The sequence below is a fragment of the Dasypus novemcinctus genome, chromosome 5 (assembly GCF_030445035.2).
Source record: "Dasypus novemcinctus isolate mDasNov1 chromosome 5, mDasNov1.1.hap2, whole genome shotgun sequence".
Taxonomy (NCBI): Eukaryota; Metazoa; Chordata; class Mammalia; order Cingulata; family Dasypodidae; genus Dasypus; species Dasypus novemcinctus.
The window spans coordinates 55503149-55575237 of NC_080677.1; the positions used below are offsets into that span (position 1 = coordinate 55503149).

Below are 72089 nucleotides of genomic sequence, written 5' to 3' on the forward strand. Positions count from 1 at the left end.
TTCTGGTTCCCCCAAGTGTGAGGTTAGGTCTCTGATTTGAGATCTTTCTTCCTTTTTAATGCCAGCATTTGGAGCTATACATTTCCCTCTCAGCACTGTCTTTTCTGCATGCTGTAATTTTAGTAAGTTGTGTTTTTGTTTTCATTTTCCTCAAGATATTTCCTAAATTCCTTGTGATTTCTTCTTTGATCTATTGGTTATTTAAGAGTAGTGTTATTTAATTTCCACATATTTGTGAATTTTCCAGTTCTCCCTTTGTTATTGTTTCTAGTTTTCTTCCATTGTGGTTAGGGAAGATATATTGTATAATTTCAGTATTTTTAAACATATGGTTTAACGTGGAGAATGACCTATGTGCACCAGATCATAGGTGTTGTTGGGTGACGTGTACTATACATGTTTATTAAGTCTAGTTGGTGTATAGTATTGTTCAGGTCTTTTATTTCCTTATTTTCTTCTTGTAGATGATCTATCCATCACTGAAAGTGGTGTACTAAAGTCTCCTATTATTAATGTAGAACCATCTATTTCTCCCTTCAAATCTGGCAATATTTGCTTCACATAATTTGGGGCTCTGCCATTAGGTAAATATACATTTATAATTGTTATATCTTCTTGTTGAATTGACCTCTTTATCATTATGTAGTGCCTTACTTTGTCCCTTGTAAGAGTTTTTGACTTAAAGTCTTTGTTATCTGATGTTAATACAGCTACCCTAGCTCTGTTTTGCTTACTATTTGCATGGAATTTTTTTTTTTCCATTCTTTCACTTTCAACTTACTATGTCTTTGAATTTAAGAGGAGACTCATGTAAACAGCATATAGTCAGGTCATATTTTTTAAGCCCATTATGCTAGTCTCTGCTTTTTAAAAATTCATTTTCATTTAAAGTAACTACTGATAATGCAGGCACTTCTTCTGCCATTTTGCTATTTGATTTTTGTAATTCTTCTACCTTTTGGGTCCCTCAAATCTACTATTATTATGCCTACTTTTGTATTTATTTGATTTTTGCTAGTGTACCATTTTGAATCCCTTTTCTTTTTCCTCCATATATTTTATAGATACTTTCTTTGTGGTTACCATTGAGCTTAAACTTAACATCCTAAATCTGAAACTATCACATTTGATTTGATAACAACTTAACTTCAATAGCATAAACAAATACTATTCAAATATCCCTCCATCCCCCCACTTTTTTATACTTGTTACAAATTATATATTTATACATTGTATCCTATAAACCATAGATTTATTGTTACTTTTTATGCACTTGCATTTTTAGAATCCCTAAGAAGTAAAAAGTGGAGTTATACAATAAAATTCTACTGGCATTTGTAATTACCATTATGGTTACCTTTACCAGGGATATTTATTTCTTTAAACTGTTTCATTCCACTCTCTAGTATCCTTTCTTTTCAGCACTGAATGTAGGGCAGTTGATCATAGTGATGAACTCCCTTATCTTTTGATTATCTGGGAATGTCTTAATCTCTCCCTCATTTTTAAAAGAACATCTCATTGGATATAAAATACTTGGTTGGAAATTATTTTCTTTAAGCAATTTAAATATTTTATCCCACTTCCTTCTTGCCCTCATTGGTTGGAATGAGAAACCAGTACACAATCTTATTGGAGCTCCGTTGTGTGTCACTTGTTGCTTTTCTCTTACAGATTTCAGCATGCTCTCTTTGGTCTTGGAATTCCACAGTTTGAGTAAATGTGTGTGGGCATGTTTTTCTTGAGATCTATTCTGTTTGAAATTCACTGGGCTTTTTGAAGATGCATTTTCATGTCTTTTGCTAAATCTGGGGAGTTTGGGACCATTATTTCTTTAAATATTCTTTTTACCCCTTTCTCTCTTTCTTTTCCTTTTTTGACTTCCATAATGCATATATTGGTATGCCTGATAATGTCCCACAGACTCTTAGGCTCTGTTCACATTTATTCATTCTTTTTTCTTTCTGTTTCTCTGCCTGAAACATTTTAATTGTCTTAATTTCAAGTTCACTGGTTTCTTTCCTATGCCAGCTGTTGAAACGCTCCAGGGAATTTTTTGTTTCAGTTATTGTGATCTTAAACCCCAGTATTTTTGTTGGGTTCTTTTTAAAAATGTCTATCTCTTTATTAAGATTCTCATATTGTTCATTCATCTTTTTCCTGATATTCTTTAGTTCTTTCTCCGTGTTTTCATTTAGCTCTTTGAGCATATTGAAGATCCTTTTTTAAAAGTCTTTGCCCTGGATATCCAAAGTCTGATTTTCTTCATCAACGGGCACCGTGAACTTCTATAATTTTTAATTTGCATTTTCTTGATTCAGCACTTGTCCTGTTACTGCAACCCTTTAACAGTTTTCCAGAGTTCTTAGGAAGATGGTTCTGTCAATTTTTGCTAGTTGTTTGAAGATTCTTTGGGTAACACACCCTGGAACATGTTATACCGCCATCGACCAGAAGTCCTCCTTTAATCTTAGGGGACATAGATTGAATATGATAGATATTCTGAAATGTGTCCTTCAGAAAACATGCACAAGGCTAACTTTTACCAAACTATTTTAGGAGGTTTCCATGGATACCCTAAAGCTCATTCATGGACATTTCAAAAATATTCCTGGTTTGTTGTACCAACAACTTCCAGATCTCTTTCTGTATCCCTCTTCCTTGATCAATAACCATATATCAAACTGCCTACTTGATATCTCTAATTGGCTATTCAACAAGCATTGCATACTCAACAGGTCTAAAGCCTATCACGTTTTTCACACCCTAAGCCAGACCTCCTACAGATTTTATATCATGACTCTCAATTAGATTTTATGTTTTTCTTTATTAGGTCTTGAACAATTGTTATGTTTATTATCAAGTTGTTTGTTTGCTTTTTTGGAATGAAATATCTTTCCCATTTTCTTTTCTAGATGCTTACTGCTAGCATTAAAAAGGCTATTTTTGTTTATATATCTTATATTCAGGCACCTAATTAAATTTTACTAGACTTTTTTACTATAGTCTCTTGGGTTTCCTAAACATAAATTCACAGAATTGGCAAAAAGCTCGTTTGTTTTCCTTTTCTAATGTTTATGCTAGTTATTTAATATTCCTGTTTTATTGTATTTGTTATTCTTGGTACTGAATGTGTGGAATCAATAGCATTGACATTTTCTAGGAGTTTATTAAATATGCAGACTTTTCAGGCCCCAACCCCAAATCTATTGAATAAGAATCTTTATCTGTATTTATAAAGAACCCCAGGTAACTCATATGTACAGTGAAGTTTAAGCAATGCTACTATAGAATATTTAAGTCTTTGTTGAATAATAATAGTGTTAGTAGACAACATTAGCCAATTTCTTATTTAATTGAAATGGAATCTGTGTTTTGCCATTTAAGTGATTTTGGTAATTACTTTTTATAACACAAAAATAATTTCCTCCTATTGCTACATTAGCGTTTTTTTTAAAATTAAGAATGACTTCTTGGTGTGATCAAAGTTCTTTTTATAGATAGTCTTTCTACTTTTATATACATTTTTTTTTTCATTTTTTATTTTATTCTTTTTTAAGGAGGTACTAGGGATTGAACCTGGGAACTCATACATAGGAGGCAGGTGCTCAACCATTGAACTACATCTACTCCACAAGGATTATGTTTGTTGTTGTTGTTGTTGTTTTAGGAGGACCAGGATTGAACCTAGGACCTTTTACATGGGAAGCAGGTGCTCAAATCACTGAGCTACACCTGCTCCCATCTACTTTAATTTGATGACATACTAATTAATTAATTACAGCAACAAATAATTTAATTTCTTACACCAAAAAAGTTAAAATGCATCTTTGGATGCATTACTGGATCATATTTCCCAATATTTCACTTGAGTTTTTGCTTCTCTATCCATAAACAATTAGTCTCTAGTTTTCCTTATTGGTTTGGGGTATTAAATTCTAGCTCATTCAATAAAATGATGTGGGAAGCTCTTTATCTTTGTCAGTAGGCTAGAACAGTGGTTGTCAAACCTAGTTTGCACATTAGAATCACCAGGGAGCTTTTGGAAAATATTAATGCTTGGACCCCACTCCTAGAGATTCTGATTTAATTGGTCAGGGGCTTACCAGAAAACTTTATTTTTATATAATTAAGTTAAATTTTAAATAAATTTCTATAGGTGATTCAATTAAGTTTCTAGGATGAGAAACACTGGTTTAGAATTACTTAAATAACATTAAAAGATTAAGTACGATTTACCTTTTATTGTCACTGGATACTATTTAGTCACCTTCCCAATTTCTTCTTTGGTAAAAATTCCTGTTTTTTCCTTGCATTATTTTTAATGAACTTATATCTTGCTATTAATGACTTTTCAGAGTTTCAGGTAATTGCTTTAGTGGCTTTTTGTGGTCTTTTCAGATTTTTTGTTGTAATCATTGGAAGAGATAGACTGTGGCAGGCTTATTCCATTTTGCCTGACACTGAAAGTCTATCACCTTTTGTTTCTTGTAGACAGTACATCCAAACTATTAGTTTGTCTTTAAACTGGAGAATTCAGTTAATAAACATAAAGTTCTTATGTAAATAAGAGAGTTCAGTTTATTTACATAAAGAATTCTGTTTACATAAAATTCATGATTTTATTTGTTCCATCTTATATATATCTTTAATTGTACTTTGTTGGTCTTTGATTTATTTTTGCTAGTTAATTTTTCCCTTCCACCTTGTTATTTAGGCATTCTATCACACTTTTCTAATTCATAAATATTCACTTTTCCTTCCTGGGGATCATAAGCAAGCATCTTTTATTCTGTTATGTGAAAAGCAGATATCAATTGTTTTCCCTCCACCAAGACATTAGCCTTTCATTTCTTCACCATCTTTTCAAAACTAAGAGCTTTTTGCAACATGTTTTGGTTTCTACTTTCTTTCTCCCACCACAAATGGGACTATTGTCATTTATTTATTCCCTCCCTTTCCTCCTGTTACACTCCTAGGTTTTACAAAAATTTAGACTTTGTTTAGTTTCAGATTTGTATTAAAATTTTACACTACATGTCCTCTATTCCAGAATCATTCTTAACATTTAGAATCCCTCAGATTATGATTATGCATTTAAGTAAGTAGATGTGTAGATAATATTGCGTACTCTTTGGCTCCCATCTATTTTCTTTTCCTGTATCTTTCCTTGTCTTGTGTTCCTGTTTTGATTAATTTGATATTGATTAAGGTCCCTTCTTAAGTATTTTCTATCAAGAATTTGATAGAAAGCTAATATCTTCAGTAATTCTGTGTATATCTGCAAACAACTTTTGGATGAATCTCCAATAGATGAATCTCAGAAACCTATTGTCAAAAGAAGCCAGGCAAAATAAGTACATACTGGATGATTCCATCAGTTAAAGTTCAAGAACAAACAAAATATATTTGTGATAGAGGTTAGAACAGTGGTTACTGCTGGGAGAGGAATGAGGGAGCCTAGTGGGGTACTGGAAATATCTTTTTCTTTTCCTATACAGTAGTGAAATGTGTGTATACATACGTAAAAATCATCAAAGTGTATGCTTAAGATTTTTGTACTTTATTGTATGCAAAGGATACCTCAAAATAAAAAGAAAATATCAAAAAGGGATGAATACATTAATAAATTAATAACCTTGATTGTGGAAGAAAATTTAAAAGGGATACCAATACATCCCTTTCCCATAAGAAGCATCAGACTAAAAACTGTTAAAGGCAAGTTCTAGTGAAACTCTCAGGAACAAATATATTTAATGCTATTTGAAATACTCTTGATTTTAAAATATAGAGAAATGGAAAGATTTCCAAATCATTCTATAATATGAAAAGATGGCCTCATATTTTTGCCCTAAAATTGGCAACTAGAATAAAGGAGCATCAAGTACCCATCCTCTAAATAAAGCTTCAAAGAGTTAGAGACCAAACTCATCTGCCTGGGTCTGTCAGGAGGGACTGACCTAGAACTCCTAAACCAATCCTTCCTCCTCATACTTTGGGGTGTTACAACAGGGGAAGGACTGGAAAATCAACTAACCTCCACACCTGCCTTGTAGAGCCCTTCAGCCATAGGTTAAGCTTGATCTGGGGGGAAGAAAACATTCAAAAATTTAAAATATACATGATTGACACCTATCCTGTGAGCTTAAGTCATGAGGATCTGTAATACCAAATTATAATTTCCACTAAAGGGTACAAATAAATCAGGCAAATAAATCAAGAATCCATGAAAAGCCTTTTAATTAAAATCTATTCAACAGCTAGAAATCAATTGGAAAGCATGACAACCAATTACATGCTGCTGTCTTGCATGCTATAAATATGAGTTTGAAGAAAAAACTAGGGAGGGTAATATTGGTTTATGTCAGACCAGGTTCCTTATAGAAAAAGTGTAGCATCTGCTCTAAGACACTTACATGTCTTCATTAAGGACCCACTTTCATACTTTCAAATGAAATTTGTGAAGCAGTCTTTGCATCTGCTGGAGCTGAGGGTCTGTTTGATTTCCATTCATCTTCTCATTTCTGAGGTCCTGCATTCAGGCACATAGAGAGAAAAGGCTAATAGAGCAGCAGGCCTTGATCTGAAATCAACACTTAGAATATCAGCCCATGTAGAAGCAGATCTTCTTGTCAGGTTGAATGGGGCTGATAAAATAATAGATTGTCCTGCTGTGTGGAAGCTATGGAATGCAGCTAATGGGACTCACACGGATCCCAGGGACCTACCCAGCAGTTACAGCAAGAATCTTAGGACAAACAAGACCTACATAAGGAGCTATAGGTATATTAACCCAATATGTGAATGCATGTGTATCTGGTCTCTGTTGGGAGGCAAAATTAACCTTAATACATGCACTACTTTGGTATATCAAATGTCTGTTGCAAGTTCTACCATTAAAAGTCCTTTTGGAAATATGCCACATGTTTCAACCACACACCTGGTGAGAGAACAGGCTCCCATGGACCAGGGGTGTGTATATCATACAATTACGTTGTTAAGTTATACAAATATTTGCATGCAATTACAAACAGAAATATAATGTTCTGAGCAATATCACACAAATAAAATATATCTTGAAACCCACTGCACAAGTCAAAATATTCATTTGGAATCCCCAATCCTAAGTATTTTAGTAGCCTCATGCATTTCTTAGGAGTAAAGCGGGCATCACTGCCGCTAGAGCATACCAGAGCAACTTCAGCCCTTCTCTCTGCATGAAGACCATCCTGCACCTTTTGGCTTTGTCCCTCCTGTTCCTGACAGACAGGAAGAATGCCAACAGGACATCTCATTTGGATTCAGAAGATGAAGATGGTGATAGGAAGAACTGGTAACCGTGCTTGGAAAAACCCATCAGCCAAAATTCAAAGTGTTTGTGTACTTGTGTGTCTGTTTGTGAGAGACTAACAGAGAAAGACACCAGTTCTAAGAGGAAAGTATAAGTAATTCTTGCTAAGGTATAAATGACATAGATATGGTCTGACAGTAAATCAAGTCTACACGTTTTGTTTTGTTTTTTGTAAGATTTGTGACTGCCTCCTAAAGTTTCTTTACTTTTACCAAGAATGAAGTCTTAAGTTAAATAGCAAAAGCTGTAATGCTGAAATGTGGACTCTTTTGGGCTTACTGAGTTGATAAAGGAGATTGTCATCTGGGGAGGCTGGGAGGATTATCCAACATGACTCCATATACCTCTGAAAAGGCCTCATTTCAAAGTTTTCCCAGGGTAGAGGGCTACATGTGCTTCTTCGGTACCTATACAAAGAATTAGAATATTAGTAAGCAATTCAGTTCCCCAGAGCATCCACTTTAGGTCCTGAAAGGGTCACTGTTGTGTTCTTAGAGCTGCTTGCCTGGTTGAACATTGGGGTAGGTGAGGTAAATAGGGACAATCTAGCCACCCCCTGGGATGCTCATGTCATAGTCAGCCCACAAGCCAAGTGAGCATGAGTGTGAATAGAGCTGAGGACAACAGGGCAGTCTGGGCAGGGTCAGCCCTACAAAGTCTGTGTGTCACACTCAACATTACCTTCCTCCTGGGGGACATGGAAGACACTTGGAGGCATTCTAGACACTTGCAGTTTGTCCCATCTCCCACTTGCATCTCTCACCTGGTTACATCAAAAATGGAGGGTTGAGGAAGGACTTCAATATTAGAAGGTACACTTTCCAGGTATAAACAAAGGAACAGAGCTCAAGATCCATGTATCTGTACACTCTATCCATTTGAGCTTGCTCTTTGAGGTATATCTATGTCATCGCCAATCCATTAGAACCAAACTCAAATTCTGCCATGGATGGATTTGAGGTATATTTATTGCATTACTTCTTAGGCTGAGCATTTCGTACTGCATATGGTAGATATGCAATAAATGTACTGACTAGTAATATTCCACCTTATGTTATTTTTTTTTGACTATTAGATAACTTTATTATTTTTTAAAAAAAAGATATTTAGATTATGTAAATGCTACATAAAAAATACAGGGATTCCCATATGACCTCCTCCCCAGACCACCCACATTTGCCCCCATTAACAACATCCTTCATTAGTGTGGTACATTCATTGCAATTGAATGCACCCTTTGGAGCATTGGCACTAAGCATGGATTATAGTTTACGTTGTAGTTTACAATGTCTCCCACACAACTCTGTAGACTATGGCAAGATATATAATGGCCTGTATCTGTCATCACTATATTACTCAGGACAATTCCCAAGTCCTGAAAATGCCCCTGTATTACACCTTTTTCCCTCTCCCTGACGTCAGAACCTCCAATGGCCATTGCCTCCACATCAATGATATAAATTCTTCCATTGCTAGAATCACAATCAGTCTATACCAGTAAGTCCACTCTAGTCCATAGTTCATTCCCCAATCCTGAGGATTCTGGGATGGTAATGCCCACTCCACCTCTAATTTATGTTATTTCTTATCTCTTCTATGTGGCTAGATCTATATCCCCATGAAGATTGCAAACAGGGGCAAGATAGTATACTTTCTCTCTCGTACAGTTTCTCCTAGAGTGCCATACAGAGTCCCCTGTACTGACTTACTGAATTCTTTCTGATCGCCTATGCTCTCAAATAGCCATTTTCTATTTGTCTATTTTTTCATTTGCATTATTTAGTATGGTATAGCCATTTTTTTAAAGATTTATTTATTATTTATTTATTTCTCTCCCCTTCCCCCACCCCAGCTGTCTGGGCGTTCTTCCCTGTCCGCTTCTGTTGTCAGCGGCATGAGAATCTGTGTTTCTTTTTGTTGCGTCATCCTGACGTGTCAGCTCTCCATATGTGTGGTGCCACTCCTGGGCAGGCTGCACTTTCTTTCATGCTGGGCGGCTCTCCCTACGGGACGCACTTCCTGCGTGTGGGGCTCCCCCACACAGGCACACCCCCGCGTGGCAGGGCACCCCCTGCATGCATTAGCACTGTGTGTGGGCCAGCTGCACACGGGTCAAGGAGGCCCGGGGTTTGAACCACGGACCTCCCATGTGGTAGATGGACGCCCTAACCACTGGGCCAAGTCTGCCTCCTGGTATGGCCTTTTAAACGTTCACCTGCAAATGTGACTGCTAGTATATCACGTGAACCCCTAAGTAGAATTAGTCTTCCTTTATCCTGATGGAGAGCTCCAAAAGACAGACTATATGATCAATCTTATATGATATTTTGATAATTCTATCCTGTTACTGAAAGTCACAACCTAAAAAAAATTACCAGAAACATTGTCCAGTAGATAAATATAAATTTTCCCTCATTCCTTAAATTTATCCATTTTCAGGAGCACTTTCCTTTTATTTCGTTCCCTTTCCCAAAGTGTTTCAGAGGAAAAATAAGATATAGTTCCCTAATAATTATTCAAAGCCTGACACAGCAATGTGTGGTCTTCCATAGGTAATATGCCTATGCTCTACTTTAAGGAAACACAATATAAAAAGATAAAGCAGTTAGCAGGTAATTACATGCATTAAAGAAAGATTTTTCACTTTGCATGGGAGAATTACTACAAGCTCCCACATTGCATTTAATATGAATATCAACTTCTAAAAATATTTGATTTGCATAGAACTTTCTGTAAGAGAGGTACACCTATACAAGAATTTCTCCTGCATCAGGTTTTAGAGTTGGCCTACACTGAGTCCTTCACTGGCAGCAGATTTGTACTTCAAGGCCTTTTCGAAAATGTCACCCTACACTGAAAAACTTGTATGAAGAGCAATTAGAAAACCAAACCTACAGATAAACATCACCTGCTAACTATAATGACAAGGCACTGGAGGGAGAATCTTCCACCCCAGACCATTAATTCATAGTGGGATGGCATCTGCATTTGAATGGGTAATGCCTTTGAGAGCTGGGGTTCCCACCGCTCCCACAGACCTTTCTACAGCTCTGATCCATCAGGGTCATTGGCCAATCAAAGGCTCAGTGAGCAGCTGGAGCTGGTCATTTGTTCTCCCAGCTCTTCGGCCTGACTCTTTTTCCCCATTCTACTCTCCTTTCTCACTTTCAGTCTTAATTTCTCTCTATTCACAAATACCCCGAATTGACAAGAGTTTAAAGTTCTCCTAATCCACTGATTTTCATATAACTGTTGTGTTAGGTCATTTCTTAGCAGTGTGATGATTTCTCAGCAAACAGTGTAATACTGTGGTATCAGCAAGGTATTTGGAGGCACTTTTTAAAAATTATGGACTCCTTTCCTTAAATTAAGTCTCACCCAGAAACCCAAGATGTAAAACAGAGCTAACTGGACATGTTCTGTGGCGGAGTAGGGGGAGGCCCACAGCCCACCTGCTGTCCTGACTTGATCTCGCAGTAAGTACTTCAAAATAAGAAGTCTGTTCCCTCCATGTACCGGTGAAGGAACTGAAGGTGGGGCTCAGTGTTTCTCAATGGGGGCAAAGAGCCATTTGTGGGCAGACATCTTTATTGGGTAGGACTCCTCTATGCTTCATTGTCATTTCTCAGCCCTCACCCACGACTAAGTCCTTGTTGTGCTTTCCCATTGTTGTATTTATGAAAATCAGCTGCTATGGAAGAGCGGGTCCTGTCCCTCCGGTGAGAATCCCATGGCCTTGGAATGATTTGCTCAGGGTTAGTCAGAGCACGGAAGCCAGGATGAACCCGGGTTTTCTGCTTCACAGCCAGTTGCTCTTTCCTCTAACCAGAACAGGGTTTCTCTTGCCGGCTATAGTTTTTTCCTTCCCTTGCCCTTTTTGAGCTTTGCCTAATGGTCAGGGCTTTGGCTGTTCAATTTAGCTTCTTCTACTCAGCAAGGGTCCCTTAATTTTCAGCTTCCGTTGCTGCTGCTACTGTAGAGTCATGCTGGTGCTTCCATATGAGCATAGAAATGAGTTTTAAAAATTAAGAACTTTATTCACAAGAATAAAAGGCAGTTCAGCAAGTTATGGAAGCCACTCCCATAACATTCTTTTTCAGGCACATGTATTTAGGCAAACAAAAGATATCCTCAGGATTTTCTCAGTTTATAGAGAGCACAAATTTAAAACTCCTGGCCCCATGACCAATGCACCTTCTCAGTGAGATGTGATTTTCAATTCACCAGCCAAACTGACTTATTTTCTTTGTTCTCTCCAAATTATGTTATTTGATTCTGGACCATCTATGTGCTATATAACCTTGATGCCATATAGCTATCATATAACTGTTGTGTTAGGTCATTTCTTAGCAGTGTGATGATTTCTCAGCAAACAGTGTAATACTGTGGTATCAGCAAGGTATTTGGAGTCAGTCAGATCTGGGTTTGAGTCCTGCCTCCTGTAGCTTTCTAAAGGACACTTGGTTCTTCTGAGCCTCCGTTTCCTCATGTATGGTCTGAGGGGAAAAGAAAATCTCCTTTGCAGGATCCTTGTATGGATTAAATGCAGTATTCAGTATAACAGCTGTTTAATAACTCGTTTGGAAGAGGCTGAAGGATTTCCCTCTGCCTCCTGTGCTAAGGCCATTGGACATCCCTCTTGTTGACTGAGAGATCTTATTTCCCACTGACAGAGGGGTCAGCAAATATCCAGACCTTCTAAAATAGGTTTCCACTAACAATCTATCAAGTCTCCAGAGGGAACTATCATGTCTGAAAAAGCCGAGATCCTTTTTTACTGACAGTTTGAGCTGTGTGGTTGAAATCATTTTTGACAAGAAAAAAACAGGCTCAAGCACAACGAAATCACAGACGGTCCACGGTGACCAATTTTCAAACTTCAAAATCCATACCAGTGCTTAATTATGACACACACAAAAAAGAATTTCTGTGGAAGTTTGATGTAAATTTTTGTCTTTTGCACTCAGTACTCAAAAACCAGTCAAACAATTTTAAAAATCACAGCTATTAAGTCAAACGAAACCAAACACATTGTTCTGAGATATTTGCCAAAAGTTGTTTCAGAATACAATCTGCTTTGCTGAATCAATTAGTTTTGCAAAGGTATATTTGTATAAAACGTTTGTTAAATGCCTGTTCAAAACCTATCCAATGGTTGGCATTTTAAATGATATATACAGATGTTAAGTGCATGTATGGAAAAGTACACTTTATTGAAAATAGTTAAGACCCAATAAATCATCACAAATTCAATATTAAACTCCATTTTGGGATTCTTTGGATAGATGGGATGCAGCAGCTCTTCCTAAGAGAAAGCTTTCATGTGTTTCTGAGAAAATTTTGCCGAAGAAAAGACTGACACAGATTCCCCAGCTCCATTTCCTTGCTCTTTTTATTCTCAGTGAAACAATAATTACTCAGTTAATCTGGTCAACAATTGGAGGCTGGTTTCATTTCAGTTGTTTACTAATTATTATTGGATAGCTCTTTAGATCCTTGAAAATGTTGTCCAATTGCAACAAACTACTAATGAAGTAAGGCTTGGTTAATTAGGGAATAAGAGCAATTAGCTTGTCAGCAGGTCATTTCTACAGTCCCTAGAGAATTGCTACATTTAGGGATTCGTATCACAGGAGCTATTGACCTCTAAACCTTCCTCCTTTTCTGTCACTGCTGTTTAATGGAAAGTCACTTATTTTGTCAGGCTAATCATGGTGGTAATGAAGTAGAATATAGGCTTCGGCTTGCTGCTCTGTTTTTCTATTACTAATTTTAGAAAGTTTAAAAATAGATGAATGGATCTATTTTGGATATCATTACAAGAGGAAATCCAAGGTGGACTTCACAGAATCCAGTGAGTGCCTGCTGACCACCCCCAAAGCTATCTGGAGCTCATTAGTCTTCTGAGTATTTTCTGCCAAGGAAAAGTTGGTTGTGAATTTCTTAACTTACAAGGTTTTTTTTTAATGAGCCAAGTCAGTTTTGTTTGAGACTGATTTAACGGGATGAGGGAAAATGATTCTGAAATATGTTTTCTGTGTCCATCTTTACTGACCAGAAATGGTCTTTAGAAGCAATGGAATTAGATAATCCATTTGTAGACTTTTGGGGAAAAAAATGAGTCTGGGGTGGGTGTTACTTCACATAAAAGATCTTAGAGAAAGCTTAGCACACCTTGACAAACTTATCTTTGCCAAAGAGTAATAATTTAAGCCAGAATAATGGTTCATCTGAAATCTGAAATTTGAATGTTCGAATCCCATCTCACAATGGAGTTCTGCTGAGGTTGATCCCAATATCAGTGGTAACAGTATTGACCTTGTTGGAATTTAAGGAGCCCAATAAATAGCATCTCCGTTCTTCCCTCCTGAGTTTTGAACCAAATGAGAAATAAGACAAAAGGGTAAGACCTATCACCTTTATTTTAAATCCATAGAATCTGGTTTAGATTGTACTCAACTCTCAAGAGAAATGAGCTCAATACCTTTAAAGAAATCAACAAAATGCAACACCACATTAAACATCATATTAGAGAATGGGCTTGATATTGGAGAATTTGGCTTCTAACACAGACAAGTGGACTTCCTAAAAGGTAGACCCCAGAATTAGAAAGGCTTGCCCACCCAGTACCTGGCCCATCAGACTTCCTCCCTTGGGACTTCTCTCCATGGGAACCATGCAGCCCTTCAAGGAGCTGAGCAGATGTGCTCCTGCTGGTGGATGTACAGTGAAGAGGAGAGCTGACTTTGCATGGCCAATTTCTCCTTCCAATCTCAGTAATCAGATCAAGTCATTCTTTCTTCAAGAGAGTAGAAAGGATGTGGCAAGAATCTAGGTGAGTTCCCAAAGTAGAATACCCTCCACATGGAGTGGGAAAGAAATATTCCTTCCAATAGGTGTTACAGACCTAGGTTTTCCATATGGCTACATTTTGGTGATTCAATCAAAAATTGGGAGTACAGTAAAATCTGAACTACAGCACATCAGTTTAAAATTAAGGTGATTGAAAACTTTTGCATGTCAATAAACAAAGAATCTATAAAGCAAATTAATACTGTCTACAGAATTTCTGAGGGACTATTTTGATTCATTTAGAGAATCCACTAATTTAAGCCATTTCAAAATACCTACTCAAAACAACTTGTGTGCTAATTGTTAAGACATTTTTGCCTGTTGAAGTTAGAATTCCTAAAGACAATATCAAACAACATTTTGGTAGTTCAATTTAACTTCCTTCAGGTGTGGGCAATCTGTTAGCCAGGTGATCCTGCCAGGTGGAGCAGGTCATTCTGCATGATGGTCTCTCATAGAATGAGATAGAGGCAGGGCCAACCACTTAATTTGTGGAATCCAGTGCAAAATGAAAATGTGGGATGACTTGTTCAAACAGCAGGAAATAAGTGCCCTTAAAAGTACTCATACAGAGGAGTAGACTTGGCCCAGTGGTTAGGGCATCCGTCTACCACATGGGAGGTCCGTGGTTCAAACCCCAGGTCAACTTGACCCGTGTGGAGCTGGCCCATGCGCAGTGCTGATGTGCACAAGGAGTGCGCTGCCACACAGGGGTGTCCCCCGCATAGGGGAGCCCCACGTGCAAGGAGTGCGCCCCCTAAGGAGAGCTGCCCAGCGCGAAAGAAAGTGCAGCCTCCCCAGGAATGGTGTCGCACACGTGGAGAACTGATGCAGCAAGATGACGCAACAAAAAGAGACCAGATTCCCATGCCGCTGACAATAACAGAAGCAGACAGAAAGGCACACACAGCAAATGGACACAGAGAACAGTCAACTGGGAGGGGAAGGGGAGAGAAATAAATAAAATAAATCTTAAAAAAAAGTACTCATATCTAATAAGTAAAATTTTTTCCTTCAAGGTCTCTCTTTCAGATTGTCATGGTTGTTCCAAGTGAAGAAAAATAAAAACTTTATATTATTAATTTTACCATTCACTTTGTATTATGCAGGACCAGTTTAAATGCAATGTAAGAGCATTTAACTTGTATGAGGATTCATCAACATTGCATGATACGTATTTTGTAGCTCGTACATGGATATATATCTCATTCTTACTAGAACAGTGGAAACACTGCACAAAATTAATTCAACTTTTTAATCTTACTTCTTGATCGATGCATATTCTACCAATACTCTGTATCTTCACCTTACTAATGAGTAAGGAAAAACTGAAAGGAAAAACACAATTGCCTTCTTTCTGTGTGTGAAGCTGTTCTGGTTCAAAGGAAAAGCATGGCCCCTTGCAGTAGTCAGCACAATCCCCCCACCCCCACCCCCACCTCTGCTCAGTAGTAACACAACACACTTACCTTGTACTCACTTTGAGTTTTACTGAACTCTCATGCATTATGGGTTCACCAGAATCCTGTGTTCCTGGGTCATTATGAACGCTCTCTGAAATAGGGCAGCAAGAAACAGTGGAGGCACTACACCGCCCGTACTTCCGTTACTCACATGCATGTTTTCGTGCCCCATCAGACTTCACTTATGAAACACAAGTTCAAAGATAAAATTATCGATCATTTCACAATGGAGGCAGCACAGCAATAAACCAAATGCAGGACCCTTCTGAGTACAGGGCCCTCTGTGACTTCAGAGGTCAAAAGTCCATAAAACCAGCTCTGGATGTAGGATGTATCTGAGGAGTACAGCCATGGATTAGCAGCAGGGAAGGCTGGATCCTACATCGTGGATTGAAAAGGTAGGAGCAGGGGGTGGGACCACTCCTTATTCTTGTTATAAGTAATTGCTGTCACTTTTGCCAGAAGGTGAGAGTACCAGCAACAAATGACCCTTGTACCACCAGTGGGACGCCAGGCTGTATGTTGTTGGCAGCAAGGGTATTAGGGGTTATATATTCCTCAATTAATATGAAGAAATTCTTCTTAAATTGTTATTCAGCATTTTATGGACCCAATTTAGCCTCTTGTAGTCTTTACACTGACTGCAGAAGTATGTGAGTTTTTGCTACATTTTTGTGGTTATCTGGCAACAAAAGATATGGTTGTGTAGAAGTTTATTATAAATTTATAACTGATTTAGTAAAATTGCTATAAATATGTAGGTTTAGTGAATGTTTTCAAAGTCCCTTAAGCCCCATTATGTTTGTGACCTATTGTAGAGTTTACAAGAGTGCTTTCACCTACAGAGTCCCATTTAACCCTGTAATGGCCCTGTGAGACAGGACTGCCACACTTATTCCTATGTGTGGGTGTGTTTACCAGGATTGCTCTCCCAAGGCTCTGGATTGGATTTTCATGAACCTACATCCCCATAGGCCAGAGCTGATTAGAAAGGGGGAAGCAATTAATGAAGGGGAACTCAATCCCCAAGCTGGACAGTGACCTGGAGTGACAAACTCTAAAACACGAACTAGGCCAATTGGCTGTATCTCTCAGCAGAGGGAGCATAATGTGTCCAAAACCTACCCGTTCATAAAGCTTGTACAGAGTCCTAATATTTTAAAAATAGTTCTACTGAGACATTTTCCTAAGCTGTTCTTTGCTCAGTCATTATAATTGTAGTAAAAAGTCCCTCCAATTGATCACTTATTTGCTGATGCCAAAACCCAAGGAGTCATCCTTGTGTCTTCCTTTTCCTTCCCTCTGCTCTATTATCAGGATCTGCCAGTTTTATTTACAGCTCTATTCTAATTGCTTCTTTCCTACACCACTGCCCATCCCCTGATCCAAACTACAAACATCTCTTGACTAACTTTGCATAGCCTCAAGGCTGTTTTTTTCTGCTCCATAATCATCCATTTTCCATACAATAGCCATTGCGAGTTTTATAAAATGTAAATCAAGCCATGCCACTTACAGGCTTGGCATTTCTCAGAGGCTCTTCATAGTTCAAGAACACCTTGCCCTGAGCTAGAAGACTTCATGATCTGGAACCTGCAACTCTCTCCAACCTGATCTCATACCAATCCCTTCAGCAACACAGGCCTTCTGTTAGGTACCCAAACCCATTGCGTTCTCTCTACCTCAGGGTCTTTGTACCTGATAGCTCCTCTGCCTGGAATGTACTTCCTCCAACACTTTGCAATGCTTAATTTGAAATAATGCTTATATGTTGCCTCCTTAGGGATGCTTTCACTGATCAACCCCTTTAAAATAATTCTCCTCCCCCGGTTACTCTCTTATCTATCCCCCATTTTTCCCATCATAAAATGTATCATAATCTCTCTTATTATTTGTATGTTTACTTGTTCACTGACCATTTCCCCTATCAAAATATAATTTTCAAGAGAGAAGGGCCCTTGTCTAAATTGTTTCTCACTGTATCCCTAGCACATAGAATAGTACCTGACACAGTGCACGATAATTTATTTAAATGAAGAGCAAGGAGGAAGTCAAATGGATATATTAAAGGAGGAGATTGGAGCAGGTTGAGTCCATGTTCAAGCTGAGGAAATAAAAACAATGCATTTCCTGCCCTTAATTGGGAACAATGTCCAAGTTCTAAACCCAGGATAGGTATGTCCTGATAATAAACTTTTTGCTGGGTACCAACCTGTTGGAGAAAAATGACATTCACTGGGACATGGAGACCGATATGACTACAGGCAGAGAATGTATTGAGAAGCTTTCCCAATGGACGGGGTCTAAAGAATAGACTTCAGCCCACCCACCAGCATGGTGGGGGTCTAAAGAATAGACTTCAGCCTGCCCACCAGCATGGTGGGGGTCTGAAGAGAGACCTCAGCCCCCTCCTGGAAGGTGGGGATTTGAATTTATACAGAACTTTCCTAGGCAGGGAAATGATAGTTGGTGGGAGGGGGTTGAGGATCCGAATGAGGGTCAGGGGCCAATAGGAAGCCCTAGAGATGAAAACTTTCCCTGATATGGCTAGAGGATAGTGGGTTAAGGAGTTATGGTTTCTTGGAATGCTGCGGAGCAGATGTTTCTTTGATCTGTAGGGATTAAAAGGTATCTTTATCTCCCTCGGATATGCTGGTAGGGAAGGTCTCCATTTCCCTTTACTCCCATCTCTACATGGTTTCTTTGTTTAACCTGTGGGGAAGTGCCATGCCCTTAGACATGTAGGCTTATGGGGGATGGAGTTAGCCTTTTCCCAATGCATATCAGGGGAAACTGATATGCATTGTTAATTGTTATTAATTAATTAATTATTAAATAATTATTAACAATAAACAATGCATATTAATTGTTAATTACAACCTGTTAATTATTACAAGTCCCTAACACAACCCAAATCCTCAGTTTTCTTATAAGAAAAATGAAAGTTATTCTTCAGCCTCATCTTTACCACTATGATTTTCATCAAGGTTTTTTTCATCTGCAAATAATGGGTAAATACTTCAAACTAGTTTGAAGGAAAAAAGGGGGCTTTTATTGACTCATAAAACTGGGAAGTCTAGGGGCATGGCTGATTTGGACGCAGGGGCTCAAAGATGTCATCTGCTATCTCCCTATTGGCCTTTCTCTCTTCATTTCTTTTTTTTTAAATAATAAACCCTATTTTAGAGCAGTTTTAGGTTTACAGAAAAATTACACATAAAGTACAGAGTTTCCATATATTGTCCCAGCCCCTGGACCCCAAATTTCTTTATTAACATCTTGCATTAGTATGGTACATTTGTTAAAGTTGGTGAACAAATTTGATACATTTTTAGAAACTAAAGTCCATTGTTTACATTAAGGTTTACTCTTTACGTATACAGTTCAATGGGTTTGACAAATTTGTGTGTCTACTGTTACATAGAGAACAGTTTCAAAGTCCTAAAAATGCCCTGTATTCCAGCTATTCATCCTCCCACTGTTGCAGCATCAAGGAGGATTCCATGATCGTGGTATTGAAAGTGAGGACTTGAGACCTTCCTGGGAAGGAAGTTTATTATAGCCAGCTGGGCCCTGCAGACTTGAGTCCAAAAACTGAGCACTGAGCCAGTCTTTTAGGTTGCTTTTATACAGAGAGTATGGGAGGGGTTGGGTTAAGAAGCATTTGGCATGAAAGGCTTAATTTTTGGTTTCTCAGAGCTTGGGGGCTTTCTAGAAACTAGGTAAGCTTGAATACACATACAGCCCATCTCATTCCCCCCTGTGATGCCTGCTTGAATTCGTTAAGCTTTGGCATCACTATTGTTGGAGTTTTCCTGGACTGGTAGGTATATATACAGGGCTATGAGGCGGGTGGCTGTTTGTGTTTTTACCATACTGTTTATTAGGGTGTGTACCCTGTTTATTTATTTTTCTAAAGGTTTATTTTTATTTATTTCTCTTCCCTTTCCCCTCTCCCCTGCATTGTCTACTCTCTGTATCCATTTGCTGTGTGTTCTGTGTCTGCTTGTATTCTTGTCAAGTGGCATGAGGAATCTGCATCTCTTTTTGTTGTGTCATCTTGCTGAATCAGCTCTCCGTGTGTGCAATGCCACTCCTGGGCAAGCTGTGCTTTTTTTTGCATGGAGTGGCTCTCCTTGTGGGGTGCACTCCTTGTGTGTGGTGCACCCCTACACAGGGGACACCCGTGTGTGGCAAGGCACTCCTTGTGCATGGCAGCTCTGTGCATGGGGCAGCTCTGTGCATGGGCCAGCTCACCACATGGGCCAGGAGGCCCTGAGTACCGAACCCTGGACCCTCCATATGGTAGGCAGATGCTCTATCAGATGAGCCACATCCACTTCCCCATACCCTGTTTATGATGAGGGGGAGGAGACAAAGGAGTATGGTGCATCTCCTACGAGGAAGGCAACTATCCCCACTAGAAGTTTGAAGTTTTCTGCTACTGACTGCCACCCCCCAAAGATATTACCGGGATTCCAACCATTCCAAGTTAGCACCAGAACATAGGCAACCTTTACCATTTTGTTTGTAATCTCTTCAATAACTTTTCCAGTGCTGTCTAACCCCAGGTAGCAATTAGAGAGACTGAACTTTCTGCACACTCCTCCCTCTGTTGCAAAGAGATAGTCTAGGGTGAGGCAGTTTTGGTAGATAGCATTTTTGAACTTTGTTGCTGGATGAGGAGAGTTAAAGTGTGGGCAGTTTCATTAGTTATTATTTTTACTACCACTTGTAGGTGGGTGATACAGTTTAACATGTAAATGGGGGTACAATAGCCCCACATGCCATCTTCTGCCCATGTGGCCGGCCCATAAATATTGGATTATACATTTAGGAGGCTGTTCATTATCTGCCCAGGTAGTGAGAGCTTTCTTTTCCCTCATTGTGTTTTGGTATACTGGTTGACTCAGTTTCTCCCCTTCTGCTAGGGGAATGAGGAAGAAGGAGGGTTTTATTGTTTTGAGCATTTTTGGGGAAGTTCTTGGAATGCAACTTTCCCACGAATCCAGTACAGACCATTTGGGATGGTAAAGGGACCTCTTGCAGTGGAGATCCATACTGCAATTAATTTGGGGAAAGTAAAGTTTATGAGAATGAGGTCAGATTCATTTCACTTCCTCCAGGGTCCCATTCTATTGATGGTGTGATCTTGAAACCTTCCTCCTGTACATGTTAGGTTTCCAACAGATATAGAGGAATTTAGGCATGCCCTTGAAGCACAATATCTTCCTATGACAGACATTTGCAAGGGCCACACACCATCTCGGGGACTGCTGGGAGGCCAGGTTTGTTATATGGTTGGCTGTAGTTGTATTCTCTAGTCTCCCAGGGCCAGTGGTTTTGCATGTTACTACCCCCCCACACTTAGCATGAGGAGACATTTAGGGCTGCTCCTATAGTTTGGCTAAGCTTATGAAGAGGTTCTTTGCCACCTGCGGAATGGCAAAGGGCCTTTCTATCTCTGCATAGGAGTGGAACACAGAGTGGGGTTTACTTATGAGGGAGTATTCCTGGTACCCAACCCAGATGTAGACTCCTGGGTCTGTTCCTTTACCATAAATGAGAAGCCCTATTTGGGTCTGCCAGGATTCAGGGTCTAGATGGTGAGGTTTAAGGGGTTACATTGACTGAGTGGACAATTGGTTGGGGCCATTCCTTTGGTGAGGACAGCTGTCTTTCCAGGTTTGATTATATCCCAGGTGGCCCAGGTGACACAGGTCTAGTAGGAGCAATAGTAGCAACCCAAGTGCTGGCAGTCCCTGCACAGGTGGTGAGCAACACTGCTCAGATGACACAAATACTTATCGTTATAAGTATATTCCCACTCCCAGTTGAGCCCTCCACAAGAGCTCCATCTGCCGGAGATTATGACCTGACAGGCATCAAACTGAAGGGACACTCATTGATTCTGGCTAGTGACTAGGGTGGAGTTAAGTAGCTTCCTGTTTTGATTAGACACTCTTATTTCTCACTGATGGGAGACTGCTGGGGGTTTGGGGTCAAAGGATGTTATTTGGCCAGATATGTTACAGACACTATAGGAGACTTCCTGAAACTAGCAAGTGGTTGTATGGCCCTCACAGGTGTAATGGCTATGATATATTAAAATATTATTGGCATGGGCCCCTATTTGCATCTGTTGGATACATGGCTCACAATCTGTGGTGTCAACCCAGGACCAAGGGAGGGTCAGGGCTAGAATCTGGGGAAGTAGGTGATGGGACACTTTTAACCAAAGTTGGACTGGACTCCTGCTTTTGAGCTGTGCATAAACCAATCAACTTCTGGGGTGTGACTGGAGCAGAGCTCAGCTTTTTGTCCTTCTGTAGGATGAGTTTGATTGAGTTGTGGGTATTCAGAATATAGGTCCAAGACTCTGGGTCAGCTCATTTGATCCAGCTATAGTGTATCCATGAGGTGATCTCTGCCCACCTTAACTGCAGTAGGGGTCCTCACCTTCGAGGGGTTAGCAGGGCGGCTTCCCAGTTTTGACCCAGACTGCATCTCCTGGTTGGTACAGGTGTTGGAAGCTGCTTAGGCTAATGGGGACCCTTTCTTGGACCCAGTGATGTAAGTTTTGTAGGGTTTTTCCTAAGTTGATCATTTGCTGTTAATAAGTTCGCTCATTCTCTGAGGTCCCCTTCTATATTTTGGATTGGGCGGAGGGCTTCCCAAAGAGGATTTCATAAGGGGTTAGGCCTAGCTTTCAGCTCAGGCTGGCTCAAACTTGGAGGAGGACACTTAGGAGCACATACACCCATGTTAGTCCAGTTTCTTGACAGATTTTGGCAATATAAGTCTTTATTGTGCATCATTCATCCTACTTTTCCTGAACTTTGTAGACGATAAGCAGTGTGCAGTTTCCATTGGATGCACAGTGCTTTGGAAATCTTTTGGGTGATCTCAGAGATGAAAGCGAGTTCATTGTCAGAGCCAACTGAGAGGGTTAGCCTGTAGCAAGGGATGATTTCTTTGAGCAGAATTTTGGCCATTTCTTCAACCTTCTCAGTTCGAATGGGGAAGGCCTCCACTCAGTTGGAAAAGGTGCAAATGAGGACTAGGAGGTATTTATAGCCTCCAGATCGTGGCATTTTGGAGAAATCAACTATTAGGTCTTCAAGAGGCATGTTGCCAATTTGCCGGATTCCTGGGGCTCCCTTAGGTCCTTGGCGAGGGATATTTTTTGCACATGTCACGCACCGCTGGCATAAGCATGGCTGATAACGGCCAGACTTGGAATGTAGAAGAATCTTGCCCATATTTCTCTAAGATGAGCTTTTCCTAAGTATGAGCCTTCATGGTAGGCTTGTACTATGGTTGCAGCTAATATCTGAGACACAACTATTCTGTGATTGGGCTGTGTCCACCATCCATCCATTCCCTGGGTTCCACCCTTAGAGAACATGCATTTTTTTCAGCTTGTATGGTTGCCAGTGACTCAGGGGTTGGGGAACAAGGGCAGGTTGTGTATACTGAAGGTTCTGGTCATTTAGAAGTTAGGGGATGAGGGCAGCAATTGGGCCTTCTGTTGATCTCTCATCACGTGCCACTTTGTTTGCCTTGGCATATGCCCTTCAGTTTCCTTGGGCCACCAGACCATGACCTGTCTGGTGCCCTCTGCAGCAAATCATGGCTGCCTTGGCAGGTTCCCAAACTGCTTCCAGCAACTTAAGAATTTGTGCACCATGTTTAATGTCTTTACCTCCTGAGTTGATGAGTCCCTTTTGTTTACACAGGTCTCCATGTGCATGCAAGGTTAGGAAGGCATCTTGGAGTCTTATAGATGTTGACCCTGGTTCCAGCCACAAGTTGTAGGGCCCAGGTGAAGGCGACAAGTTCAGCCTTCTGTGCTGAGGTGTTGTCTGGGAGACACTGGGTTTCTACCACTGACTTGGTGGTTACTACAGCATAACCCACCCGTCAGTCATTCCCTTGGACAAAGCTACTCCCATCTGAAGAATTCCATATCAAGGTTGGATAATGGCTGATCCTGAAGGTCTGGCCTGCTGGAATACACTTCTTGCAATGTTTCAAGACAGCTGTGGGTAGAAGTTCCCAGCCTGACAGGTAGAAGAGTAGCAGGGTTCAGGGTCTTCATGAGTTCCAGTTGAATGGACAGGTTTTCACATAGTAAGGTTTGGTATTTGACCAGGAGGCTATTGGTGAGCCAGTGTGTTCCTTTGGCTTCTAAAATTGTGACCACTGCTTGCAGAACTCCAACAGTCATGGGTTGCCCAAGAGTTAATTTTATGGCTTCCATTGTTAGCATTGCTGCAACAGCCACCACTTGCAAGCATGAGGGCCATCCTTGGGCCACAGCATCCAACTGTTTGGACAGGTAGGCTACAGGTCTTTGCCAGGAACCCAGGTACTGAGTGAATAATCCTACTGCGATGCCCTGGTGATTATGGATATAGAGGTAGAATGGTTTACTGAGATCTGGAAGCCTGAGGCTTGGTGCTTCCATTAGGGCCTGCTTGAGAGAGGTGAAAGCATCTTTCTGTGGACTCTCCCAGAGCAGGGATTCATGATCTCTCCTCTTTGTGGCCTCGTATGAAGGGCATGTGAGGACTACAAAATTAGGAGTCCAAAGGCAGCAGAATCAGGCCACTCCAAGGAATTTTCGTAGCTTTTGGCAAGTGCTGGGCTAAGGGAGGTTGCAGATAGCCTCCTTTCTTTCAGGTGCCAATTCACGGAGCCCCTGTGCTATCCTGTAACCCAGACATGTGACTTAAGGCAGGCAGATTTGGACATTCCTTTCAGATACCCAGTAACTCTTTTGTTGCAGATGCTCTAAGAGGGTATAGGTTCCATTGGCACAGTTTTCGTAGGTGGGACTTCCGAGGATGAGATCATCTACATATTGGAGGAGGAAACAATTATGGCTTTTTTTGGTTTAAAGGGCTTAAGATCACTGGACAAGGCCTGTCTGAAAATAGTGGGCACATTTTTGAATCCTTGAGGGAGCCATGTCCAGGTAAGTTGTTGCTTTTCGCTGGAGTTCGGTTCATCCCATGTAAAGGTGAAGATCGATTGACTCCAGGGTGCCACCCAAATGCAGAAGAAAGCATCTTCGAGGTCCAGGCATGAAGAGTAGTAAGGGTTGGGGACCACTGGATGTAGGGTTACTACCACTGAGTTGACTGCTCTCAGGTCCTGAACCAGATGGTAATCCCCGTCGGCCTTTTTAACTGGAAAGAACGGGGTATTCTATGGGGACTGGCATGGCCTCAGTATGCCTTCATTCAGCAACCTTTGAATATGTAACCAGATTCTTTCTTGCACTTCACATAGATTGGGATATTGTTTTATGCTTACTGGGCTGGCAGTTGGCTTTATTTCAACAACAATTGGGGGAATGGTGTGTGCCATTCCCATTGGGTTGCTTTCTACCCATACTTAGGGCACATCTTCAAAGGGGAGTGATACAGGCATGGATTGGCCAGCTTCAGTGAGGCAGAACAATCTCCATTCTTCCTGCAGAAGGAGGGTTAGCACCACTTTTGGAAACTTTGGTGGTCTGAGTGTTAGCATGGATTGGCTTGTGGCATCAAAGGTAATCTGAGCTTGTAGTTTGGACAGCAGGTCCCAACCCAGGATGGGGACTGGGCATTCTGGGAGATACAGGAATTCATGAGTAACTTCTTTACCCCCAGTGTTACAGGTACCGGTTTGGAGGACGGGCCGCTGGGTGCTTTTACCAGTTTCCCCTATGACAGTGGCCTGCCTTTATGATAATGGCTCGACTGGCCTGGTCACCACAGATTGTTGGACTCCAGTGTTGACAATCATATGTATGGTGCGGCCCCCAATATTTTTGACTCCAACCATGGGATCCTTAGGGCCAAGATAGTAGGAGCCCAGTCTGTCCTAATAATCCCCGTCAGAACCCTCTACTCCTGCAAGTCCAATGAGTTGATTTGCAGGCTTTCCTTTCAAATTTCTGTGAGCCCAGGGTTTAGTTTGTGGAGCCTCATTTGCATTCCTGGTCAATGCTTTGGCCGCCTTCTTGGAAGTGATGGGGTCGAGCAGTATGATGGGGCACTCCCACTTCCATTGCCCTTCCTCCTTGCAATATGCACATTGATTTTGTCCTAGGGGTGGGCGGCCCCTCCTTGGGGCATGGGCATCCAGAGTCACACTTCTTGGCATGGGATTGCTTCTTTCAACTATTGCTGCTTCAAGAAAGTCAGCCTTCTTTTTCATTTTCTGGTTTTCTCCCTCTAGTGTTGCAATTGACATAGACCTTGATGGCCACCTCTGTGAGCTGGGAGATGTTCATACTGACAAACTCATCCAACTTTTGTAGTTTCCTTTGGATGTCAGCTTGTGATTGGGTGACAAATTTCACATTGACCATCATTTGGCTCTTGGGGGCATCCAGGTTGAAGGGTGTGTATACACAAAATGCCTCACATAACTGCTCGTAGAACTGAGCAGGACTTTCATTGAGAGTCTGCAGGAGGTGGGTGGTCTTAACCATGTTTACTGCCTTTTCAGCTTTCAGCTTTCAGCTTTCAGCTCTGAACCCTTCAACCAAGGCCCGGTGGAAAGTTTCTACTTGGTTGAGATCAGTCGCATCATTGGGACCCCATCGGGGTTCTCATCTGGGAACTGAATGCGGGCATCTTGGTCACTGTCCAGGGTTCCCACAGATGGATGTTCTTTGAGCCAGGTTAGAGGTCCTTGTGTGACCTGCGTCCTCTCCTTGAAGTTGAGTAAGATCATGAGGAGTTGTTGGCAGTTGATCCAGGTGGGTTTGTGGGTTTGTATGATGGACTGGAAGAGATCTGCATGGTCTGAAGCTTCTCTGAGTATGATGGGGTGTGACTTTTCCAGTTAAAGGGTCAGTGGAAGTGAAGGGTTGGTACATGAACGTTTGGTTTCCTCCTTGGACCTGGCCATTGGCATCATAATAAATTGGAGCTTGAATTTCACAGAGTGGTAGCTGTAGGTTGGCCCTCCTCCCTGCTACACCTGTTTCCAGGGTTCCCCATGGTCTGAGTTGTCATCTTTCAGGGGCTTTTTCCTGACTGATTGTTGGCACTTGTGTCTGGGAGGATGACACTATGCTGCCGGAGGATGAGATTGGTGGAGACAGTGGCTGCAGGAGTGGTGAGGCTGCACTACTTGGAGAAGGCAGCTTTGGGGGTGATAAGGCCATGCTACTTGGAGAAGGCACCTTGTCCTTACTCCTCAGCACCGGCACGGTAGGAGTAACCGCATAAGGCAATGGGAGGTAATCTTCATCTGGCCCCTTCAGAATGGATGGGTCAGGGCTATATTTCGAGCTTACTTTTTCTAGACCCTTCACAAAGGCACTTGTTTGACCTGGCCCCCTGGACAGCACACCTGGGCCTTTGTATCAGGTAAATCCTGGCTTCTTTAGCCATACATTTCTTCAACTAGAGCAGACTTTGACTCACAGTGTCTTGCCATGCATCGATGTATGGGAACTGGTCAGGGTGCCCTGGTTTTCCCGTCACCATGTCATAAACTTTATGGATGATCCACGGGTCAAAGGTGTCCTTCAGGGGCCAGCCCACATTGAAAGTTGGCCATTCTAGCTCACGAAGGGTTCTGAGTCTTCTTGGTTGGAACTTTATGCCATATACATCCCAGTGGAATGCTTGGAGAAAGTTTTTCAGCATGCAACCTAGTGGGGTCCTACTTTGTGTGTTTCCCATGTTCCCACCCTGTGTTGGCACTGTGCAACACACATTCAGCCTTTTGCTTTGTCCATCTCTGATTGCTCCCCTCGCAGGGACTTAGAGTGCCTCTTAGTATGGCAGGACAGTATAAGGCCCCATCTCAGATTAAGGGCCCTTAACAGAGATCCTCCACTGCCTCTCACTGTATGAGGTTGCTACTGAACTGTGGATTGGGACTCTGCACTTGTCCCACAAATTTTCTTTGTGTCTCAGACGGTCTTATTTCTCAATCACACGCACACAACCACCCTCCTTCCCTTTCTTTCTCAGACCTGGAGAAGATGGTTTCCTCCCTTCCTGGGAGTACTTGGGTCTTCCTGAAAGGTGATCAGGCTCCCCTTCCGACTTCCCGTGTCAGGCTTCCCTATACTATGCCATGGGAGGTCTTACTTGTCCAATGTACAGAGTTCCTCTACTTCAATCCCAGGATCTCCTCCAGAGCTTTCAGCACCCCCAGTTCCCTGGGAGAGCCTTGGCAGAGTCCACTACCTTATACTGGACTAAGAGAGTCCAGGGGCACCTCAAGCAGGGGGTTCGTCTGGACCCTCCCAGTCTCCGCAGGGGGATGCGAGAGGGGCAACTAAATGTTACTGTCTCTGACTTTCTTAGCGATCCCAGACAAGATCCTGAAAATGTTATGGCATCAAGGAGAATTCTATGATCACAGTATTGAAAGCCAGGACTAGAGACCTTCATGGGAAGGAATTTTATTACAGCTGGCCAGGTCCGGCAGACTTGAGTCCAAACACCAAGCCCCAAGCCAGTCTTTTGGGTTGCTTTTATACAGAGAGCACGGAAGGGGTGGGGTCAAGAAGCATTTGGCGCAAAAGGTTTAAGTTTCAGTTTCTTAGGACTTGGGGGTTTTCCGGAAACTAAGTAAGCTTGAATACACACAGCCCATATCACCACCCCATCCCCAACCCATGGCCACCACTAATGTTTTTACTGTCTCTGTAGTTTTGCCTTTTCCACAATGTCATATAGTTGGAAACATATAGCACGTACCCTTTTTAGACTGACTTCTTTCACTTGGCAACATGTATTTAAGGTTCCTCTGTGTTTTTTTCATGGCTTCATAGCTCATTTCTTTTTATTGATGAATAATATGCCATTTTATGGATGTGGCACAGTTTGTTTATCCATTCACCTATGTAGGGCATCTGGGTTGCTTCCAATTTTTGGTGATTGTGAATAAAGCTGCTATAAACATTCATCTACAGGTTTTTTGTGTGGGCATGTTTTCAACACCTTTGGGTAAATACCTAGGAGCACAATTGCTGGGCCCTAGGTAAGCCTATTTTAGCTTTATAAGAAACTGCCAAACTGTCTTCCAAAATGGCTGTACCATTTTGCATTCCCACCAGCAATGAATGAGAATTCCCCATTGCTCCACTTCCTCCCCAGCATTTGGTGTTGGTGTTTTGGATTTTAGCCATTCTATTAGGTGTGTAATGGTATCTTATTGTTTTAATCTGCATTTTCCTAATGGTATATGATGCTGAGCACTTTTTCATGTGCTTATTTTCCATCTGCATTTCTTTTTTGGTGAGATATTTTTCAGCTCTTTACACAGTTTTTAATTGAGTTTTCTTTCCTTTGTCCATTCTTCAAAAACTTGTGTTATAAATAAACAAGATTCTCATATAGTAAAGCTGTAAATTTCTCAGCTATCATTGTATAAGCCTTAGTTTGGGGTTAAATGTTGAGAAAAAGTAAAGCAGTTCACCACTGAATAAATAAATAGAAAAGACCTGAGAATATTCTACTGAAGTAACTTAGATCCTTGGGTTTTGATAACTCAAAAAATTTTTCTATTTTTGAGGTCATTTCATAGCCCTTCCAATAGTTAGTGTTCCAGGTAAACATTTCTCCAACACACAATAATTTAATGGCTACTGTACAGGAGTCTGATTCTGTACTGTAGACTGGGGACAGAAAGGTAAATAAGACATGTCCCCTGCTCTTGTCAATAAAGGAGTTGGATATAGCAGCCAAAGTGAGTCTTTTAACTTCAGATAAATCATGTCACTCCTCTGTTCAAAAACCTCCACTGGCTTCCCTTCTCACTTGTGGTAATCTCCAAAGTCCTTACTGTCAAGAGCAAGACCCTCATAGCATGGCCTCCCACTGCCTTTCTGACCTTATCTCCCACCTCTCCAGTACACCCAGTTTTCTGCCTCTGGCTCTTGAACTTCTGTTTCCCTGCCTTCCCTACATATCCATAATTAAATCACTTCCTTTAGGACTCTGTTGAAATGCCATCTTATTAAAAAGGTCTTTCCTCCCATACTACCCACCTCATGTCCCAACATTATTCTCTAGCCTCTGCACCTGGATTTATTTTTCTTCAAGCACTTGCTACTAACCCACATGTTATAATATTTGTTTTTATTGTACCCTCTCACTCTCATACTACACACATACATACACACTCATATACACATACAGGTATAAATATACACATCGGATTGTAAGCTCCATGAAATAGGAATTTTCTGTTTTATTTATGCTAAACAGGTATTTGTTGCATGAACACATGCTAATAAGTACTTTGTACAAACTTTACCAGAATATACTGTACCCAAATAAAACAATTATTCTTTGAAAGTACACTGACAATAATGCCTACTAATGAAAACAAATGCCAGTCCTTAGGTTAGGATCTGGCTTTTGCTGATAACACCATTGGATAATTTCTCACCTCTAGAGAACCAATAGAAGCAAGACACTGGAGCTGATGTTGTGATGTACACAACTAATTTTAAAATCAGATTCCAACTTCAAGGAAGCTTTGGTCTAGTATGAGAGAGAAAATCCATACCTGATCATATGAATGTAGTCAATAAAAGAAGTCTAAGGACAGATAATGTAATAAAAGCTCCAAAGAAAGCTCTTGGGGGTGAGCAGAAAAGACTTAAGGATGAATTGGTCTTTCAGTTATGCTTGAAAAATAGGTAGTCCCATGGGAAATACAGTTGCCCACAGAAAAGACATAGAAAACAAAGCCATGGAGACCATAAGACAAAGTCTAGTCTACCTCACCTAACACTAACTAATTGGGAGTAGAAAGATAAAGATAGACTGATGCATTGAGAAAATAGGAGTTAGTGAATATGCTAAACAACTTGGACTGTGGGAAGCAGGTGTGTAAGCTTGTGTTCAGATCCACACTAGGCCTCTTGGACAACTGTAGCCTTTTTTACCTAGTTGTTTAGCAAAATTGAAATGTCAATGCTTCCTTAGCAGTACTCTAACTAAATAATATTTGAAAGCACTGCCACATATTAGTTTTCATTAATACTGTTTTGTTTATTATTCAGAAGGCGTTGTGTAGTTATCAAAGTGATTTGAACAAAGGAATGAGAAAATCAGAGATTTTCTTACAGTCGTTGTTTATATGGTATTTTTGTCGCACATTCGCCAGTCCAATGGATCAAATATTGCTTGTATTTTGAAAATGCATACATTTATTTCTTAAAATATCTTTAAAATGCATGTGAATTTAACTGAACTTAATCCTCCTACTGACAAGACTGTGGGGGAACATCCAGTTAAGCATTTTTGGAACCTGCACTCTTTCTTCATGACCTGCATTTCCCCCACCCACCCCATATTCTGAGGAAGTGCCTTTCTAGACACCTTCCAGAAGGTAGGTCCTCAACTCTGTGGTCCTCACACACAGTTGTGAGAGAAACAGGGATAGTATTATAGCCAGTAAGTTAGGAACTACCATAACCCATATGCTAGTCTGCTATATTGCAACTTGGGGTCAACAGCTGCAGTGAGTGGATTGTGCTTTATCTGTCAGACAAGCCTACACATGAAAGAAAAAAAAGGTTGAGAACTACTGCTCTAGGAGAGTGCTGCTCAAAAGAAATAGAAGACAAGCCACGTATGTAATTTAAATTTTTCTGCTAGTCACATTTTAAAAGTAAAAGAAACACGTGGAATACATTTTAATGATATATTAATATATTATCTAAATTAATATACTAAAATATTATTAAAACAATCTATATGAATGTGTTACTTACCTCAACTCTTAGCTTGTCAGGGATGGTAACAGGGACCTGATATCTGCTCCTATCATCTTTGCCTTCCATCCCGCAGTCACCATGTATGAGTGCACCTCCATGCATGTTAGCCAGGCTGGTGTCCAGATTGGCAGTGCCTGCTGGGAGCTCTACTGCCTAGAACACGGCATCCAGCCCAATGGCCAGATGGCAAGTGATAAGACCATTTGGGGAGGAGATGATTCCTTCAACACTTTCTTCAGTGAGACTGGTACTGGCAAGCATGTGCCCAGGGCAGTTATTGATGAAGTTTGTATTAGCACCTGCCGCCAGCTCTTCCACCCTGAGAAGCTTATCCCCAGGCAAGGAAGATGCTGCCAATAACTGTGCCCATAGGCATTACACCATTGGCAAGGAGATCATCAACCTGGTTCTGGACAGAATTCTCGAGCTGGCCACAAGTGCACGTGTCTTCAGGGCTTCTTGGTTTTCCACAGCTTTGGTGGGGGAACCAATTCAGGGTTCATCTCCCTGCTGATGGAATGTCTGTTGATTATTGCAAGAAGTCTAAGCTGGAGTTCTCCACTTACCCAGCCCCCCAGGTCTCCACAGCTGTAGTCAAGCCCTACAACTCCATTCTCACCACCCACACTGCCCTGGAGCACTCAGATTGTGCTTTCATGGTAGGCAGTGAGGCCGTCTATGATATCTGTTGTAGAAATCTCAATATTGAGCACCCAACATACACCAACCTTAACTGCCATATTAGCCAGATTGTGTCCTCCATCACTGTTTCTCTCGGGTGCCCTGAATGTTGTTCTGACAGAAATCCAGAACAACCTGGTGCCCTATCCCCACATCTACTTTCCTCTGGCCACATATGTCCCCAACATCTCTGCTGAGAAAGCCTATCATGAACAGCTTTCTGTAGCAGAGATTACCAATGCTTGCTTTGAGCCAGCCACCCAGATGGTGAAATATTATGTACATGGCTTGCTGCCTGTTGTACTGTGGTGACATGGTTCCCAAAGACGTCAGTGCTGCCATTGCCACTGTCAAAACCAAGCATAGCATCCAGTTTGTAGATTGGTTTCCCACTGGCTTCAAGGAGGACACCAGCTTCCCACTGTGGTACCTGCTGAAGACCTGGCCAAGGTCCAGTGAGCTGTGTGCATGTTGAGCAATACCACAGACATTGCTCAGGCCCAGGCTCCCTGGACCACAGGTCTGACCTGATGTATGCCAAGTGTGCTTTTGCTCACTGGTACATGGGTGGGGGGATGGAGAAAGGAGAGTTTTTTGAGGCCTGTGAGTACATGGCTGCCCTTGAGAAGGATTATGAGGAGGATGGTATGGATTCTGTTGAAGGAGAGGGTGAGGAAGAAGGAGAGGAATATTAGTACCCATTTCTCTTAGCCCTACAACATATCACACTGCAGGACTTCAGCTTCTACATTAGCTGACAAGGCATTTAAGCTCTCTGGTTAGGTTGTCTTCACTAGATTGTGATCATGTCTTATTTTTCCATGTGTACCCATAAAGTTTTCCATCATGTCTCACAGTAAAGACTTTTAGAAAAGTAGGGGAAAAAAAACAAAAAACCAATCCATATAAAATCATAAATGAGAGTTTAACATTCTTTTGTTATTACTGAGTCTTCAAATTTCAGTTTGTATTTTATACTTACAGCACATCTCAGTTTGAACTAACCACATTTAAATAAGTAAATAGCCACCTATGGCTAGCAGCTGCCATATTGGATAGCAAAGGTCTAGGGTTGGAAGTGCTGCAGTTCCAAGGTACCACAGGGATCTGAAAGAATGGAAACCTGAGCCATCCTAGAATCTAGTTCTTCATTGTATTCTTTACTTCTTAGTCACTGAAAACGTAAGCAGTAATTGAGAAATGTTTACTCTTGATGATTGGCTTTACTGTCCTTCATTCTAAGGATTCAAACTACTTATGAGATTTGCTGTGATTTGGCTTTCCCTTGACTAACTGTTTTCAAAATGCCAAATTCAATTACCCATTCCCCTATATGTTAACCAAGAACATAGCAACAACACTCACCTCTTCTTTCTACAATGCTACCAGATGGAGTATCCAAACTTAAACATCAAATAAATAAATAAAAACAAAAACAAAAAAAAACAGTTTTTGAGGCAATGGAGCCAGGCAATGGAGCCAGTGCTTCCTCTTCCACTCAAAGCTGTGTGAGAACTTCGGAAGGACACTTAGCGTCTCCAATCTTAGGTTCCCCATGGTGGTGCTATAAGAATTAAACAAGATATTGCATGTAAAATTCTTAGCACAGAGCCTGGCAAGAAATGAGTGCTCAATATATTTCAGCTCTTATAATCCCACTGAAGTTCTTTTATATCCTAGCCAGATGAGGACATAAAATTTAGTAACTCAGCTTTTCATGTGCTTTGTTAATAATGTGACTTATCAAAATTGGAGTTTTGAAGAGTAGATTTCTCCTCAGTTTAAAAGATATGCAAAAAAAAATGTTTATTTCCATAAGGATATTAGCATTATACTAATACGTCTATATCCTCTACTATAGGGTCAGCAAACTAAGGCCTGTGGCCCAGATTTGGCCCACTGCCTGCCTTAGTGTGACCCACAATCAAAGAATGTTTTGTACATTTTTTAAATGTTGGAAAAATCAAAAGGAGAAGAATTTGTGAAACATGAAAATTATATTAACTTCAGATTTTAATGTTCATATCTAAAACTTTTTTAGAACACAGCCACTCTCATTTACGTATGTATTGTCTCTGGCTGCTGTGGTGCTACAACAGAGATGAGGAGTTGTAGCAGCAAAATTCAAGAGAATGGACCACAAAACCAAAAATACTTACCATTTACCTCTTTATAGAAAATGTTTGTTGACCCCTGATCTACTAGGTTATAATAAACTTCTAAAAAGGAATCTCTCCCAGCACCTAGCTTGGTGATTTGTACATTCTAGAGGTTTGATAAATGACTCTTCCATTAACACCTCTGTAAAATTTTTTTTATTCAAATGTGTACTGCAGTATTGCTGCTTCTGTATGCTAAGAAAATTGGAAGCATTAATTTCCTTATTTTTTTTTACAAAATTTGACACTCACCAGGTTTGTTATTTAGCATATGAATTCTACAAAAGATTTCTTTAACAGAACTCCATGCCACAATGAGAATTTTTCATACCCAAAAAGAGGAGTAATTTTGCAGTCTTTTAAAAATATATAAAATAAATGTTCACATTGAACTGTTGAAAATTACACTAAGGTATCATTCAAATTTTCAATGTCAGTACATAAAACTGTTAGTTTTCTAGTACAGAAATAAATTAAAGATTAAAAAGTTCTGATTCTTGACATTGCTTCTCTTGAGGATAAATGCAGAACTAGTATAACATCATTCTTTAAAAACTTCTGCATTTGATATTAATTTAATGAGGCAAATAGAAATCCACAATATGTTCAGGAGACTATAGGTAAAGATGCAAACACTGAACATTCCTGAAGCAGAACATTCCTGAAGCAGACTGGGGAAAGGGGCAAAAAAAGAGAGACTGGTTTTTCTTTGACTGTAGGTGGTAAACAAACCAGAATCTTTATAAAATAAAATGGTACTCAGCAGAAATCACTTTTATATCTCAGGCATTTTTCCTGCACCATCTCCTCTTTCTCTGACCTGTAATATCTTTTATCGTCACTTATATCTCTGTTTTGCCCAGGAGCTGGTCTGGATTGCATGGGACTGTCCATATAATCAACGAAGCAATCAATTCAGTGAAATTGATGTCCTGTGAAGAGCACCTGACCAGGAGTCGGAGACCCTCAGGGCTAAGACCTTAGGTCTGTTCTCTCGCCTTTCATCAGCCACAATGAAGAAGGTGACTCCCAGCCTTCTGAGGTCCTTCCCTTCTAACATCCTAAGCGTCTAAATAATCAGTTAAGTTTATTTTTGACTTTTGTGATTGACTAGTTATTCAACGGACTTAGGTTTTGGTGTGGTATATATATTTGAGCCTTTATATTCTTTCTTTCTGAAATAGTCTATCTAATTTAGGGTAAATAGGGCAATATGAATGAGTTTTGAACAATTAAAAGAGCTACATAATTACAAGATATTATTATTAAATGGAATCACAGTGTTAGGGTTAGAAGGTCCTAGAGAGGGACGTCTTCATTTACATGACGTCTTCATTTCACAGGTAAGAAAGCTGAGGTCCAGAAAGGTCAAGTGCTCACTCCAGCACCTCCAGCACTCCACTTGCCCCATCTATAGTTAGGAATCACATTGTAATCCACACTGTCCCTGCAGCATTTGCCTATATTGGCTTCCTCAACTTTTTTTTTTTCCCCAGGAAATATTCTGTTTTCTTACACTCGAATGTTTGAATTCTCATGGCCTGATTTCAAGCTAATTTCTGTGTCTGCAAAGCATTGCATTTTCTGTTTGAGTTTATCAAACAGTGATATCTAAATAGTATATTTATATTTCACCCAAGCATAAGCTGTATATAGCTCATTAGAATTCAAGGCTAATCACGTAAGATGAAGAAAAAGAAACAAAGATGAAATAAGTGGAAAATTTTTGCCTAATCTCGACCATTTTTATGTCAAATTCTTTAGAGCTCTCATTTTATGTATTTTTATTAATTAGTTTTATTAGAACTCTGCTTTTATAAGGGGACATAATTAATCTGCTATGTTATAACTTGTTAACCAGAAAATCAGCAATAGTAGCAAGATACTTCTCACAAGAATCCATTCACTCAGTCACATTTATAGAGCACTATAAAGAGTAAGATATTATAAGACACCCTAACAAAAAAGCTCAGCTTAATGAGTTCTGATCATCCAAGGAAGGAATTTAAGAAGTAATAAGAACAACTCACATTTATTGTTTACCATGTGCTGTGTGTCCTGTGTTAAACATCTTGCATGGATTATCTCTTTTGATTTTTACAATAACAGCATTAAATACTGTTATGCTGATGTGAAATGTATTGATATCCTACATAACATTTCCAGTACAGTGCTTGAAACATATTAGATTCTCACAGAATATTGATTTTCTCTCTGACCCCCCTTTTATTTCACATTAGACATCACTAACTACTTTTCCTTCTGGAAAATACATCCTGGATAGTAATAGATTGCCAGAGCTGAATAAATGATGTAACCACAAGAACATGATAATTGAACATGAGGTGCTCATGCAGAGGAGATGGGGTCCACACATGGGATAAGCTTGGAGGGAGTGTAAACAAAATGGCTCTCCAATAAAGGACTGAGGCAGGAAGGGGTTTGGGCTCTGCTCGGTCATACAGTGGGAGGCAGAACACATTGAATGGAGCATGGGCGGAATCACAAAGGCCAGTTTGGAGCCTCTGTCACGATGCCCCAGCCTAGAGCCTTCACAGAATGGCTTCCAAAACCACAACAGACTTTCCACAGAGATGGGGAGGAAGTTGCTAGAACAAACACCATCCTGAAACTTGCCCTAAATATGAACCTAATCAAACCCCAATGTTTTCTTGAGGTTAGAAAAAGCCTGGCTTAGCATTTTAAAAACAATATCTGTTTGCCTTTTGTCTCCCATTTGCAGCCAGACTTGGAAGTTCTAAAAAACCCATTAAAAACTTCGGGTTTTATTTTGTATTTATTTCTTTACTGTATGCTTTGCCTAGCCAAAACCAGAAAATGCTGGAACAACACAAGCTCATTCTCCTGAGATGTCCCAATCAAAGACATTTGGAACGGTTTTGGCTAAGCATCTGACTTTTTCCATTCTTATCCAAACCAGTATTTCAATTCTTTGCAATTTATTCATATGCATCCACCTTCTCAAGTGTTCTGAGGCATTTTTTTTTTTAGTACACGGGTTGGCCTTCAAAGTGTAACAAGCAATTGTGTGCTGGCAGAAGCTATATTTTTGAAGTTTTTACCTCCATACCATCATCCAACAAAGAGAATGAGAACTTGTAGAAATTCTGTCCATTCTCCATATATTCCTGAGTGAAAATATAAGAAAATATTGGAAAGGCAATGTCAGGCACCCTCTGGAATAGAAATTTATTATTTTGCAGTATATTTCACACTGTTAATTTATCCTGTCTGTTAAGAGAAGGAATAAGTTTGGCCAAGTAAAATTTTTAAAGCAGCTCATGTAGTACAACCAGCAAATTTTCTGGGAAACTGAACTTGTGCTTTTCTTAATGCCTTAGGGAGATATCCCTTGGAGGTCATGCAAACTTTCCCTCTCTGATAAGTTGTATTTTTGTTGGTGAACCCACAATTTACATTTATCATCCTGTAGGTCATTCTAATTCTAACTGACTTTGATCCATAGATGTACTACCTTTCAGAAAACTATTGAGTATAACACTCCGCAAGTCACAATCAATCTTTTCCTCATTTAAAAAGAAAAACAAAACTTACAGTAGATTTTTCCCATGGAAATTTTTTATCTTGATTTTCTTTTTTCTTTTAATGGGATACAATAGAAAATTAGAGTTTGCATTACCAAAAGTCAAATTTCAAGGAACTCTCCCACCTTTTCATAGAATGAAGCAGACTTATGATGCTGCTATACTCGAAGCTGCTGAGAAAACATCATAGTGATTCCCATTGTCACCTGTGACATGTTTTAGTCTCAGTTCCTCTTTGGGTACTCGGGAGTTCCCTCAAGGATTCTATACATCCTTGGATATTCCAGGCTGTGTATTTGCACCCTTGTTTATTAGCATAATCTTTTTCTAGTGCCAAATAAACGACTTTTTTTTTTTTCTGATCGGATAGGTGGACTTTTAAGGTCAGCATCTCTGTTTCACTTTCTGATGTTTCCAAAGTATACAAGTGGTTCTTCAGCTTTATAAATCTCCACCTGCTTCTTCCTTTTATGTAATTTGCCTTTGTTCAGTTATTTTGTGCCACCCCTGGAGTGTTTTCAAATATATTACAAACCCCCAAGCAGCCCTATTTCAGCTGATTGACTTCAGAGAACTCTAATGCCGGCCAGGCATTTTGCTGCAGCCCCATTTAGACGCAGCAGGAAGAGCAGATTTAAAAGGCAGATTACGTTTTTAGCTTTTTAAAAACTGCTTTATTAAAGAGGCTAAAAGCCACAGTAGTGGTAAGCTGAATTCTTTTGAAATACAAGCAAATTCAAGACATCTAGGGAGCAGTTCCTTGCCTGTGGAGCTCCTCCCTTTGGGTTTCGATGATGGCAGGGACCAGCTGGCTCTAAGGATTTTTCTTAAGGGTCCTTGTGGCTCCAACAACAGAATCCAAAAAAACACCTAAGAGGTTACATTTAAGGATCAGAGACCTTTGAAAAGCAGCTCCCCGAGGTTCCCACCCCTGGGCTTCTGGCAGGCTACTTTGTATGAAAGAGTTGGTTACATACTGGTCTCCATTTAATTGCAGGGGTTAGTCAAGGGGCAGTAGGCATAGACCCATGGTGAGGATGTAAAAGCCATTTAAAGAAGAAGAGAGAATATTTGTGGGTCTGATTCCTATGGCAGTCAGCTGGGAGTCCAAAAACTGACTAATAGAATAAATAATTAAATAAACAAATAAAAATGGAAGCCATAGCAGTGGCTACTGCCACACGTGTCATCTTAAAACCAGTGCTATGGTTTATGAATGGCCTCCCTTTCGCTTATGGAGCTCTGTTTGGACTATACCAGGAGCTTCCTGTAAAGTGATTGAGGGTCCATTAAAAGAAGGTGAGCATATTGAGATTTCTAGAGAGGAAATGAGGTTCCATATAGAAGGTTTTGTTAAGAAGTTTTGAAGTGAAATGGACACTACTGAGTTTCAGGAATGTTGATAGAGAAAATGTAATAAGAAGTAGACTAGATCTTATTTAAAGACAAAATACAGGATTAAGGCAAAGATATAACTAATCAGAGAGGGCAACTCCATGGTTTCTGTGCTGCCACCTACTCCCTTTGTGCCCAAAGAGAAGACATCAGAGATGTCTCATAATCCTTATGCCAATCTCAGACACAGCCTTAGAATCCTTATCAGTGGACTGTTGCAACCCTGAATTAGGCAGGAGGTATTCCTAAAGACACATATAGGTCAGTTTAAAACCCCAGTTGAGCCCTTGATGCTAATGACTATGCTTGCAGGCCTGTGTGCCTGAAATAAGAACTAGGCCTAGAGCTGCAGGGTGCCTAAGAGTTACTCCTGAGAGCCTCCATGTTGCTCAAATGTGGCCAGTCTTGAAGCCAAACTCAGCATGTAAATTCCCCCCAGTGTGGGACATAACTCCCAGGGATGAGCCTCCCTGGCACCAAGGGATTACTACCAAGTACCAGCTGATGATGTGGCTGGAGAACGACCTTGAATAAAGGGTCTACTCAGACCAGCAGAATATCTCAGCCTACATGTAATATCAGGAGTTAAAAATGCTTTTCGACCCTGAATAAAAGGGGGAAATAGAAAGGGCAAATGAGTTTATATGGCTATGAGTCTCCAAAAAAGAGCCGGGAGGTCATCAGAGGGGTTGCCCTTATGCACACCTCAGCAGAGTCCCAGAGACAGCTAAAGTAGATACAACCCCAGGCATTGGTTCTTCTGAGGGCTACAGAGACCCACAGGTTCTATGGTCATGGCAGATGACCATGTCAGTTGGCCCTACTTTGGAGTTTGTGGTCCTGAGTGTGATGGAGTTGGACTCAGGTGTGATCTTTGTTCACAAGCCTCTGTCACTTTTACCAGACCTGTGGTTGGCACTGGGGTTTAGTGTATACTTGCAGGACCTGAATCTCTGGATTGTCCATGTGATAGCCAGGCCCTGAGCCTCAACAGACTTGCAATTCCTACCCTCTGGTTTATTGGACTTACCCCAGCCAGCTAACAGGGAGGTGAAGAAGGTCAGCCACCACACCAGGGAGCCAAGAGTGCCTACAACTGCAAACAGGAGAATTGCATCCATCATCCAAGTGGAATCAAAGCCCCTTCTCGATACAGAGGTGGAGTGAACAAAACCATCCCAGGGTCCACAGAATGGAGGAATATAGATTGGAGTGGACTTACTGATACTCTATTCTGAAACTAATGTGATTAGTAATGGAAGCAGATGTAGCACTGAGATGGAGAAAGTGGCCATGGTTGCTGCTGAGGGTGGAAATGGGAAGAAGAGATGTGATGTGTGGGCATTTTCAGGACTTGGAGGTGTCCTGAGTGGTACTGCATGGACAGTTACTGGACACGTATGTCCTCCCATGGCCTACTGGGTGGACTGGGGGAGAGTGTAAACTGTAATGTGAACCATTGACCATGTGGTGCAGCAGTACTCAGAGATGTATTCACCAAGTGCAATGAATGTCCCATGATGATGGAGGATGTTGTGGTTATGGGAGGAGTGGAGTGAGTGAGGTGGGGGTTATATGGGGACCTCATATTTTTTAATGTAACATTAAAAATTAATTAATTAATTTTTTAAAAAAACACAGAATCCTATGGGTGGGGCAAACAGGTAACATTGGCAGGGTGGGGACTAGTCAGATATCAAGTGCATGCCATCTGAAGAGAGCAGGAAGACAATTTCAGAAGATGTTACCCCACAGGAATCCAAGCCACCTTATCAGATTTTTCAAGAGAAAATGGAAATGCATTTTCTCCCTTGAAATTCCTTAAGTTTTAAATGTTGGATCCAAAAAGATGAAAACAAATGTCACATGGGCCAAATAAAATGCGTATGCAGAAAAAAATGAAGTATGTCTGCAGCTAGTGTTGCGAAGGTTTAGGAGTATCAAAGGCAGATTCCAGTTTGCTCTTATGTTGCTTGAGCTACCTTGCTGCCATTTACAGCTTTAAAAACAAAAGAAAACCATTTCACCAGGACTGGAAGAGGGCATGTGACAAATTGCAGAAAATTGCAGCTAACATTTTATGGTTGCTGCTCTTCCCTGGGTACGTGTTAGCAAAGTCCTGAAAAAAATTGGAAAACTTCAAAGATCAAAGTTCCCACCGCTGCAGATGGGAACTTTCAGCCAGCTTGCTTTTGCCTGGATCTTCTCACCCCCAACCCCTTTTGTCAATCACCAAAGAGTTGTCTCAAAGCTCAGAATCTGACACTGTCAGGAGCTAATGATGCCTTTTGCTCATTGCATATTTCAGTTGCCCAACTCTCATCTTGGTCTCCCTTTGGGCTGTTTACATACAATTTCCTTGTGGGTGGAATTTTGTTTTTCTTTTCCTTCTTTTGGGTCTGTTGTTTTTTCTTAAAATAGAAGGTCATTTCAGGCAGAAATGTGTTTTCACCTCTTTGCTTCCTCTATGGCTGGGCCTGGGGCCCTTTTGGAAAGAGGGAAATTTCCACTTTGTTTACAAGGAGGGACTGGTTTTCTTTGGATATCCTATTAACTTTCTGGATGGTGACTTTGGAGTTCCTAGGATTATCTAAGGAGATCAGGAAAGTCATCTTATAGGCACTTCTTTGATAAAAAAAAATGTTATATACTCTGCTTTGCTTGTTCTATTTCTTCTAACTAGTTCATGTTTTTCCAGTGAACCTAAGCTTCCCATGTGTCAGTCCCTTCCTTTCACTCTCAACCTTGTCTTCCCAAGACCTTTCAGTTTTAGTTGTCAATCCAGATTATTTTAGCAACATTTTGCATTAATTCTAGCATGAGTCATAGTTTTATACTTTTGGATGAAAAAGTAATTCCCCCCTTCTCTTTAAAATGCAGCTGTGAAGGGATCTTCTGGGGAAGATGGCATAGTAGGGAGCTCCAAGATTCAGTTGTACCAAAACAACTATAATATAAACAGTCTGAAACGACTCTTTTGAAGTTCCAGAGGCCAGAAGAACACTGAACAGCATCCGTGGAAGGATGGGAGGAAGAGGCTGATAAAATATGATGAAGAACTGTAAATTGCTCTCTCTGCACAGTGGCTACTGGCACCCATCCCCTACTTTCATGGCAGGTTGCTGTGGGTCCAGTTCCTGGCTAGCAGCTGCTGGCAGAGATGGACCTAAAAATCCTCTTCTGCAATAACAGCAGTGTAGTGGCCAATCACTGATCATGGGTTTAGATTAGTGAATCCAGATTGCTGGGTCCCAGCTCTGAGGGCAGCTATTATTTCAACCCTTGCTGGACAGGGGGAGAAGCAGTGGAGATTTAAAGATACAGTGTTCCCTCAGTGCTGCAGGAGATATTTAGCTGAAGAGCCGCATTTGTGGGGCAGGCCTGGAAAGCCCAACTTTGGGGAGCCATTGAGGAAGTGTTCAGCACCCTTCATGCCCTCTCCACAGGGCACTTTTGAGTCAGTCTATGCCCCATTTGTGGGTCCCTGGTCCTGTTTTGGCTGGGAAAGACCTAACTGAAAGTCCCCTCTAGAGTGACCCTCCTTCCAGAATTTGCCCTCTAGGCAAAAGCAGCATAAGACAATGAAAGAAGTGTAAAAAAATGATAGAGGTGGACAGTCTAGGACAAAGGCTTGCAGGTTAAAATACCTGGGAGAGAGAGGATTTTCCCCTGGGGAACAGAGGACACAACAAAACTCTTGTAAACAAGTTAACCCCAAAGCAACTAACAAGCAAAAGGCCAAAACAATACAGTGGCCCAGTAAGACAGGAAAACTCCTACACACTGAATTTGCATTGTGCAGACCTTCCTGATAGGAGGGCTGAAGCTCAAAATAATCTCTGTTTTATCACCAGCTGGTTACAAAACCAGAAAACAGATATCCCAGGGAGTAAATCCCAGAGTTAACATTTTAAAATATTACAATGTACAGTGCATAACAAAAGAGTACAAGACAAACAAAGAAACAGGAAATTATGGCCCATCCAATGGAAGAGGATAAAAATACAGAAAATACCAGTGAAGAAGACAGAATGTGGATATATTGACAAAGTCTTTTAAAATATGATCTTAAAAATGCCTAAAGAGATGAAGGAAAGTACAGGGAAAGAACCAAAGGATATCAGGAAAATAATGAATGAACACTATGAGAATCTAAGTAAAAAGATAGAAATTTTTAAAAGGAACCAAACAGAAGTACTGGAGTTGAAGACCATAATAACTGAAATGAAAAAATGCCCAGGAGGGTTTCAAGAGCAGATTTGAGCTGCCAGAAGAAAGAATCAGTGAATGTAAAGACAAGATATTTGAAATGAGTCAGACTGAGGAGCAGAAAGAAAAAAGAAATATTAAAAGCAAAACTAGGGACATGTATGTGGCTCAAACAATTGGGTTTCTGTCTACCACATGGAGGTCCGGGTTTGATTCCCCAGGCCTCCTGGTGAAGGCAAGCTGGCCCGCACAGTGAGCTGGCCTGAGTGGAGAGCTGGTGCAGCAAGATAGCACAACAAAAAGAGACACAGAGGAAAGACAATGAGAGATACAGCAGACCAGGGAGCTGAGGTGGCAGAAGAGATTGAGCACCTCTCTCCCACTCCAGAAGGTCCTAGGATCAGTTACTGGTAACACCTAAAGAGAAGACAAGCAGACACAGAAGAACATATAGCAAAAGGATACACAATGGGGCGGGGGGGGGGGAGGGGGGCAGGGGGGAATAAATAAATAAATCTTTTTTTTTAAAAGAAAGCAAAACTAGCCTAAGACATCCATGGGAAACCATCAAGTGTACCAATATATGCATTATGGGAGTCCCAGAAGGGGAAGAAAGAGAGAAAGGAGACAGAAGGAATAGTCAAAGAAATAATGACAGAAAACTTCCCAAACTTAACAAAAGATGTGAATATCCATATCAGAGAAGCTCAAAGAACACCAAACAGGATAAGCATCCATTATATATTGATCACACTATCAAATGCAAAAGACAAGGAGAAAGTTCTGGAAGCTGCAAGAAAAATAATGTGTTACATACAAGGGAATCGCAATAAGATTGAATGCCTGTCTGTCACCAGAATCCATGTAGGCAAGAAGGCAGTGGGTTGAAATACTTAAAGTGCTAAAGGTAAGCAACTGCTAGCCAAGAATTTTATATCCAGTCAGACTGTCTTTCAAAAATGAGGGAAAGATTAAGAATTTTCAGATAAACAAAAGCTGGGGTTGTTCATCACCATTAGAATTGCCCTACAAGCAATGTAAAGGCAGTTCTTCAGCTTGAAAGGAAAGGACACTAGACAGAGGTTCAAAGCAACATAAAGAAGGAAATAACAAAGATTAGAATGGAGACAAATGAAATATGGAAGAAAAAAAAAAGACTCAACAAAATCAAAAATTGGTTCAATGAAAATATCAATGAATTTGACAAATCTTAAGTTAGACTGACAAAGAAAAAAGAGAGAGGGTACAACTAATGAAAATCAGAAATGAAAAGGGGACATTATTACCAACAGTGCTGAAATACAAAGGACTATAAGTGGATACTGTGAACAACTCTATGCCAATAAATTAGATAACCTAGATGAAACAGATAAATTCTTAGAAACACATGAACTACCTATGTTGTTAGGTAGTAAGGTAACAGATTAAATTTTTTTAAGTCTGTGGAACTACACTACGCAAACAATGAACCCTAAGTTAAACCATGGACTTTGATAGTACGGTTATTAAAATGTGCTATCATCAATTTTAACAAATGTTCCACACCATTGCAAGATATTGCTGATGGAATGGTAAATGGGAATCTTTTGTTTTATCCATGATTGTTCTGTAAACCCACAACTTCTCTGATGAAGGAAAAGAAATGCAGCTATGGCTTATTGCTATTTCCGGAAAAGACAGGCCTGATTGTGTATACCTTTCAACACCCCAGCCCAATCTTCATAGGCCACATCTGTCAAGCAGTCTATCCTCCACATCAATAATGTTGATTGAACCCAAGTAGGAGTGGACTCCTCTAGATGTTATTCAGAGTTCACCCTGGGCCTCTGGAGAAGTCCAAGTAACTTTTCCATTGCTCTGAGAAGTTAAATTTGAAGGATTAAAGAAGTAGGATGGAATGACAGAAATATAAAGCAGGGCCGGAAGTTTGTCAGAGTACTATATTCTAGTGATTAAGAAATTACATATCACAAGATATGGCTGCATATATATAGTATGTTATGCTTGAATGTAGCTTATCTTTTGTTTTAAATTTTTATAATATGTGACATTTGATTAGCACAGGAATTATAGTATTAGAGACAGGCAGTAGAAAAAGCATCAATCCCATTTTATGCAGGAGAAAATTGAGGCTCAGAGATCCAATGATTTGGCCTAGATCACATTGCTGGTTGCTGGCAGAGCCAGGACTTATCATTTCCTGCTATTTCTAACTAAGACACAATTCCCACTGGCACTTTTGCTGAACTTAGTTTCACACTTTAGTTAGACCAAGATGGCTGTCCTCCAAGCATTGGGAACCAGGAATAATTTCTGTGGGGAAAGGTCCAGAGCAAGAGGTGGCAGTGCCTGGGATGGGCTCAGTACACCCCGCCCAAACCACTTCAAGAGGCCAGAAGCAGAGTTGGAGGAGAGGAGGTCACTGGCAGGAGAGAAGAAGTTATAAAGGACAAGCATCCCAATTTGCCCACATCTGGTATGCTCATCTCACATTTTATTTTGTGTTAAAACTACTGACTTTAGATTCAAACTGCGGGGGTTTGAATTCACTAACCTCTTTTTGCCTCATTCCCGTTTTGGTAGAATGGGAATAATTATAGGGTTGATGTGAGAATTGAATAAGAGAGCTCATACGAAGAGCTTAGTATTTGTAACTGATCCATGGGAAGGACTCAGTGAATGCCATCTATTATTAATACCATCATGAATGCTTCATGCAGACTCTGAAGTGGCAGAGCCAGGATTTGATCTCAGACGGTTGAAGTCCAGGCCCAATTTGTAACTACAATCCCATACTGCCTTTGTACTTGCTGTGTCCATCCTTCTGGAATGCTTTTCCCCTAGATATTGATGCACATCTCCTGCCCTCTCTCCATTCAGGCTCTGCTCAAAAGTTGCTTCCTCCGAATGGCCTTTCCTGGCTGTCTGATGCAAAACAGTTCTACTTTGGGCATTCATTCCTTTACTCTGCTTCATTTTTCTCCATAGCACCCACAGCAATCTACTACTGTATTGAATATAAATTTGATTGTTCATGGATTGCATTCTACACCACTAGAAAACAAGCTTTCTGAAGGCAGCAGCTTTGCTTTGATCATGTCAGTAGCTTTATCACCTCGAAAACATTCAATTGTTTGTTACATAAAGGTATACATTGATAGATAAAATGCTCATTAAAAGCCAGCAACTAACATATTGAATCACCATCAATCTAAGAACAAAATTCCTACTCTTGCATGTTAGCTACGATGGGTTCTGGAAAGATCCATTGGAACACACCTAACCATTATGACAGGATATGCCAAGGCTGAATGAGTGGTGCCAAATCTCAGAGTCAAGGCACTCACACACTGAGTCTTACATTCTTGCTAATGTACTGTCTCCTCCATCACATCAGTCTGACAGTCTAACCTTCCCTAAGGAAATGTTCTAGAAGCAAAGCTCACAAAATCAAACTATATAATTTCAGAGAACCATTTCAAGAAAATTCAAATGCTCAAGCCCCACTACCTACATCAAATCAGACATACCATTCTTTTGGGTCTGATATTCCCCAGATGACTGCAGAGAAAGTACATTGAGTTCTCCTCAAAGCACATTTCTTCTTGGTATAATCTATTTCCAAAAGTAAACTGGGAAAGTACATATTTAACAATTGCTAAAGATCTTGGGAGATTGAAAAGCAAAAATAGGCTCTCAGGCTCATTCAGCCCAAACTACTGAACTATGTCTCTCCTGTGTGAGTCATTAATCAATCCCATTAAGTTATAATTCTTTGCCAAGCTGAGAAAACACAACCCAAACAGTAGCAAGCATTTCCTCCCCTTGCCACTTACCCCTAAATATGAAAAGCAGCCTTCTAAAAACTTCAGTCTTCCTGAGATTAGCAAGTCTGCAAAATGTCCACTGGATTTGTCCAGAGAGAAAATGTGCCAAATGTGATGAAGTGAGAGAACCCTGCTTGATTATGACCACTCACAGTCAAAGCTATTTCCATAGCCCAGATAAAGCAACGCAGAGCTACACAGGATGACAAGACTAAAATACAACAAATCACTTACAGCATGATTTCCTGCTGAGTAGTGTGTGTTCGAAGCCGTCCCATGGTGGATAGCTGTTAGCTAACACAGAACAGACCCTAGGCTCTTGAATGGCCAATCCTTTTATATGACAAATGTCATTGTGTGTGTACTGATGAAAAGCGACCGCAGGAAAATGGCATGATATAGTGGAAAGTTCAATGGTTGCAGCTGAGGAAGACAGCACTGAGATTCATCAGAGAAACTCACCTTGATCTGGAATGATGGGCCAAAAGAATCAGTAGCCATGGGGCAGTCAAATCCATACTCATAAACAAGGGCATGTAGCAAGTGTGTAGCATGGCTTATTTAAAGAGCAACGCAGGGAAGTAGATGGCTCAAGTGATTGGCCTTCCTTCTACCATATGGGAGGCCCCAGGTTCAATTCCCAGAGCCTTTGGATGAAGGCAAGCTGGCCCATCCACTGTGGAGAGCTGAGAGCAGACAGCAAGCCCAGACAACAAGGGGGTGAGGTAAAGTAAATAAATAAATAGCAAGCAACACAAATGCACATAATTTACCAAGTGTCTGGTATATGCAAATTATGGGGCTAGGGTTAGAGATATAGAGATGCATAAGATACAGTCTTGTTCTTGAGAAGGAAAGTACTATTTTAAGTATGACCTCATTTAATTTAGTTCTTGTAAGTATTTGATAGGGCAACAGAGCATATTTTATAATCCTCATTTTACAGATAAGGAAGCTAAGGCTCAAAGTGACACATGACATGCTCAAGTCTTCACACCATTGAGCTCTGGAGCTGGGACTCAACCCCAAGTCCTGGGGTCTTATCCCTACATCACCCTGCAGCTGGTTCCCTCTTTATACAACCGAAAAAAAACTAAAGCTTTCCTTCAAAAAATCCTGAGCCAAATTAGAGTCTGGCTGACAACTCCAAACTTTTAATTACTTCAGTATATCACTGCAAAGATGATTCAAGTTTCTTTCATAAAACCATGATATGACCATATGACCAAAATAACCAGATGATCTCAGAACAGGAGCTCTGCTTCCAACCACAGAACAATTCAGGGCTCAGTGATGGCAGGGTGGGTCCAAGATCCCCAGGAAGATCCAAGGGTCCTTAAACTCTGGTGTTGCTCTAGGTTGGATCCCTAAACAGTTCTAAGTGGCCCAGATTTACTGCACTTACTCTCTCTATGGTTTACAATTGAGGCTGTCTTTTGCTTCCTCCACCTGGCCTCCTTTTACTTAGCCTTTATGACACTTTTGGTTCAAATGTCATTTGCAGACATTTTGATCATCAGAAGGTGTTACACCATCATCATTATGATGACAGCATCTTTTATCTCTATGTCTATTTCTAATGGAACTTAATGCTTTCTACACTATATTATATTTATGTATATTTTTATATACCCTTCTGAACCTAAAAGGCTTCGAAGACAGTATGTAACTGAATATTATCTCTTAACCAACCAGCACAAAGCCTTGATTTCAATAGCATCCATTCTGTTGGATAAGTGAGTGGCTGCTTCTCTGATTTCTACTCATGCCTGTATCATCTTTAAGGACTTCTGCTTCACTTCAGTCCAGTCTTGTCAGTAGAAGATTCCTTTTTACCAGTTGTCTTTTTTTATTTCTCCATCTCTATAAAATTTGTTTAAAACATTTCTTGAGCCCATTATGAGGGAAAGTTGATAAACATTTTAATTCTTTCAAAAATTTTACTAATGATCCAGTCAAATCATGATCACTGTGGATGAGGAAAAATTGCCTAAAAGTATTTTAAGGAGAGTTACTTTTCTTTCCACCAGAGCCTTAAAATATCCCAGTGAGCAAAGGTTTTAGATTTACCTAAGCCTGAATCTTTGAATCTACTGGCAAAAGGAACCTCTGGCAAACACACCTGAAAGAGAGAAGGAGTTGGGAAAGAAAGACGATGGTGTAATTCAGTCTCCTCTTACATATAAAAACGGGAAGACCAAAATAGTGAAGCAGTTTGCCCAAACTCACACCGTTACATAGTGAAAGGCCCAGGACAAAACCCAGGTGTCGTTCCTGTTAGTCCTCTGAGGGTTTGTTTGTTTCCCTCCGTCCCATACGGCCTTTCTCAAAGAAAATAAATCCTACTGTTACTGTAGTTCTGTTTTTCAAAAAAGTGGTTTGGTTTCTCAGCTCCTCCTCCTGCTCTCAGGCCTGCCCAGAATGCTGGGGGCTTTAGTCCCCACAGCTTCAACAGGTTGCCTTGGAGAGGCAGATGCAGTAGGGCAGGCACTCGTCTCACCCCCGTGAACAGTAAGTACCACTTGTTCTTCTTAGACAGAGGTCCTTGGTTTGAATCTGTCAGCCTAGAGCCCTTTGATAACTCACAGCTGAGAGGTCATGCCTAGCCTTCCGTTGGTCGTTAGCTGAGGAGAAACTAATAAACTACCCGTAGGTCAGGTGACCCACCACAGTTTCTTATTACAACACTTAATTCACTCTAACACACTCTGATTTGTCAAGAATAAAGTAGTTCTATAAGAGTCTTTTGCGATTTTTTTTATCTTTTCTATCTCATTTTCCTAGTATTTGTTTCTACTTTTTCATAGTTTGCCTTTTTTGTCTCTCATATTTGATTGTTTTGAAATGTGATTATTTTGTGGCTATTACTTGAATACAAAAGAAAAAATCACAAAAAAAATCTATTTATTTAAAACATAAATTCATCAGATCGATATATTGGATCAACCTGTAATGGAAAGAGTCCTAGATGTGAAATCAAAGGATGAGAGGGCAAATCCTGACCCAGCCACCAGTTCTGTGACTCTGGCCAAGGACTGAACTTGCCTGAACTTCAGTGTGCCTATTTGTAAAAGAGAGATAAATTACAACATAGAGGGTGGGGAAAGCTGCCTGAGAAATGACTTGAACCTGGTGTGGTACCTCATGTTAGGCTCTAAACACATGGTTTCTGAACATGAGACAGAAGGATTTTCAGGAATATAGTAAGAGCAACTTTATTTATCTGAGTTTCTTTCACCATTGTTCTGGTTTCTCTTTTATTATAGTTTTAACACTTTTCACAGTGTTTTAAAGAAATGCCAAATTAATTTAAAAATCAAATTTAAATGAACAAAAAAGATATCATAAGGCATATTACTGTACTATGTATTACATATGTTCCTTTTAAGGGTCTACTAACAAAAAAAGTATTTATTCAAAAGGAATAGATGAAATAGTTGTTAAATGCAGGCAACACTGCACTTGTGAGATGAGCAATAGAACTTTGGATGCCATCCAGAGAAAAACATTAAATAGCATAAATACAAACACTTCAGCATGAACTAGAAAATGAAAACTACACACTGAAATTTAATATTAAGGATGTCCTGGATTTTTATTTGGTTTATGTTGATCAAAATGAGCAATTGTTTTTTATAAACTGAAAAAAGCAACACTAATGTTTTTAAATAAAATTCAATTAGTATTAAAATTAATAAGTTATCAGCACTTTTACATAGATTTTGAGTGGTATGCAATCATATTTTGTACTCTCCTAATTAATGACTGCCTAACAGAACATCATGCTGCCTACTCTAAATTTCAAAAGCTCTTCCCCTAACCCTAGACATTAAATTTGATGATTATGAGGCTTTAAATAGCTCCTATGACTTTCCCTCCAAAGTTCTCTTGCATTCCCAGTGATCATTGCAGTTATGCAAAGCATAACAAGGATATATGAAGCAAAGAGGTGTAAACGATAATTAAGCTCTTAAAAATGTTATTATGGGAAGAGCAGTGAGAACTAAAGGAGGCACAAAACAACTTGTTATAATGTTTGTTTGCAATTTTGGGGATGAATGATTCTGTTTGGTTCCCTTCTTCAGATTTATTTCACCAGCACCTGTTCTAGTTCTGTATCCCTTTGACCAATAGACAGAGCCTGAAATATGTACAGAAAATAATTCCAGAAATATTTTAATATATATCAAAAATATATTTGCATTTTTTTATATCCTGTGGTATTTTTAAAAAGGATTTAAGGCATCTCACTTTGGGGATTTTCTGAAGGACTTAAGGACTTAAATAAAATGTGTTCTTTTTTCCTGTTTTCTCTTTTCCTAGAACATTTTGATCAGTTTAGAGGTTGAATTGTATTTCCTGGAGTTGTAACTCATCTTACACGTACACAATTTATTTTAATTCCTTTTGTTCTACTCTCTTTAGAAATCAGTTTGACATGCACAGTTTCATATCAGCATTCAGGGGTTATTATATATGGTCTCACATTTGTCTTTGTTATATCTCTTATGAAATTACAACCAGAATAGAATATTATTTGTTCAACATTCTCGGGTCATAGAACAGTCTTTTCTGGTTTATATCTGTGTTATCCCACTAAGAAGCAATGGGTTAAGTTTTGAAAAAGCTAAATCTTGAAGATTTCTGAATGCAGGGCTTTACGTACCAAGCAATTAGCTGGGCTTTGGAACACCAACTGTATAGCACTGGGGATGCCCCATTGTTCTGTGGTAAGTGAAATCGTTCCATCAGGATGTTTGCTTAATAATTCCATGTATTGTTTTTTGTTTGCTCTAGTATTTATTACATGGAAAACTTATGAATTCAGAACTGTGGCAGAGAGGAGTTTGGAAACGGGAGGAGAAAGATCTACAGCAAATACAAATTTTTATATTTGTGTAGAACTTTAGGGTTGACAAAGTATTTTCCACATCTGACTCTCACAAGTCACTGAGTTAGTTAGGGCAAGAGATTCAGATTTTGTGAGTCACTCAAATCCATCAAAACTAAAAAGTGGGAGCCCCTGGGCTCAAACCCAGATATTCCCCCAAATGCCCACCTGCTTTCCAATATTCAGAGCTAAAAATCAGAATTTTCACCAAGTAATTCCCCTTTGGAGGTTTTTCTGCCCTTCCTAGTTGCAAACAGTTTCACAACAACACAAGACATGGGGAAATCTAAGTCCTCAGGGAATGACTTTTTTCTTTGATGTGCTTTTACTCTCCATGGAATAGATCCAACAATTCTCTCCCCTGTTACAGAGTTCATTTTATTTGGTGAAATGGGACCCTACGGTGAGTGAGACTTCTCAAAGCAGCCAACAGATTGGTGCTTCCTAAACCACATCTTGATGGGCTAGAAACGTTCCTTTGCCGGGTTGGTGGTAAATCTCCAGCAGACCCAGGTGGATTTTCTCCTGGTTTCCCGTATTTCCTCTCTTCATTGCAGCCAAAGTCTACATTCCTTTCCCTGTTACCCCACGCAATTTGACCCCAGCTCAGGTAGCAGCTTCCTCAGTCCGTCTGAGGTCACAGCCAGTGTGCTGCTCTGTGGATTCGCTGGCAGTGGGCGTTTGGGGACAGCAGCTGCCCGGGCCTTCTGGAGTAGCCCCTGTGCTTTACCTCACAATGGACTTGTGTTCTCTGTGGCTTCCAGGGAGGAAGACCATCCTACTCGGCCCAGGCCTCCCACCAAGTGTGTGACTTGGGGCTCTAAACCAAAACAGGATGGTAGCGTGAGTGCTAGAGATCACCCGACCTCCACGACCCTCTTCAAAACCCCCGAGCTGCTTAATTCAGACAAAGTTATCAGAAAGGTTGGAGTTGTTGTTTTGTTTTGCTTTGTTTCCCAGCAAAAATTGTGAATATTTTCTAAGTCTTTTTTTTTTTAATACATGAGGGGTAGGCCCAGTGTAAAGAGATGTTTTTGCATCTAGTGTGGAGGGGGGAAAAGTCTGCCCAAATGTCTGAGAACCTTTTTATTATAAAAACCTGGGATGAACTACGATGAGGAAGGAGGATGCCATCATCAGCAAGGTCAGAGTACAAGAGCTCCGTCTACTGGACAGAGGACTGATTCATAGGGGGTACTCTGTGCAGTGGCTGGGAAGAAAACATGCCCAAGGCCGGGGGCTAGTGCCGAGAAAGAAAAGGGGAGAAAGGTGACTTGGCCCTTTTTAAGCCAGCACAGCCCATGAAGGGCACTGCAAATTTTAGGCCTTGAGAGATACCCTTTAAAAATATTTTCAAAAAAAAAAAATTTATTCCCTCTATGCCACACTACCCCACATATCTACTGTTATTTTTATGAGCCCACCTCTGCTGTTAACCTTTACTGACAACCCTCTCACCTTGAAAAGCACATGCTTATTCATTCATGTATTCAGTGCCAGGCACTGTGCTAGGCACTAGGGATATAAAGAGAAGTAAGGCCTAATGGCCTCAAGCCATCCTTTGGACATCCAGGACAGGGACTGGGCAGAAATGTCTGCTCCCAATCCTTATCAGCTCCCTTTCAATCCTTGTCCTTTATTTCACCTTTGGGCCCTGTTCTCTGCCAAGGGGCAAGTGGAATATTGAAGTAACCGTATATATTATCCAGGCTGCTCTTTTAACCTGGTAATATGTTTCTTCTCCCATGTAAATTACAACTTTTTTTTTGAGGTACCTGGACTGGGGATTGAACCCAGAACCTCCCATGTGGAAAGCAGGTGCTCAACCACCTAAGCCGCATCCACTCCCCTAAATTCCAACTCTTGATGCCTTAAGAATGCCATTCAAGAATGATCCCCATGGTAAAAATAGCATGGTACTGACATAAAGACAGACACATTGACCAATGAAACTGAATTGAAAACTCAGAAATAGACCCTCACATCTACAGTCAATTGATTTTTGACAAGGCAGTCAAGCTATCAACAAATGGTCCTGGGAGAACTGGATATCCATAACCAAAAGAAAGAAAGACCACTATCTCACACCTTACACAAAAAAGTAACTCAAAATGGATGAAAGACTTAGATATAAAAGCTAGAAATATAAAACTCTTTATTAGTCAGAGTTCTCCAGGGAAACAGAATCAACAAGAGATACCTATCAATAGTATGCAATTTTATGAGAATCTTTCACGCAACCATGGGGATGCACTAGTCCAGGTTCCACAGACGGGCTGCAACCAGGTGCTCCAATGAAAGTCCAATGAAGGTTCTTGATGAGTTCTGGGAAACATTGACTGTCCAAAGACGAGCTGGGAAATTCTCAATGCTGGGATCACTTCCCCTTTTAAGGGATTCAAGTGATTGAGTTAAGCTCACTCATTGCTGATGGCAATCTCCCTGATTGATGTAATTATAACCAGCTATCTATGATTTACTACTGCAGTAAAGTCAATGGTGACTAAAGTCCCATAAATGCCCTTGTATTACAGTTAGCCCAGTGCTTGCTTGACCAAACAATTGGGCATAATTACTTGGCCGATTTGACACAATAAACTAACCATCACAAACTCCTAGAAGAAAATGTAGGAAAACATCTGCAAACTTGTAGTAGGCAGTTTCTTAAACCTTATACCCAAATCACGAACAACAAAAGATAAAACAGATAAATCAGACCTCCCAAAATTCAACACTTTTGCACCTCAAAGGACTTTGTCAAAAGGGTGAAAAGGCCGCTGACTCAATGAGAGAAAATATTCGGCAATCACGTATCTGAAAAGGGTTTAATATCCATGATATCCAAAGAGATCATACAACTTAACAATAAAAAGACCAACTACCCAATTTAAAAATTGGTAAAAGATAATTGTTCAAAGAAGAAATACAAATGGCGAAGAAACACATGAAAAAAGGCTCAACATCACTAGCGATTAGGGAAATGCAAATCAAAGCTATAATGAGATAGCATTTCAAACCTATTAGAATGACCACTATTAAAAAGACAGAGAACTACAAGTATTGGAGAGAATGTGGAGAGATAGGAATGCTTATTTGCTGTTAGTGGTAGTGGAGAATGGTACAGCCATTGTACAGGACTGTTTGGCAGTTTCTAAGGAATTTGAATATAGATTTGCCATGTGACTCAGCAATAACACTACTAGGCATAAAACCAGAAGAAATGAGAGCAGCAACATGAATAGACGTCTGCACATCACTCTTCATAGCAGTGTTATTCATAATACCAAAAGATGGAAACAACCCAGGTGTCCATCAACCAATGAATAGACAAACTGTGGTATATACATATGATGGAATACTATTCAGCTGTAAGAAGAAATTAAGTTGTGAAGCACATGACAACAAGGATGAATTGGGGGATATTATGTTGAGTGAAACAAGCCAGATACAAAAGGACAAATACTGTAAGACTGCACTACTATGAACTAAATATAGTGTGTAAACTCATGGAGTTAATAATTAGAATATAGGTCACCAGAAAATAGAAGGAAGGTAGAAAATGGAAAGCTGGGATTTAACCTGTGCAGAATTAGTAAAATGTTGTTTGTAAATCTTTGGAAATGAATAGAAATTGTGAAAGCATATCATGGTGTTTGTAACTAGCAGAGCTACTATATGGGTATGACAGTGGTTAAAGGGAAAGTTGAAGGTCACGTATTAATGTATTACTAGAAGGAAAGCTAAAAACTGTAACATGGGACTGTATAAGATAGTAAAACCTCATGTAAATCATGAATATGGGTGATAATGCATATTTAAGTCTGTTCCTAAAAATATAAATATGAATATACTAGAAAAAAGGGAAAAGAATAGCTGCTATGTACAACAGAGGAAGCATAGAGAGATTGAGAGGGAAGTTTTGTTTGTTTTTGTTTATTTTTGTTATTATTATTATTGGAATAATGAAAGTGCTCTAAGAAGGACTGAAGTGATGAATGCACAAATATGTGATTTCACTGAATACCACTGAGTGTATACTTTGGATGGATTTATGCTTTATTAATATGTATCAATAAAATTGAATTGCTTTTTTTTAAAAAAAGAATGATCCTCATGCTAAGATTTTAGGCAATTTGGCAAGAGGACAAGGACTAAAGGGGGCTGGGGCTTCCAAAGTATGTCACTCAAATCATTATAGTCAGTGGCTGCCTTTTTAATACATACAAATGGCCAGCTCTGGCCAACAGGTTAGAACACTAAGGAGGCTCAGATTTCTTTAGTTATAATATCTTGGCATGAATATATACTTTTTATTTTCCATTATTTATGAAAGTGTATATAGAAAATGTTTAACCAAGTCTTCAAAATCAAGTAAGCCACAGTAATACCATCAAGAAGAGAAAATAAATAATGCTAATAATGAAGCAGGATACCTCTCCTTGTATGTAAGGAAAATGAAGGAAAACCAATACCTGTTCTGATTTTCTACTCAATTCTTACCAGAATTCATTTCCAGGATGATAGGGGTAACTGCCCAGGGCTTCCTAATACCCAGGTGGGGCAAAGCCCAAAGTATGGCCACAGAATCGAGAGACTGAACGAGTCTTCTGGATCTCCTACTAATCTCTCTCTTCTAAGCAAAGCCAGACCATCCCAGACCATCTATATCACTCTTATTCTCAAAATTTTTCTAGAAAAATTGATTTTATGTGCTGTTTCATAGTACCATTCCAGTTGTTAAAAATATGCTTCATAGAAAATTTTCTCCTGCCCAATTTAAAGCTCTAGATTAAATTTAAACTTGTATTCTGGGGGAGAAGGGAAGTGAAGGGAGATGGTATAGAAATGGGAGCAAGAGTCAATCAATTTTCTCCTTGCAATAGTCCTTGTATTCTTGAAGCCTATGTCTGTTTCCACTTATAAACATTTATTTTCCATCATAAGCAACTCCAGACTGGTAGGTTGTTTCAAAGGAGCCATGTTCCTTCAACTTTTAGTTAAGAATTAATAATAATACCTCACAGTAATATGTCATAGAGGTGCAAAGAGCCCTGTAATGTTTTATCTGTTGTCCTTTCTGTTTCATTCAGTAGAGGATGATGGGGCATTTGAATATTATAGTCAGCTGTCAATGCTTTTACTGACTTCCTTCATTAAAACAGTTACAAGTTTCAAACTAAACCAGAAGCCCCAGTTTATATTTCTAATGTCTGAAAAGTATGTGAAATTTTGAGGTAATGGCAGCAGTGTTTCTTGAAATAAGGTTCTCTGGTCATCCACATATCTGGAACAGAGTTTATCACATAGATGAGCACTATTTCTGCTGAAGGTAACCCTTCCATTTGTCAGACGATTGGTTTTCTTGTTGGCCTGGAGCTTCTGTGTCCCAGAGCCTGGAATAGGACCTGTGTCATCCATGCTCACTCCTGCCTGCGACCATAACTTTCTAGAGATCAAAGTGGGGCCCTCGCCTATCTTGTCACAATGAGTGACAGAGCAGCATTGTGAAGTGCAGTAGATCAATTCACAGCACAAAAATAACAGTACTTCTTACTTAGCTGGTTCAGTTAAAATGAAAGAAGTGGTCTCAAACAAGTTAATTTCATCCTTTAGAAGCAAGTCATTCTTGAGCCTACTGTAACCCAAGAGGGATAGGTTGTAGTAAGATTCTTTCCCAATTAACCAATTTACTGTTATACATCAATTTGCCCTGCTTTCGTCCAATCAACATTTTTTAAAATGGGTCATGTGAGTATTTTCAAAACCAAAAAATCAGGCAGGAAGGGAATTATTTTCAATGAACAAGATAAAGGATCTGTATTTCTTGAGTTTCAAAATAGCCACTAGCCTTAGAAACCTACTATTCCAGCTGGGAATCCAATCACATGGTTGTCTAACCATTTTTCTCCAGTGAGTCTTTCTAGTCAATCATTACTCCTTTCAGAGCATACAGTTTGTTCCTTCACCAACAAAGAACAAGCATTTTAAAGTCAATATAAAAACATCACAAGATGTAGTGCCATTCCATTTTCTAGTGAAACCCAAGAATATTTCCATACTTGGTAGCTCATTTTGCCAAAATAGATTGCTTCTACCATTCTGATGGCCAATATTTAAATTTTTAATGTGTACAGTTTTACTAAGTAGTTCTACTTGTAGAAAGGTATTCAAATGAAATAATTGGACACATACTCAAAAATACATGTACAAAGATGTTCATCACAGTGTTGTTTATAAAAGTGAATATTGGCAAAACTAAATATCCATATTGAAAAATTAGATATATTCATGAATCAGAATACTATATAAATATGGAAAATGATAAAATCTGTCCTTGTGCACAGTGATATATATATTCAGGATATATATAGTTACATGAACAAATGTATGAGGCCATGTTTTTAAAGTATTTTCTATGATGAGTAACAATGTATATGCAAAGAAAATGCCTACAAAGTAATACATCAAAATGTTAATAGCAGTTATCCTTCAGGGCTAGGATTACAGGTGAGTTTACCATTCTCCTTTCTACCTTTATATGTTTTTTTCATGTTTTTTAAAGCAATTTTCATTTTGGGGGAAACTAGCTCTTAACTATAGAAAACATTTTGTTGAGGCATTGTTTCCCTCAGAGCAAACCACTCATGTGAAAAAAAAAAAATTCATGCACATAATTCAGTAAATTTTGTTTATTAAGAAGGATTAAAGAATAGAGTGTTTAACTGAATGTTTAACTGAGGACTGTGTATTCAGGAAAAGGTCACACTAAAGGAGCTCTAGAAAGTGACTCGTTCAAACATTTAAGAACGTCTGTTTTTAATGAATGAACCCAAATAAAATTAGGCACCTCGGCATCCAGCAAAGTAGTCACACATAGGTTTGCCGTTACATAATTGCCTTTAAGGACTTTCACCAGTGGCGTGGTATTCACAATGGGTTTCACAAAATTGCTAACCCGGACTTGTCAGCAGAGGAGACTGAGGGCTGAGGTCTTTGGCTCCCATCTTTTAAATCCTGGAATGATACACAAGACTTTTTTTGAAAGAAGAGTTCTATGGCACCTTTTAAAAAAATGCTGTGGGAAACACCATCATTTTACAAATAGGGAAACTGATGCCTGGAGAGTCCAAGTTACTTATTCACCAGAATGGAGGAACCAGGACTAGAATGCAGGTTTCCCAACACTATTTTCACAGCACTATGCAGACTCCTCACAAGAGAAAATCACTATAGGACAAGAAAAACAATTTTTTTAAATTAAATAATAAAATAAAATTCAATGAAAGATGAGTGTCTTTGACCCAAATCTGAGGCATTCATTTTCTGGTTAAAAGTAATTAGCAGTGTTTCAAATTGTTGACGTTCTTATGGAAGGCAGCAAACCAAATTATGAAAGTCTTTAAAATAGCTAATTCAAGACCTCTGAACAGCCATTGTGCTAAATGTCACAAGAGATTTCCATCTTAGAATTTAGTAGCTGGCAGGAGATGACTCAATGCCATGGAATTTAATTTTAAATAGTTTTCATATAAATTCACAGGATCCAATAGCATGAAACTTTGGAAGGTGACAGGGTGGCGTTGGAGAGTTGAGAGTTTTTAAAGCTGTATATCAAAGTTTACATCTAAGAATTAGAGGGATTTATTGTATTCTCCACCCTAATTGTTTCTAAAAGCTCTCAACCATGCTTCTCTGTGCAAAAAAAAAAAAAAAAATCGAATTTAAAGTTCTTGTCATTTTTGCCTGCCTGGGACCTCAAAATATCTTACACTTTATTCGTAAAAACTGCTCAAACGCTCCTTTTGGGGACTGTCATGAAATCCCCATTTTTCTGGATAGGGAAAGGGAAAGAGAGGGTACAACTCTTGGTCATGGTCACCCAGTGAGTCAGTGGCAAAGCTGGGAATAAAACCCAGACTTTCTGACTCCCTCTCCCATCCTTGACCATCAAACCACACACTCCTGACCAGGATGAAACAGGCTCGTCTGTCTCAGCTTAGGAGTGAGTTGAGTGGAAATGCAGTTTATCCATTTCCTTTTCAAATATTCATTTGCCATTTATTTCATCAGCTAATGGGCAAATAACTCCAGATAATTAACTCTTAAAAAAAAAAACCTTATTTTTTAATTAATTGGTCAAGGAAATGCTCTCTTAATTTGGAAGCACAAGAAAAACCACTTGGCTTTTTTTCCCCTTTGTATCTCATTGTGTAACTGGCAGTGTGGTTGCTTCAAAAACCCGCAGAAGCTGCTTCCTTTGCTCTGCACTGGCTGCTGCTTCTGCCAGCTTCTGCATGTGGCCTTCCTTGTGCTGGGGTCAGGCGTCCCGTGGTTCCTGGCAAAAGCCCGCACCTTGGACAAGCCAGGCCTTGACGTGGCTGTTCCTTCTCCTGCTCCTTGCCTACTCCTTGACCACAAGTGGACCTGGTGCTCCCGCCAGCTACACCCCACACGCCACTTGAAATGTAGTCAGTGCTGACTGTTCCACAGGGCTCCAGCCAGAGTCCAGAGCAACTTCACTCGGAAGGAGGAAAGGCAGTACAGCAAGGTCTCCCGCCAGTGACCACCACTTCCTGCCAATGACCACTGAGGGGAAAAGGGTTTTAGCACACTGAGCGGCAGGACAGGCCCACGGGTAAACTGCTCCTCTTTTTCTCGTGGCCCATAAAGTTGTTTCTCCTGGCATTTTATACCTGTCATGTTCCATCTTAAATATTCCTTTCTCCAGATGGACTAAATTGTTTACTCCCGGATGCCTTTCCATACTCTGGGTTGGGGTTTCAACCTGCTTGGTGCAGCTCCTGCCCCTCTGCTGGCAATTATATTGTGTTCTGTGATATCTACGGTCAGAGAATGTCAGCAGAAGCACAGGGCAGCAGAGAAATGGAGCCAGGGAGGGAGAGCTGCGTGCTATTGTGCCATCCAGGCTCCCGTTTCCACCTTCCCCTGCCTTTGTTAAGCCTGCAGGGTTGAGGCCCGGCATGCCTTGGGTGCATGGGATTCCCCAAGGTCACTTTAGTACTCCTCAGGGAGTCCAGACCCCTGTCTTCTGCCCAGGGAAACTCTGAGCTAAGTCCCTCCCACCACATTTCACGACAGATCCCCACTGACACACAGAATGGCCCCAAATTCGTATTCCTACAGTTTTCAAAAACACAAACATTTAAAAGCTGCTCGGGCTTGGCTTTCCCATCACACGGGGCTCCATGCTTTATATTGTTTTGTTCTTCAGCTCTTTCTGCACAATCCCTCAAGTGCTATGTTCCCATGAGAAGAAGTGAGTTTGCTGAATGTGACAGCACTGGATGTTCTCCAGGAGAGTGACAACATAATTTTGTTTACTATTCACTACAAGTTCTAAAGAAGTAAACTTCATTAACTTTCCTGATAAAACACAAAGACCCTGTTATTTCCCTTACCCATAAAATTAAAAAAGAAAATAATAACTTTGATGTCCCCAGCAAGGCAAATTTTTTGAAGTTTCTATTGCTCTACCCAGGTGATCTAGAGGTTGATATAACTTCTGTTGGCCTCTGACCCCTGAGGGAAACGCCCAAGCTAGCACTTCTGTGCAGGACTCAGTGTAAGCCTGTTTGTCCATCTACATATATTTAACGGTCTACCTGACAGTTTGATTAAACAGAGAGAGAGGCGCGAAATCTGGCTAACATTTTATAGATAAATACTTTCATTCCCATGATAACAAACCTCTGCAAGCTATCTTATTCAAATCAGTCTCTCTACCAGAAAATAAGCAATTAAAAAATATAAGGTGGCCCATGGAAGCTCTGCCTTAAGGCACAGATGCAGCTGGGGAAGCTGGAGCTCTGTGCACAGTTAGCCCCAGCGAGGGGAGTGCCAGGATATGAGTCAGCCAGCTTGCCACCTTCCAATCTGAAGGAAGAGCTTAGGTGCCCTGTGTAGGCTTGTGTCCATTTAGTTTCTGTCCACAGGGTGGAAATCTGCCCTCAAGATGAAAAGTAATAGACAATATCTGAGAAAAAATTGATACTTTTTAGAAAACTTCTTTCAATTAAAAAATTAACTAGAAACCCCAACCTTCAAATTAGATATTGGGGCAGATTATCTTTTTTTTTTTTTTAATGACCTTGTTTTTCCTGTGTTTGGTGGAAGGAAACGGTCACATGTTTGTGACTGTAGCAGCAAGCACAGGCCAGCCCCTGTCTGTCACAGAAATTAAGCTGCTTTCAAAGGGAGTAGCGGCCATGACAGTCCAAGAAAAGGAGTTTAAGGCCTTTTGCATTCATTAAAATTTATTTGGGGAATGATAAATCTTCTATATATGTCAAACAGTCATCTTTTTTGCTGTATTTTAAAAGCAGTATTTGAAGATCTGAGAGTAAAAAACAATGTGAAAGTTTCCTTCACAGGACTTTCTGGTTCTCCCCCCCCCCCCCAATAAAATGGTGTTTATGGCTTAATATACAGAGAGTTGGAAAGAAAGGATATGAGTGGGAATACATAAAGATTTTAAAAATCTCCAGGCTTTAGACATAGAACTGCATTTAGAGGTTGCACTTAAAAAAAAAAAAGAAAGAAAAGGCCGGGTTTTACCTGTAAAGAATCAGAATTTTAATCTTTTTCTCTTGATTCCAACAAGTTCTTATTTATAGCACTTGTACTCTGGAATTTGTTAAGTCTCTGTAGAGGAAAGCAGAGGTTTCTTTGATCTTACTTGGCATTGGGTAACTTACAGTCTTCTGGGTACTTGGAAGACTTACCCTCTTCCCTGAGAAACCCAAAGAGGTTCTGGGTTTTGTTTTTATTTTTTCTCTTTCCTTTCAGATCTTGTGGTATCTTGAACTGACAAACTCCTGTCTTAAAACCAAATCTTACATCAAGGCATTTACAGTCAACCCCAAAGCATTTTCTTTTTGTTTTTGCCCTCCTTGACCTGAATATTTGTTGTAATTTTCCTTCAGTTAAGTAAGGGTAGGGTGCAGTGTAGACAATGGGCATCGCCCATAAGCACTCCCTCCCTTTTCTCTCACAGCTTGAGGCCAGTATTTCTCAGCCCCATTGGCCTCAATGAAAGCTTTTTATAACAAGTGTTTTGTTAAGCCCCCTTCACTGTCCTGAAATGAAATCCATACACAATATAACCTATAAACATACATTACGTTTTAAAATCAAGATAATATCGTAAGCATAATATAAATAAAAAATGAAAAGAAAATGATTTTTAATTAAAAATACATATTCCAAAATGTAAATTCTTAGGCATGTTTACACTGCAAGACATAATGAAAGCATCAGCTGCTGGTGTTTGAATGGAGTACCACCTTTGAATTCAACGACTACAAATATAAGCCAATATGAGTGTGTCATATAGAAAACTATATCCCTTGAACTGTATTGTCATCAGTTATGTAGATCTCCAAAAAGATGAACAACTTAAAAAAAGTTTCGAACTTTTTTCGGAGTATACTATAACTATGTAATAAGTGCTTTGTGTTTTATATAAATGGTAATTCTACATAGAGTTCTCTAAATCTGTGGTCTTCTAGTTGGTCACTCAAAAGTCACTGGGGTCCAGAACAATTCTTCCCTGTTCAAGAATATCCCAAACATGCATAATGTGGAACATACCTGATGCTTTCCCAGTAAATATTAATAATGTCTCCCAATAGGTGAGACGATCAAAAAGCAAACTCACCAATTTTTTAAACAACCCATAGAGCACAATATAACTGGTATAATCTTTTTCCAGGTGAGAAGACCGCAGGTAATACTATCTGCCTGTAAAAATTCCCAAGTATCTTTACATGCCCCATCTCTAGAGTGAAGTCTGGACAGAGATAGACCCTGGGGACAAATTAGGTAGGGAGGCTCCCAGTTGCAGTTTCTTGGTGATTTTCTCATGTCCTTAATCACGCCAGGGACCTGAGATCTTTTCCTCTGCTTTCCTCTTGGAGCACTCCTTCCACCACCTGTGCCAAGATTTATAAATGCATTAAAGTACATAAACAATTTTACCATTATTGTGTGGCAGAACTTCGTGAGTTGAACATGCACATTATGTCGTTACAGCTTCAAAAAAGAGTCAGGCTCTTTCCTTTATTTCATTTTTCCCTTCTGAGTTCACCCTTAATTGCAGCCTCCAGACCAACACTACAAGTCTTGGCATAGCTCCCATGGCATTAAAAACTCAAATAATTCCTTTCTATCTCTGTCTCCAATCCTACCTCAAGCTTGGTTCCATGCCAACACTGCTTTCCTCACTGTTTGCCTGACTCAAACTTGGTGGCTTCCTGCTTTCTGTGCCACAATCGCCCTGGAACCAAACTCTCCGCTCCCTGGGCACCTAGTCCCCGGCTTATCCCTCCTCAGTGTCCAATCTCCCCACATATTTCAAAACTATGTTCTAAAAGAGTTGCTTCCTTCTATGCTTCCAAAGGGTCTAAAAGTTTTCTCTGTCCTCCATCACTCATGTTATTTGCTCAGAACGTCAAGACAACCTTGTAAAGTATATCAAGGAGATGGCATTCTTCTCATTTTATCAATGACGTTACCGAGGCACAGAAAGATTTATTGATTTGCCAAAATTGCACAGCTAATAAGTAGACAAACTGGGAAAATATCACAGGTTTTTGTTTGCTTATTTATTTGTTGTGGTTGTTATTGTCTCTAATTCTTAATTCAGTATACTTGTCAGTCATCCATTACTTGCCGAATTAAAATAAAAAGTCTTTGGTGAACTAATTCTTATTTCTCTTTCTGTCCTTCTTTAAGATTTAGCAGTCTCCCAAAAAGCCTTCTTGCTTTTCTTTTTTGTCAGTACAGTTGGAAAACCTCTCATTTTGTAGTCTTTCATCATATCCCCAGAAGTCCTTTTGCCCTTCAGATGGTTTAAAGTGCCCTTCCTTTGACCCTTTCCACCCTTGTTATTTATTTATTTTTGATATATAGAAACTAGAATTCCTACACTAAAAGCTTTGTATGTCCCACCTACACAGGAACGAGAATATTTTCCATTTTATTTCTGAAGTATATTGCAGGCACAAGAGCACTTAGACTTGAGTCTTCTCATAACATCCATTACTATCAGCTCACCAGTCCCAACGCCCTCCCCACCCCCACTCCCCCACACCACCCCCACCCCCAGTCCATGTAACTCATGCTGTTCCTTCAGCCTGGGCTGCTCTTCAGCTCTTTCTCTGCCCTTAAAGTCCCATACCAATGTGAGGCCTAGCTTGAGTGCTACCTTCTCTAAAACTTCCTAAATAATTCCTCAACTTCTCCCATAGCACATTTCTAAAAACTGCCCAGAACTTACTTAATTCTACTGGATGTCATAGTTAATTTCTCACAAACATTTGTTTTACATGCATTCTTATTTATACTTAACGTTGTTTCACTCATTTCCTTGCTCACCATTTCTTCTTGTATCTCATTGTTTCAGCCTGAATTATTTTTCCTTCTTTCTGTGTAACTTCTCTCTCAGAGGGTCTATGGATGGTAAACTTCTTGGATCCTGTTTATTTCAATTAGGAAACTTTTGGCTGAAAGTAACAGAAAATCCCTACTTAACTGGATCAAAAAAATTTTTTTTAACTCAACTATCTCACTTGAGAGTAGGTCCTAAGGTTGGGCAGCTTCATGTACAAAGATACCATGTAAAGCCAGATTGTTTTCATCATTCCACTCTGTCATCCTCCATCTTTGTATTCTGCTCTGGGATAAGCTCTCTTCTTGGGAATGGCTGCCATTGTCCCAGGAATCACAGGCGGGTGAAATGTCTAAGGAAAGAGGAACCTAACTCTTCCTCAGTTTACCTCTTGAAAGAAAAAGGAACCTTTCACATAAGCCCGTCAGAAGATTTCCCCTCACAGCACCTGGCCCTTTCCATATCAACCAGTGTCAAGTGAAATGGGGTTATACAAATGGCATGAACTGAGTGCAATTTACCCCTTGTAGGGCCAGAACATGGCGACCAGCACCACTATAAACATAGCATACGGAAAACATAAGATTTGTTGGAGAACACTTACAAGAAGGGCTCCACAGAATGTACTTATTCCCCACACAGAGTTGTGCTTGGCCAGGCAAAGCAGGACACCTCATGAGCAGTACCCTGGGACGGAAAGCCTGTGTATGTGCTGCTTTAATATTTATCAGGACAGAGCAGGCATACTTAACCAATCCTGTATGTAACAATGGGAGCTTTCAGTTATAGGAATGGCCTTGTCAGTGAGAACATGTGGAATTTGGACAGAGTTGGCTTTTCAGTTCTGATGTCAGCTAGGCACCCCATAGCTCTCCTGCTGAGCCTACTCATTGCTGGGTTACCCAAGGGGGCCAAGGAGTTCTAGGAACATGGACAGTGTTTGTCTTGCTTCATCCCTGAATCCCATGGAGGAAGAACATATACCTCAACCAAACAAGACTCAACCAGCAAGAGAGAAAGTTCAGCTGAGTAGGCTATTGGATGTACCATATACCTTGAATGTTTGAAACTCTCATCAACTATGGCTAAAAACATAGTTCTAGGGTCAAAATTCTTTTTCTTCAAAAGGTCCGTCAGAGGTCTTTCTCTGAAAGACTTTGTCTTCTTCCATCTAGCATTGCAAATGAGAAATCTATCTGTTTTGATTCTCTAGAAGCTTTTATAATATTTCTTTATCCTTTATGTGTCAAAGTATCATAATTTTGTCTGAATTTATGAGGTCATTTCATTCCTCTGGGCACATACTGCCACCTTTCAATCTGAGGGCTCATTTCTTCATATACTATCTCTTTTGTAGTTTATTTAAGGATCTTCTTCATTATCTCTATTTTATTCTTCTGGAACCACACATCATTAAACAGGCCTTAGAACTTGCAGATATTTCATCCAGGTCTCTTAACTTTTCTTGCATACCTTTCATGTATCTATTCCATTATGGTCTATTCTGTATGGTTACTTAGCCCCAATTTCTAGCTCAATACTTAGCCCTTTGGTTTTGTCTTTTCTGTCATTCTGTCCTCCATTGGGGTTTTTTGTTGTTTTTTTTTTTCATTCTTGCAGCCTACTCAATGGGAGAAAATATTTGGAAACCACATATCCAATAAGGGTTTGTTAACCATGCTATATAAAAAGATCATACAACTCAACTATAAAAAGACAAGCAACCCAATTTTTAAAATGGGCAAAAGACTTGAATAGATATTTCTCCACAAAGGAAATACAAATGGCCAAAAAGCAAATGAAAAGATGCTCAGCATCACTAGCTATTAGGGAAATGCAGATCAAAACTACAATGAGATACTATTTCACATCTTATAGAATGGACATTATTAAAAAAAACCCCAACAACATAGAAACCTACAAGTGCTGGACAAGAACACTCCTTCACTGTTTGTGGGAATGTGGAATGGTGGAACCTATGTGGAAGGCAGTTTGGCAGTACCTCAAGAAGCTGAGTATAGAACTGTGGTGTGATCCAGCAATTCCATTAATAGGAGTATATTCAGAAGAACTGAAAGCAAGGACATGAACTGACATTTGCACACAGATATTCATAGCAGCAATATTCACAATTGCTAAAATATGGAATCAGCCTGAGTGTCCATCAACTTATGAATAGATAAACAAAATGTGGTATATGCATACAATGGCATACTATTCAACTGTAAAAAGAAATGAATTCAGGATGCATATGACAGCATGGATGAACCTAGAAGACATTATGTTGAGTGAAGTAAGCCAGACAAAAAAGAACAAATACTGTTTGTTCTCATGAATATGAACTAAATATGATGAGTTAACTCACAAAGGTAAACTCTAGAGTATAGGTTACTAGGAAATAGAAGGTGGGTTGAGAATTGGAGCTGATGCTTAATGCATGTAGAATTTTTGTAAGGTTTATTTGAAAGGTGTGGATGGCAACACATTATAGTGAGTATAACTAACACTTCTGATTTATAAATGTAATTGTGGCTGAAAGGGGTAGTCTGTGGAGGTAACAGTCAATTGAAAGGAAATAGAGAATAATCTAGGGAATGTATAACAGTGATTATGGTGATGGATGAAGATTTTGGTTAATAGTGTAAATATAAGAATATTCTTCTTTTATAAAGTGCTAAGAATATGGAGATACATGGGAAAATTACAACTAATGTAATTTATGGATGATAGTAAACAGTAATATTGTAATATTTTACAGCAACGACAAGAAGATACTACTTCAATCCAAAGGAAACAATGGAGGGTTATGAGGAGGTAGGGGATTTTTCCTTTTGGAGTAATGAAAATGTTCTAAAATTGATTGAGGTGATGACACCACAACTCTGTGATGAAAATGAGAGCCACTGAGTATATACATTGAATAGATTGTACAAACCATGGGATGGTGTAACACAGGGAATCCATTGGTGGATGAGGGACTATGGTTAACAGGACAAATATGAAAATGTTCTCTCATGAATGATAACAAATATATCATACTCAATACAGAGTCTTAATAATTGGGTGGGTTCAGGAAAAATACACCAAATGTAAGATATGGGGCTTAGTTAATAGTAATATTTTGATGATGCACCTTCATTGTGTGTAACAAATGTTTCGCAACAATGCAAGATGTTGGTGGGGGGGGTGATGTATGGGAGCCTTGTATAATAATTTCCATGTTTGTTTTGTAAATTCATAAATTACTATACACTTATTGTTCATGAATGTTCATGTATGAATGATAAAACTTAAATTAAAAAGTTTAAGTCTTCATTATTGAAATATAACATACATAGAGAAAAGCATGCAAATCCTACTGTACAAGTTGATAAAGAATCATAAAGTGAACACACCTGTGAAACACAGAGGAAGAAAAAAGACAGCACCAGAGATGATGTCTTTGCTCCTTCAAGATATATGACATATGTTTCTGATATGGTAACCTAGTGAAGTGAAAGAAAAAAGAGGAAATAGAAAGAACCTCTAAATTTATCTTTAACTTAGTTTGCAATTAAGGCAACTGTTCATTCTGTGAGAGCACCATCCCGGTCATGGGATGGAGAAGAGCTCTCTGTTTGAATGACCCATAAATTTCCTCTATGTCTTCGAAGATGAGTTCACTGTGATATTGCTGACAACATTCCCAAGTAGTTCCTCGTGATCATATAATCATTTTCCTCACCCTTCTTCCTGTTCTATGGTATCAGTCCGTTTCTTTTTTATGGCCAAACCAAAACAAGGGAAGTTTTTCTGAACCACAGACTCTCCTAGGAATCTAAAGGATGGATTAATAAGCAAGGATGCTACCCTGGCTTAGGATTCTGATTATTCAGTCTTCATACTCCCCCAGGTGAGGAAAGGGTTGAAAACAAATGACTATTTCCTTTCAGTAAGAGGTATATTGAAACAGTGCTCCTTGGACTATTAAATAAATGATGTAGACTAGCCTACCTCTCCCCTCAGAAGTGAGGTGGGAGAGGAGAGTAAAAAGGCACAAAATCTGCCCCATCTGGTGCTCAGCCTGCTGCTCTCCAAATCATTCTCATTCATTCTTCTTGTTCGCGATTGGCTGTCTTAATAGATACCCTCAAGAGGAGACAGAGGTCAAGGAATTGGTCACAACTTGCAGCTCTCATGTGGTCTCTCATGAAGTCTCAAAAAATATACAAGTCCTCCAGTGCCTGGAAAAATTTGTTGTTAGTCCAAATTAGCAGATGCATATAAGTACCTATCAGGGTTTTCTTTTTTTTACTTTTTTAATTGAAGTTTATCATTCATACATGAACATCCATAAACAATAAGTGTATAGTATAAGCTGTGAACTTAGAAAACAAACATGCATATCATTATATAGGACTCCCATACATCACTCCACCACCAACACCTTGCATTTTAGTGTAACAATTGTTACTAACTACAAAAGAGCATCATCAAAATATTAGTACCAACTATAGCCAATATCTTACATTTGGTCTATTTCCCCCAACCAACCCAGTTAATGACACCCTGTATTAGTATTATATACTTGTTATATTTCACAAAAGAATGTTCTAATATTTGTCCTGGTAACCACAGTACATCTTCCACCACAGGATTCATTGTGTTGTACAGGCCCGTGCTTTGTACAATCCATTAAAAATGTACACTCACTTTTAATGATGAAAGTGGCTCTCACTTTCATCACAGAGTTGTGCTGTCATCACCTCAGTTAATTTTTGAACGTTTTCATAACTCCAGGAGGAAAAATTCCATACCTCCTTATACCCCCTATTGTTGTCCCTGAGAATTGATAAAATATCTTCTTGAAATTGCTGCAAAAATATTACAATATTACTGTTAACTCTTATCGTTAAGTTATTCTAGTTGTACTTTTCCCATGTGTCGCCATATTCTTAACCCTTTGTAAAGGAAGAACATTCTTATGCTATTAACCACAATCTCCATCCACCATCAAAATCACTATGTTATACATCCCATAGATCATTCTCTAGTTTCCTTTCAATTGAAATATTACATCCACAGACTACCCCTTTCGGCCACAATCACATTTATAAATCAGCAGTCTTAATTATACTCACTATAATGTATTAACCTCAACTCTATTATTTTCACACTTTTACAATAAACCTTAATAAAAATTGTACAAACATTAAGCATCATCTCCCATTCTCAACCCACATTCAATTTCTTAGTAACCTTTACTCTAGAGTTTACCTCTGTGAGTTTACTCATCATTTCAGTTCATATTTGTGAGATCATACAATATTTGTCCTATTATTTTTTATTCACCCAACAAATATTTATTAATCACCTATTCTGTACCAGGCTCTGATTTAGGAGCCAGAGGGGATACAATAAACAAAAAGTGACTTAGTTTTGAAAGAAATTTCAATTTAGTTGGAAAGAAAAGGCACGTAGAAATAATCAAAACAAGTAATACAAAAAAGGCATGTGCCCTAGAGCAGTATAAACAAGTGATATTAAGGGATCAAAAGAGGAAGAATAGTGCAGGGAAACTGTGTTATCTTCATGGAGAGATAGCATTTAAATTGAACCTTGAACTAGGTGGAAATTTAAAGGACAGAGATAAGTGAGGGTAGAAAATTCTAAGAAAAGTTCATAAAAAAGGCATGGAACTAGGGTGTACAATATTTGGGTTGGCTGGAATGAGAATAGAGGCAAATAAGCAGAGATTCTTTAGATTGCTAAAGAACAAAGAAATTGGTCCATGTGTACCATAGTTATAAATCACATTCCAATCAATAGCCCGGGAATGTGTAACATCCTAAACCAGCTGTATGATAGACTAGAGTATGGTTCCTGAATAAAAATAAATAATATATTAGTTAATACAGTTAAACCTGGTTTAAATGCTTCAAGCATTTAATGTCAAGTGCTAATATGAATTCTTTCCTTAAGGAATCTTCTGTTTAATTAACGAATAAAAGGAGCCAACAGCTTGCCCAATTTTTTCCTAAATAGAAATATGGATAAGCTAAGACAAACTTTGAAAATCTAAGAGTTAATTCTGACTGCAAGGAACATTGAAAAAAAAAAAAAAAGCACCATTTAAGCAGAGTGCTGAATAAATGGGCAAGGGCTGAAGAAAATGGAAGTGGGAAGATCAAGCTCCCCTCTCTGTTTTTAACACTCATAGAGGACAATCAGGGAGCACATGGAGACAATTGATGTTTCTGGAAGCACTTGTCCTCCATAGCCTTAAGCTACAAAAGCAATCTGACTGGGTGAATCAACTATTCGTGTAAAATGGACATTTTATTAGCATAAATTGCTATGATGAAATGTGTTAATCCTGTGCCACTTGGATACATCCAAATGGGGGATTTCCTTATATTTTAAAGGAATTGTTATTGTTAAATAATACCATGCATGTCTACTATACCAGCAATGTGGGAAAAGAAGGAGAAAAGTTGGGGAAACCTTCAGGAAGAAGTGGATGACAAACTTGAGTTCTAAAAAATAAGACAGAGTAG

At 39.7% G+C, this 72089-nt stretch overlaps 1 pseudogene; it reads left to right on the forward strand.

Moving 5' to 3' along the window:
• Positions 1-31495: 31495 nt before the first annotated feature.
• Positions 31496-32793, forward strand: LOC101414031 (tubulin alpha-1B chain pseudogene; annotated as a pseudogene).
• The last annotated feature ends 39296 nt before the right edge of the window (positions 32794-72089 follow it).